General features: G+C 29.4%; 8 protein-coding genes and 2 long non-coding RNA genes across 20 annotated transcripts in view; 6 read left to right on the forward strand and 4 right to left on the reverse strand.

The window, feature by feature from the left end:
- Positions 1 to 13,046: 13,046 nt before the first annotated feature.
- Positions 13,047 to 16,386, reverse strand: LOC149894433 (aquaporin-9-like). Its single transcript, XM_090074943.1, has 6 exons — positions 16,218 to 16,386; positions 15,646 to 15,772; positions 14,636 to 14,773; positions 14,355 to 14,461; positions 13,493 to 13,710; positions 13,047 to 13,332 (listed from the first exon to the last, which is right to left on the reverse strand). Exons 1-6 carry the CDS (start codon positions 16,299 to 16,301, stop codon positions 13,146 to 13,148), a joined length of 861 nt encoding a protein of 286 aa, XP_089931069.1. The 5' UTR covers positions 16,302 to 16,386; the 3' UTR covers positions 13,047 to 13,145.
- Positions 16,387 to 18,225: 1,839 nt separating this feature from the next.
- On the reverse strand, positions 18,226 to 21,058 carry LOC145199516 (aquaporin-7-like). Of its 2 annotated transcripts, none has more exons than XM_080074318.2 (7): positions 20,902 to 21,058; positions 20,680 to 20,770; positions 20,430 to 20,556; positions 20,175 to 20,312; positions 19,341 to 19,447; positions 19,045 to 19,262; positions 18,226 to 18,872 (listed from the first exon to the last, which is right to left on the reverse strand). In XM_080074318.2, the coding sequence occupies exons 2-7, from the start codon at positions 20,761 to 20,763 to the stop codon at positions 18,707 to 18,709; spliced, it is 840 nt and encodes a 279-aa protein (XP_079930444.2). In that variant the 5' UTR covers positions 20,764 to 20,770; positions 20,902 to 21,058; the 3' UTR covers positions 18,226 to 18,706. The 2 variants fall into 2 exon arrangements, with proteins under 2 accessions (XP_079930444.2, XP_079930445.2); XM_080074319.2 differs by having other exon boundaries at positions 20,906 to 20,960.
- A 102-nt stretch (positions 21,059 to 21,160) lies between these two features.
- Positions 21,161 to 24,415, forward strand: LOC149894434 (uncharacterized). 3 transcript variants are annotated; one of them, XR_016454058.1, is made up of 2 exons: positions 21,161 to 21,497; positions 24,199 to 24,415. It is a non-coding gene; the product is annotated as an uncharacterized LOC149894434 (long non-coding RNA). The 3 variants fall into 3 exon arrangements; XR_016454057.1 differs by having other exon boundaries at positions 21,161 to 21,477; XR_016454059.1 differs by having other exon boundaries at positions 21,161 to 21,453.
- LOC145199517 (aquaporin-9-like) lies at positions 23,002 to 25,560 on the reverse strand. Its single transcript, XM_090092739.1, has 6 exons — positions 25,216 to 25,560; positions 24,911 to 25,037; positions 24,651 to 24,788; positions 24,213 to 24,319; positions 23,641 to 23,858; positions 23,002 to 23,413 (listed from the first exon to the last, which is right to left on the reverse strand). The coding sequence occupies exons 1-6, from the start codon at positions 25,291 to 25,293 to the stop codon at positions 23,242 to 23,244; spliced, it is 840 nt and encodes a 279-aa protein (XP_089948865.1). The 5' UTR covers positions 25,294 to 25,560; the 3' UTR covers positions 23,002 to 23,241.
- Positions 25,561 to 26,043: 483 nt separating this feature from the next.
- Positions 26,044 to 33,195, forward strand: LOC149894435 (uncharacterized). 5 transcript variants are annotated; one of them, XR_016454055.1, is made up of 3 exons: positions 26,044 to 26,273; positions 27,708 to 27,748; positions 33,064 to 33,195. XR_016454055.1 is itself a non-coding variant. In XM_090092776.1 (2 exons), exons 1-2 carry the CDS (start codon positions 27,551 to 27,553, stop codon positions 31,466 to 31,468), a joined length of 357 nt encoding a protein of 118 aa, XP_089948902.1. In that variant the 5' UTR covers positions 27,496 to 27,550; the 3' UTR covers positions 31,469 to 31,685. The 5 variants fall into 5 exon arrangements, 2 of the variants coding, with proteins under 2 accessions (XP_089948902.1, XP_089948894.1); XR_016454051.1 differs by lacking the exon at positions 33,064 to 33,195 and adding an exon at positions 31,310 to 31,685; XR_016454050.1 differs by lacking the exon at positions 33,064 to 33,195 and adding an exon at positions 28,413 to 28,793.
- LOC149894436 (uncharacterized) lies at positions 32,737 to 42,074 on the reverse strand. Of its 2 annotated transcripts, none has more exons than XM_090092748.1 (6): positions 41,638 to 42,074; positions 39,760 to 39,955; positions 39,581 to 39,642; positions 34,227 to 34,263; positions 33,592 to 33,787; positions 32,737 to 33,258 (listed from the first exon to the last, which is right to left on the reverse strand). In XM_090092748.1, the coding sequence occupies exons 2-6, from the start codon at positions 39,941 to 39,943 to the stop codon at positions 33,060 to 33,062; spliced, it is 678 nt and encodes a 225-aa protein (XP_089948874.1). In that variant the 5' UTR covers positions 39,944 to 39,955; positions 41,638 to 42,074; the 3' UTR covers positions 32,737 to 33,059. The 2 variants fall into 2 exon arrangements, with proteins under 2 accessions (XP_089948874.1, XP_089948880.1); XM_090092754.1 differs by having other exon boundaries at positions 39,760 to 39,951; positions 41,638 to 42,049.
- Positions 42,075 to 44,555: 2,481 nt separating this feature from the next.
- LOC149894437 (uncharacterized) lies at positions 44,556 to 46,315 on the forward strand. Its single transcript, XR_016447435.1, has 3 exons — positions 44,556 to 44,715; positions 45,381 to 45,807; positions 46,032 to 46,315. It is a non-coding gene; the product is annotated as an uncharacterized LOC149894437 (long non-coding RNA).
- A 662-nt stretch (positions 46,316 to 46,977) lies between these two features.
- On the forward strand, positions 46,978 to 49,399 carry LOC145192448 (uncharacterized). 3 transcript variants are annotated; one of them, XM_090099502.1, is made up of 5 exons: positions 46,978 to 47,143; positions 47,462 to 47,659; positions 47,786 to 47,820; positions 48,189 to 48,373; positions 49,072 to 49,399. In XM_090099502.1, the coding sequence occupies exons 2-5, from the start codon at positions 47,482 to 47,484 to the stop codon at positions 49,268 to 49,270; spliced, it is 597 nt and encodes a 198-aa protein (XP_089955628.1). In that variant the 5' UTR covers positions 46,978 to 47,143; positions 47,462 to 47,481; the 3' UTR covers positions 49,271 to 49,399. The 3 variants fall into 3 exon arrangements, with proteins under 3 accessions (XP_089955628.1, XP_089955635.1, XP_089955621.1); XM_090099509.1 differs by having other exon boundaries at positions 46,978 to 47,133; XM_090099495.1 differs by lacking the exon at positions 46,978 to 47,143 and adding an exon at positions 47,194 to 47,379 and having other exon boundaries at positions 49,072 to 49,386.
- A 2,976-nt stretch (positions 49,400 to 52,375) lies between these two features.
- On the forward strand, positions 52,376 to 56,816 carry LOC149894438 (uncharacterized). The gene is made up of 6 exons (XM_090089529.1): positions 52,376 to 52,591; positions 52,836 to 53,105; positions 53,324 to 53,352; positions 53,434 to 53,479; positions 53,577 to 53,769; positions 56,155 to 56,816. Exons 2-6 carry the CDS (start codon positions 52,862 to 52,864, stop codon positions 56,357 to 56,359), a joined length of 717 nt encoding a protein of 238 aa, XP_089945655.1. The 5' UTR covers positions 52,376 to 52,591; positions 52,836 to 52,861; the 3' UTR covers positions 56,360 to 56,816.
- A 10,235-nt stretch (positions 56,817 to 67,051) lies between these two features.
- LOC145192477 (uncharacterized) overlaps positions 67,052 to 69,535 on the forward strand; it is a 3,975-nt gene continuing 1,491 nt past the window's right edge. The window contains exon 1 of the mRNA XM_080069767.2: positions 67,052 to 69,535. This exon is cut by the window's right edge and continues 1,491 nt beyond it. Coding sequence (XP_079925893.2) covers positions 68,671 to 69,535 — 865 coding nt within the window. The 5' untranslated portion in view covers positions 67,052 to 68,670.

A 69,535-nucleotide genomic window follows, 5' to 3' on the forward strand; every position in this document is an offset into this window, starting at 1 on the left:
ATACCTCCTTGATTTCACAAAGACAAAATCCAAACTTTTTATTGATGACATCAACGTGTCTCTTGATTTGATTGAACCAATTCAAAAAAGACGATTGGCATTTTAACCATCTAATAAAATTAGGACGAAAACTATGACGTAATAAGATAACTTTTAAAAAAATGACCTTACCGGAAGCAATTTATGTGACGACAAAATGATGAGTCTCAGCTTCAAACAGTTGATTCGGGGCACTGAGAGTCTTCATTCGTCGAAGCAAAAAGAATGAAAGTTGGAAGATTCGTGATTTGAGGTTGTTTTGGAAACAAACAGGTTACTGATTTAATTAAAATCCAATGAATTCTGAGGAAGAAGGGATATTTTAACATTTTGGAGTTGAATACACTGACGTCGTGGAATCGCTTAATTGGACGAGAATTGGTATTCCAGGAAAGTAGCAAACATAAGATCTTTGAAGCTATGAAAAAAACATTCGCATAAAAAAAAAAGCAACGCACCGTTATATGTTATAGGGTAATTAAATCGAACTGTGAAAAGAACTCAAAAGCAAAACTTGATTTTTTAGAAAATGCGACGATAAGTGAGATTGAAATTGAGAAATTGGACGGAAAACACAACAAAAAGACGAAAACAATACAAAGTTTTTGTAAAATGGTCATCAAAGAAAGTTTTTTGTAGAACAGAGTATTCAAATAAAATTCTATTTATTTTCAAATAAAATTTCACTCAAGTACATTAATGATTATCATTTGCATGAATATATTTGTTAAGAAGATTCAATTCTTCGTTTATTTTTGCATGGTTATTTAAAATCATTTTCTGCATATACTGGTGTATAAGTCGAAACTAACCCATTTTGTATGAATCAAAAATCTTCCTTAACACGTTGACTGCCGTATGTACAGACGGCGGCTAATAGTAACATCCTGGAACGCCGTACCATAGTTGCTGTTAACATGTTAAGAAAGTAAGAAGGTGGAAATATTAATCTGCGGAAAACATATCGACTTAAACGTCTCATCTTCTTGGAACTATCTTCAAAACCTGTAGTGTGGGAAAATGTACGAGATATGGTCAATACTGCTAAGTTGTGAGGCAGTACATTCAATAAATGTTCCCCTCAGTTAGACTTGGCTGAAATTAAAAGCTGTGATTTCTTACTTAAAGATAAATGCGGTGAAAACTACACAAGAGTTGCCAATTCCAAGCTGATGTACTACGAAAGTCGTGCCACCATCTTTAGGCCAGCCGTCTACAACGCATGGGCATCATATTCACGCAATCGCTGGATCAGTTGAATGTTATTTATTGGAGGATCTGTGACAATTCTACTACTAAACAATGACTGGATATAAACACAGACAACAATTCTATTAAACCCTGTAAGTCGTATTAATTTAGGTAAGTTCAGAGTACGGTTCATTGCCATCATTGAGCAATTCCATATTGGGCGAGTAAACGATTTTCGCCATCCAACGTGCACGATGCAGAGCAACAGGTACTTGGTTTACATACTTTATTTTTAGACCAAGAATTTGACGTTTTTGATTTATGATCGTTAGTTTCGGACCATTTATCACGGAATTTCTAAACATGAGATCCTCTGGTCAACTAGAAGGCCATCCTCGGTAGATACTATAGACATCTGCCAATAGTACTTCAAACATATGGTGCCAGTAGGCCATCCACAGCTAGCTCCAGCCAATAGATGACTGAAGAAGAGAGTACGCTTAATTCATTTTTTGTAGGGAGTTGTATCCAAGTAAATACCAATGATGAGTGTCTGCAATTACAATTATTTTAGTAGTTCGAAAACCACATCAGTAGCTTAACCTGTACCGGAAGTAATTTTTAGAACCCTCATGGACTTAATGCTGCCATCATTTAGTTAAGTTATCAGAACTGAGTTGTTCAATCTTCTGGCTAACGTCACCAGTGACGACTTTTCTCTCTTTAGCGAAGAGCTGTGCTCTTTTTCTTCTTTATCAATCTTTTTCATTCTTGCTTTCTTTTTTTTAACAACTCTATCACATTATCTTTACACCAATTTCTCCAGTTTTTATGTCGTTTTTTAGAGCTGCAAACGAAACAATATCTTCTTCTGAATCTTTAGTTGGTCTGGTTTTTCTTATGCTATTGTTTTAACTGGAAGAAGTAATATCAAAAAACCCATTTAATGACTGTGTGTTTAGAGAGGTTAGAAATACGTCAAGCCCTTTTTCAGTTCATTTTCATTATTGAGATTCCTTATTTTTCATATAGCTATCCTTGGTTCTGTACAAATGATAATTTGTAAGAGAGGCGTCTAGGGAATATTGAGAATAAGAAAAAACTTCCCATTCCGGCTCAATTAGTTTTTGGTGGGTCTTTTTCCCCACGTCTCACAATGAATCGTCAACAACAAGCGAGGTGGATAAAAGCACTTTTTTTTACAATTTGGTTGCTATGGATATGATCAATAATATTTTGATATTTTATTGATTATGCATTTTTTGAAGGTTTTTAACGCTTCAGGGAATTTTTATACCAAAAAACTTTTATACGAAATAAAAAAATACATAATTTAAAAAAAAAATCATAAAAATAAAAAATTTTCAATTTAAGCTAATGTGATGGAATTAAAGACGGGCGACTAAGTTCAAAACTTCCAAAGGTAATTTTCCGGTTCTCTTACTTGGCACTTCTCTGTGAGTTGATTAAGCAAATCTATTTGTGGGCATACGTGATTTTTTTCCCTATACGGTGCTCGCGAAATTGACAAAAATCATTATTGTGGACTGCTTGAAACTCTTCCGAGAGTTGCCCGATCGGAAAAATGTATCGATAACTTCCGAACTATGTAGAGGAGTTTTGCGGACAGTAACATACATATAGCACCATGGAGGTTTAAATAAAGAGTTTTAATTTCAGAACAAAGTTTTTCGAATTCGATAAAATTAATATCGCAGCTGGAGGGGTTCTTAAAAATACTGAAACTTCTAATGAGATGTCCAGTACACTGTTCCATAATTTGGGGGTGAGTCATCAATTAAAACACCCGAAAAAATCCTTTTGAGGGATCAAAGTACATACCCATGGGATATCAGAACAAGTGAGTTTAAAATTAACGATTTCCGTCTGTGAGAGAAATTTGCATTTTAAGTTTTTTCCAATACCGGCTAAATATGAGAGATGGGTTTTTTGACAAAATTTCAACTTTGGCTATAATTCAATACTTTTTATTCTTTAAAATTTTATTTTGATAACAAAAATAACATTTATATTTTTACAGGAATTTCTAAGCAATAAAAATTAGTTTAATGCATTTCTCAAAATTAGAGTTGCCACATCCCAACTCTACTCTACTTTTGTTTTGATTTCCAGTTAATCCTAAACACTTGATAATTTTTACCATTTTTTTTTGGTTTTCATATTAGGAGACATAAATATTTCATTAAAAACTTTTAAATTTGTTGTAAATGCCGAATTCTGCAAAAGCTCAGTCTGAATGTTCTAACTCTGTTTGCATTCTCTGCATGTTAAAGAGTGATCGCTGCTTAACACCTTTCCTAATCAACAGATTGACAAAACATAGCCCTATACCCTTAAACTTTGCAGATGATCGCCTAACATATGGCATGTGTACAGACTATCGTTTTCACTTGCAAAAAATAGACGAAGGAATATCAACAAAGCAATTTCCCAAGCTCTACGATTTTAACTCAATCATTGTGAAGCAATAAACAAGAAACTCTCTGCCTTGTGATTGTATCATTTGTCAAATTGGAAAAACAAAATGCAAGGCACCACCTCCATTGGCAGTTGATACAACTCATGAAAAGTCAACTAAAACTGAAAAAAGATGTGCAAAATGTCTAACATTACTTGGGCCAGGGTTACCCCATAAATGCACTGCTGGAGCCAGAAGTTCAAATCTGATTGCCCTAGCAAAAGCAAACACAAAAACTACTGATATTGTGGCATCTTCAGTGTTAGGGACTCAAGATGCATCTACAAATGGAACAGTTCGACTCAGCCAATCAGGTGGAGATCCTAAATTACCAATAAAACTTGGTAAGTTTCTTTTGTGTGCCAATATTCATTAAAACTCAAACTTAAATTCTAATTTCAGAAAGAAAAAACTCTTAGATGAGACAGTACTTATCATTTTGTGCAAGGTTTACCTACTTGATGATTTCTCCTTGCATTAATGGAATTAATTTAATGCACAGGCTTTAGATTATGCACTAAGCCTTTTAAAATTTCGGGCAAAGCTACTCCAACTCGACTGTTTAGAGACCCTCTTCCAGTTAAAAGCCTTGCAACTGTGGAACTTAATACAGAACTGTCCAATAAAAAGATGACACAGCTTGTCTCAACCCTCAATTCTATTGCCCCTCAAAGACTTGTGGAGGCAAATTTTGTTAAGAAATTTGCACAACATGGACAGATGCTCAAGGATCATTTTACTGTTTCTAAAATAAAATGTTCAACCAATGAGACTCTAAGAGATGTTGTGCATTGTAAAAATGTTGGTCACCTATTGCAATTTGTTTTATCAGCACAAGTTGTCCCTGAAGAACACATTGTAAAGGTTGGATGTTGAATGATGGTGAAGGTGATTTTCTAAAGATGAGTTTTGGAGTTCTTCAGATAACTGCAGCACCAAAAAGTCCTGTTTTGAAGCCTCCTAGACTTTGCAGCTCATCGTTAAAGGATTCTGGAGTAAAGAAACAGCTAATAATAGCTATATCAGAAGGAATGCCTGAGACATAGGAGAATATCAAAAACCTTTTGAAGCTGACAGATGCTAATTCTATTTCCTATATCTTGTCATGTGACACGAAAGTAGCTAACATTGTCTGTGGTCTTCAATCCCGTGCCAACAGACATCCTTGCTGCTGGTTTGATGCTGACTCCTCAAACCTTGGCGCTTGTGCTTCCTTGAGAACTTTTGGAAGTATCAGAAAGGCTCATCAAGCATTTGTTAAGAAAGGAAGTGACTTGAAGAGTGCGAAGCATTTAACAAATGTCATTTACACACCTCTACTCAATGCAACAGATGATACACTAATTTTGAAAGCAATTCCACCTATGGAGTTACATTTGTTGTTGGGAGTTATCAACCATCTGTACAAGAATCTGATCAAGATTTGGCCAGATGGGAAGGATTGGCCTATGGAATTAAACATACCTCTTAAACTCTTTCATAGTGGTCATTTTCATGGACAACACTGTCACATTAGAAACAGTTCATGTTAAGAAGAAAATACCTAATTAAGTTATACAGTATACTGTGTAAAAGACAGAAAAAATGGCAAAAAAAGAAAAAAGAAAAAAGAAAAAGGAAACGAAAACTTAAAAAACAAACTGAAAATAAAAATAATGTTGATATAGCTACCAATATTATTTTTATCTTTAAGCTGAAAATAATATTGCTAATTGACCATAAATGAAATGACTTCAATAGATTATTTACACGTTTGAATTACATATTCAGCTTTTGAAAAATGTTGATATTCTAAAACAAAAAATTCAAAAAGCAGCTTTAGATGCAGCACTTCCATTTGTTGAAGCATTTCAACAATTTGAAAAGGCACTTCTCAATCACTCCAAAGGCCCACACTGTGTTCTTTCATGTGTCTCAGTTCATCTCTATCAGCAAATAAGCTCTTGGACTTTACAGTGAGCAGGCCACCGAAGCTCTGCATTCAAACTTCAAGCCTCAATGGCAGCGTTATAAGAGAGACAGGACTCACCCAGAATATGGATCTCATTTGGCTAACTGTATTGTAGATTATAACAGTAAATATCTTTAGAAATATTTTAAGAAATGACTTTTTTGCTATTAGAGTAAAGCATTCTAAGAAGTCATTCTTGAAGTAAAAGCTATTTTTATGTCTTGGTCTGTTCTTGTTCCTTTGTTATTTATTCATAAAATAAACATTTTGAAAGAAAAAATCTTTGTATAGTTGCCAAAGTTAAAAATTTGTCAAAAAGCAATCTCTCAAATTTAGCCGGTATAGGAAAAAACTTAAAATGCAAATTTCTTTCACGGACGGAAATCATTGATTTTAAAATCACTTGTTCTGATATCCCATGGGTATGTAGTTCGATCTCTCCTAGGATTTTTTCGGGTGTTTTCATTGATGACTCACCCCCAAATTATGGAATAGTGAGTATTCTTCACCACTCAACTCCAGTCTTTTAACTTTAAAAAGAACCTGCAAACAGTGATCTCGTCATTTTTGTTCCCAAAACCAGCTTCTGGTTTGTCTATAATAAATCCTATGGTTTTTAAACGTTGTTACACACTAGTTTTATCTTCACTTCTAACTTGCCACTCTTTTATTTTCAAACAATAATCTGTAACGATCATTCAAAAAAACGAATCCATGCAAAGTAGTCAAGCCGAAATCGTAAAGTTCTTTTTTAATAAACTCTTTTAGTTTATCATTTTCAGTCACGCGTTAAAAATCTTTTAGTAGTTAGCTGAATTAAGTTCATTCGTTTCTTTGGAAAAAATAAACTTAATTGGTCGACAATAGAGTGTGGATCATGGCAGCGAATTTTGCCTAATATTATTTTGGCCGTCACTTAATGTAAATAGAACAAATCAAAATACAAACAGAAACTCATTAGTAGCAACGAAGTTCCAAAATATCAATTTATAAGTGCAGAACTTCCATCATATCTCCTTTTGTTAAATAATCAGAATGAGAAAGGAAAGAGGACTTTTTTAAGAACTTTGTATTGCGCTTCAACAAATGTTCAGTAATTTTATTCGGTATGCCTTGAAGGTTAATTTTGGCACGCGTTTCTGTAATAGAAATATGCTCATCTGAAGGGTAACATACCTTTTTCGACTTACATAAAATGAAAACACTTGATTTTCTGCCTTTAATGACCACTTTCATGTCTGTTAATAAGAATGACTAGAACATTTAGAGTCGAAGTAATAAGGTAATGTCCACGTCATAATTTAACTGCTTTCCACCTCTAATTAGACCACTTGATTTCATTGTTTCTGATAATTACAAACTTTTTCTAGTTAAAGTAACTAGGTTCCTGTGAATCAAAGAACGATTTGCTACTTCAACAGCAGTGGTCAACTTTGAGGTACTTCGCGATTTCACTTTATAGACTTTTTAACCCTTAGTTTTTTGGATTTAAAGGGTAAGTCTTCAAAAACTTACCGTTAAAAACTTCCTCCAGATGAAAAAAAAGGACCAGGCTAATATATACTTATTTTAAATTCTAAATCTGCGGACTCCAACCAACTTATAATTTCATTTAAAAAACGTTCTATTGTCACATCCTGCAGAGAATTTAGAGGAAATGCATAAAATTTTTCACTGAAAAGACCTCTCTGAATCTCGAGTTACATCAGTAACACAAAATTTTGCAAAACAAAACCCAATAAACAAGAGTTTCTTTCTTCTTTCTTTTGCTTCTCCCATTCTTCAAATAATCCCACTTTTAAAAAAGAGTAGGGGAAAGGTGCCTATGATGGCATAGCGTCTATGATGGCATACTGGTCATATTTCCAAAAATATTAGTTTTGGTGCATAAATGATTATACCAACATGTGTATTTCAGTAAATCATTACTTTTGGTAAAAATTCGTCCCTCAGACAAAAATAATGCTTTTGTAATCAACAAACATAAATTTTCGCATGTGGTGTTGTAGTTTTAATGCCTTCATATATTTAGAATTACAATTTTATTATACATCATGCAGAAGTAAAATTTTCATGCATTTCATCTGCAGGCTTTGTACATTTATTAGAATACTTATTTTAATGCTATGTATAGAATAAGGTAGACACAGTTTATTTTAATAAATATGGTGACTCTTTCCTATGATGGCATACCAAGGAGTTGCCATTATAGGAAAGTCTGCAAAATGAATTGAAAAAAATGCCTGAAATAAATTTTAATGCGCATAAAAAGGTGATCAGGCTAAGAACAAAGATGAAATACAAGAGTTTGAGAAACCAATACATTTGGAAATGAGATCTCCCTCATCAGAAGCTTCATATGCATTGGATCTTCTGTTTCAACGAAAGGATAAGATCTAGTATACAAAAGTTGTGTCCGGTGCCTTTAGCAACCCCAAAAATTGAACTTAAAAGGGGAAGAAAACGTGGGAAAACTGGACCTCTGAATACCACACCGGATAATCAAGAATTAAAAGATAAGGCAAAAGAAATAGATAACAAAGAAAAGGAAAAATTTGTTAGAAAAACAAAAAGAAAGACGACTGTTGAAGAAAAATACTGCAGTGAGGAGATTAAAGGAAGTAATTATAAAATGAATTTCGAATCTGATACAGCATTTTTGTATTGTTATGAACTTTATTCGCTGTCTTGCTCTAAAGAACCATGGATTTGTTGTCAAAAATGCAGATCTTGGTGTCATTGTTTATGTGCAGGCATAAAGAAAAGTAGAAAAAAATTTATATGTGAACTATGCTTATAGACCAAATATTTATTTTTAATTTTGTTTTTTTGATAAGTTGTGTTTCAATAAAAAACAAAAAAAATTCTTGTTTGTCTAATTTCTTTAAAGTGTACCACATAGGAGCAGTTAGTTGCCTATGATGGCATACTTGTATTTTTTTTTTAATGGTATAAACTTATAAAAAAACAAAATAGTAAAAATTCTGAGGTTCATTATTATTCTGCAATGATAGTTTTCAGGACTCAGAGTAACGTTAAAGTTAAGTATGCCATCATAGGCACCTTTCCCCTACTCACGACCTGAAAAAAAACTAAATTAAAAAAAATTTTAGATCAATTTGTGATAAATTATTAATCACTGTACAACTAAGGACTTTGCTATACAATATTAAAAAATTAGCTTGGATACATTTGGATACATTTATCCAACTTAATTTTCTGTTTGGTAAAATTGACCCCTTTTTTAAATTAGCCATTTTTAGTCTAAGTTTAGTATGATATAATTTTATTGTTATACAACTTAATGCTAACGAAATGATATTCAATGATAAAAGTTGCTTGACTGCCACCAGCCTTCTGTCCAGCACAGTTCAAATTCTTGTGTTATGAGCTTGAATTTGTACCTTAATTTTTTAAGGTATTTTAACTTTAAATTCATCACCTGAATTTTCAACATTGTTTTTATATTCTTCGGTATCTGATGATGAAATTACGCAGATTTTAGCGTTTTTTTAGCGTTCTTTTCTTTATAGAGCTAACAAGTGTCCACTGTTGTAAAAAAATGAAATACTGCTTGATGTCATGACCCAGAAAAATCCTTTGGGGTATGATTGTACTATCATTGGTGGTTAATAGGTTATAAGTCCCAAAATCTGGTTACACCGTCCGTGGAAGAAAATCCATTCTCAAATTTGCATAAAATATCATTAAAAATACTTTAAAATATTTAACTCTACAGCAATAAAACTTAATTTTTTATGACTTTTACTTTCATCCACTTTATAAATTTTGACAGATTGTGTTAACTAAGTTGTTTTGGGAAGAAAAAAAAATTGGAGCTTTTTTTAATTTAAAAAAGAACATACAAGTTATTTGTACCAAAAAAATAAAAAAAAAAATCGAACTTGCTTTTTTATAAATTATTATGATAAAATTCTCAGAAAAAGCTTGAGCATTAGTTATTCAATCCATTTTTTTTTCATAGATTTAGTATCTGAATTAACAAAAAATGCCAAATTGAGCAAAAACCCACGAAGAGAACAAAAAGGCTGTTTGCTTCTTGTGTCTTGGCAAGGCTAGTCGCTTTTTAACCAGCTTCATGACAGAAAAAAATGCAACAAATTCTGAAGCAGGCAATTGACTTTAATGATCCAAAAGTCCCAACTGGCATTTGTGAGCGTTGCCGTTCCAACCTTAGGAGGCTTGAGGAAGGGAAGCGTCAAATCCAACTACAGCTGTTTGGCTTCTCCAATATCAAAGTCCGTCGAGTTAATAGAGATTCAGTTTGCGATTGTTTGATTTGCTCAGTTGGCAAAGCAAATCACAATTCCCCACATCCAGTCATGGCAACCCAAAAACCTAAAGCAAGTCAGAACTCAGTTGAGAGAAAATGTTCTCAATGCTTTTCAATAGTTGGCAAGGGTCTTCCACACAGTTGCTCAAAGTCCACTTTGCGAAAGAATTTAGCAGAAGCTGTGTCAAAGGACTCTGTTGCAGCTGAAAGAGTTGCAGCATCAGCATTACCAACAAAGAAGCTTCACCCCATGGAACAGTTCTTCTTACCAGACCAGAGGGAATAGGAGGCCACTCTATTCCAGTTCTTCCAGGTAACATTGTATTAGATATTTAAAGTTTTAGCTTCATATTTTAAGTCAATGTAATCCATAATAATGTAAAATCTTTCTTAACTATTTCAAAGGTTCATCTTTAAGAGCAAAAAGACTTTTCAATAAAGAACCAAAACTGACAGCAAAAGATCTTGTTTATATGAAACACAACACAGGGCTGTCCAATTCTGGTGTGAAAAAGCTGGTGTCAACACTAAATCAAGTTGTTTCAAGTCGGATTGTAGAAAAGAACTTCCTCTCTAAGTTTGACCAGTTGAGCTAAAAACTTGAAAGTCATTTTACCAAAACTTGGATCAAAGTTGCAACTGACAAGGGCACAAATCAGGTGGATAAACTTGTCATTCACTGCAAAGACTTAAAAGCTCTTTGTCAGCAAGTTCTTGAAACTAGAAACCTCTCTGATGACTACATTATGAAGCTGGGAGTGGATGGTGGTGGTGGTTTTCTAAAAGTAAGCTTTGGAATCATGGCTCTTGGTGTGTCATTTCATCTTGCTAAGTGTGGATCTCTGAGAACTTTTGGATCAATCAGAAGAGATTATCAGGCATTCATTGCGACTGATGTTAACATCAAGAAAGCAAGTTTATTCAGAAACTACATTTATGAACCCATCATCAATGCCTCAGATGCATCTTTTGTTCTTGATGTTCTTCCACCCATGGAGCTTCATCTGTTGCTTGGTGTCGTAAATCATCTTCTACAGTCTCTCTCAAAAATTTTTACACATGCTCCTGAATGGCTGGCGTTACTTCATATTCAACAGCAGCCATTTCATGGTGGACAACTGGCTGGAAATTAGTGCAGGAAGCTTTTGAAGAATGTGGATGTTTTAGAGAGATTAGCCCAGCAGCACTCTTTCTTTCCAGCTGTTCCCTTTATTGACACACTAAGAAAATGCAATGGTGTTGTCCATGCTTGTTTTGGCCATACTCTTGATTACAGCTATGCTGAAAAAATTGAGCAGTTCAGAGTCTCCTATTTACAACTTCAGGGCACCACCATCACTCCCAAGGTTCATGCTATCATTCACCATGTTTCACAATTCATCCAACGCCACAACAGCTCTTTGGGAATTTATTCAGAGCAAGCAACTGAAGCACTCCATCATCTTTTCAGAAATAATTGGCAAAGGTACAAGAGACCAAGCAACCACCCAGAATATGAAGACAGACTGCAAAGATGCATCACAGACTTTAACATCAAAAAAATGGATTAGGAACATTACAAGTTTTGACGTTTTTCTCAGGAAAAAATAACTAAATTTGAAACTTTGCTTTGTAAGAATTGAAGAATTGTTATTTACCAGTGAATTTACTGCATAAATATTGTTGTTATGTTTTTGGGATGAATAAAGATTCTTAAAACTAACTTTGTTAGTTACTTATTAGCTATGTATTTAATGGGATTTTATGCAAAATTTGAAAATGGATTTTCTTCTACGGATGGTGTAACCAGATTTAGGGAATTATAACCTAGTAACCACCAATGATAGTACAATCATACCCCCAAAGGATTTTTCTGGGTCATGACATCAAGCAATATTTCATTTTTTTACAACAGTGTGTTGTTTTGTTGTTTTTTCTTTATGCTTTTATTTTAAGTTTTTCTTTTTAGAAACCATCTGCTTATACCGCAGACAAAGATACTTTTTTCCTGATGCATTTTTCCCACTCGTAGAAGCAGTTTGTCTTCCTCAACTGTTAATATTTTCAAAGTCTCGACATTAGCAATATCAAAGAGATAACTTAACTTTTCATAATAATTGTCTTCTTGTCGTCGATGAAGTTCACATTTCTTTACGTGTAAAATGATCCAACCAATGATTGTAAAACTTTTAAAACTTTGGTATGGAATTATCTTCGCGGGTAGTTGACACTTTTAGTAATTAGAAAACCTACTGATATTAGGTAAATGATATTCAGCCTAAGTTGAGATAAAAACTAAAAAATTGTATTATACCTGCGACGCTACATTTCATTATTACGTTATAACAGATAAATGGTCAAAAAGTTATTTGCTTGATCGACAATTCTTTTAAAAAATTTTTTATATGAAATGATTTTTACTTTTTAGAGAACAATTTAAAGTGATAGGAGGAAGAACTATTAGTCATTCTTTTTTTTTAGATCACCATGATTATATGTGTGTGTATATATATATATATATATATATATATATATATATATATATATATATATATATATATATATGTATGTATGTATGTATGTATGTATGTATGTATGTATGTATGTATGTATGTATGTATGTATGTATGTATGTATGTATGTATGTATGTATGTATGTATGTATGTATGTATGTATGTATGTATGTATGTATGTATGTATGTATGTATGTATGTATGTATGTATGTATGTATGTATGTATGTATGTATGTATGTATGTATGTATGTATGTATGTATGTATGTATGTATGTATGTATGTATGTATGTATGTATGTATGTATGTATGTATGTATGTATGTATGTATGTATATATATATGTATGTATATATATACATATATGTATATTTACATGTATATATATATATATATATATATATATATATATATATATGTGTGTGTATATTTATATGTATATATATATGTATACATATATGTATATATATATTTTTATATATATATATATATTTATATATATATATATATATTTACATATACATATATACACAGCCAAAGAAAAAAATTTTTTTTTCATTTAAATTATTTCAAAGATACCTCCATATTTAACAAATAAACTTTACTGAAAAATTCACTTCTCGTTGAACTTTGATACATGAAACTTGATGAGTGACCTTTAGTGCAATAAATTGTTTGTAAAATGCGTTTTTATAAAGTTCAGTATGAATGATTTGGAAAGGTTACTTTTCTCACTTTCAAGGCTACAGTTGGGTCGGCATTTTCTTCCTTGTGGTCGAGTTCCTCTTTGTGATGCATTTCGATTGTTACAATATATGTAAGAGCACCCATTATTCCTCCAAGTAGTTGCGCAATAATTGGCGCCCAGAAGTAGTAGTTCTGGTACCTAAAATTGCAACGTCACAAAAGATTTCTAACTTTATTGTTTGGATGAAAAAATAGTGGCAAAAAAATGCAAGCGTTTATGCACAGAAATATTGAGGAAAAATTTTGTTGTATTAAAAAATGGAAATTTTTTTTCAAAGAACAGTTATCAGAAATCTTACGTAAAAGGGGCTGACTTCCAGCCTGCTATTGCTGTAAATATTCGAGGCATTAGATTTCGTGCTGGGTTTATACCGTAACCGCAATTAATCCCAAACGAAATACCAATACCTAAGACAATTAACCCAACGCATAGAGGCAATAATTGAGGACTTGGTCCATTATTGCGCTTGTCTGTTAGAGCAAATATGATACCAACAAGAAGTCCACTGCTTACAAACTAAAAAAAGACAACAGAGTTGGTAAAGATAAAAGTTATCCAAGCTTTTAACTGGATCTTTTTTTTACTTTTTACTGGATTTTTCCTTTTTACTGGATCTACTTACCGCCGTATTTCTTGATTCTTGGGTACAATAAACACAATAAAATAAAGTAACTCATTAGTAAACAAAAAGGTTATTACAGAATTTTATTTGGAGCAGAACAACTTGTAAGCATCTGCTGCGTGTACTTGGGGACTTTAATGTAAATAAATACAATACTAATCATGTGTTACTGTTTATGTTTAAAACAAAATATTTTCTCTGAAAACATTTGATGAGCACTTTTTTTTCAACCCGCCATTTATACTGTCCAAGATTTATGGACAAAAACTTTTTATTTCAGTTTTAAAATTGAGTTTACACTGAGATTAAAAGTAACACTATTTTTTTATAGAAATTTAAAAAAAAAATTGATACCTAAACGATTTTTGTTGTTAATGGATTTTGATACATCGACATCTTTGTAATTTTCTCATGAAATTCCGAATGAAATTTTGATATTTATAAAATTTCTATAATTATCTATTACAAGAAGCATCTACAAAAAATGTTTCTTGTGGAAAAAAGGTTCGCAAAGGTTCATATCAACTTGAAATATTACCTGATCTGCGAATGCAGTCGCTGTTGATACACCTACGTAAGGACGTGTCGCCCAAATCCATGCAGTGTCAAGAGTTCGCTTTCCATTATCATACTCATTGAGCAGATCTAAATTTAATTGAACAAAAAAATGAAATTTTCTAAAATGACGCAAAAGCTTTATACTTCTTAAAATTAAATAATGTAAAATTCTTATTTCTAACGCTTCTCGATGCAATCAAAATTCTTGGGAAATATGGTAAATATTAAAAAAAAAAAAATTTCCATGAAGTCTTAACTGACCGTAATAAACTCCGTACACAATAGCTGATGCAATAAACGCACCGACACTTTGAGCTAACCAATAAACGGGTAACTTCTTCCAATGCAATCTTTTAGTTACTGTCATTGCCAATGTTACAGCTGGATTTAAGTGACCTCCTAAAGAAATTTGTATGTATGTGTGTATGTATGTATGTATGTATGTATGTATGTATGTATGTATGTATGTATGTATGTATGTATGTATGTATGTATGTATGTATGTATGTATGTATGTATGTATGTATGTATGTATGTATGTATGTATGTATGTATGTATGTATGTATGTATGTATGTATGTATGTATGTATGTATGTATGTATGTATGTATGTATGTATGTATGTATGTATGTATGTATGTATGTATGTATGTATGTATGTATGTATGTATGTATGTATGTATGTATGTATGTATGTATGTATGTATGTATGTATGTATGTATGTATGTATGTATGTATGTATGTATGTATGTATGTATGTATGTATGTATGTATGTATGTATGTATGTATGTATGTATGTATGTATGTATGTATGTATGTATGTATGTATGTATGTATGTATGTATGTATGTATGTATGTATGTATGTATGTATGTATGTATGTATGTATGTATGTATGTATGTATGTATGTATGTATGTATGTATGTATGTATGTATGTATGTATGTATGTATGTATGTATGTATGTATGTATGTGTGTATGTATGTATGTATGTATGTATGTATGTATGTATGTATGTATGTATGTATGTATGTATGTATGTATGTATGTATGTATGTATGTATGTATGTATGTATGTATGTATGTATGTATGTATGTATGTATGTATGTATGTATGTATGTATGTATGTATGTATGTATGTATGTATGTATGTATGTATGTATGTATGTATGTATGTATGTATGTATGTATGTATGTATGTATGTATATATGTGTGTGTGTGTATGAATGTATGTATGTTTTTAATTTTCTTTTTTAAATTAACTACCTGAAACACTTGCTGACACAAAAACACCAAACATTACGCCGACTGCCCAACCGAAGTTGACTGACAGTATTCCTCCAAATTTTCCTTTTCCAAGAAGAGTTTGGGCAATACTACCTGAACCGAACAGCTGAAAGTAAATTGTAACTTTAGTTTTTTGCTACAACCAATAGGCTAAATATAAATGGAGAGGAGTAAAAAGTAGTCATAGGGGGCTTCACAACCTTAAAAAACGGTTAAATATTTTTATTTATTTTTATTTCAAACAGCAATTTGAGACATTAAACATGATTTGATCAAGGAGAATGATGAAAATATTGATGATAGTAAGAGGAAATTTTTTCTAATCATCGGAGATTTAAGAAGAGAGTGATTAAGTAAGAAAAGGCATAGACTTATGTTTAGTTGAATCATTAGTTGCTGTAATTGTTTGTAATAAATTATTTTCATTAACGGTTACCATTAGTTACAAATATGATCAAAAGATTTTTCAATTTCTATTCATAATACAAAACGGAAGAAAGTATCTTTTTATGCAATAAAAAGTCTTTTAAGAAAGAATTACCAAAACTTACTATAAGAATCATAGTTCCAACCATCTCAGCAAGAAACTCGTGCGTAGACGGTGATCCAATTATTTGTTCAACAATCCTCCTCATTTTTTTTCTTTAAAACTTTTTAACTAAAAAGAAAACGAAAAATAGTAGCTCTTTGCCAGATTACAAATCGAAAAGTGCAATTTGTGTACTGAAAACAGTATACAATAAAAAGCAGATGTGCATTTAAACGTCGTAATTTCTTGAAATACGATCAGTGACACGTTAGTTGTGACGCGTTCTTAAATTAAAAAGTTCTTGACAGTTTTCTGTTTAAAACAAATAGTAAACATTCAACGAAAAGCTGCCAGGACGAAAAAAGAAAAAACCGAACACGTTTAAAAGTAAGAAAAAAATAAGTATCATTGGATTTTTTTTTTTTTTTTAGAGAAGAAAACTCGAAGATTCAATATAAATTTCAAATGTATTAAAAATCATTTACGCTTTTTGTTTACACAAGTGTTAATCCATGGTTGTACACCTTTCTGCTACACTGAGACAAACAATAACCTATTACAAAAAGAAACATCGAAAAATTGGCTCGCTTGACTTTTTTTTTTCAGGTAAATCTAGCTTTACTAGAAGTTTCAAATGTCAAAAAAATCATTTACAGCTGTGAGTTTCCTTTTAGTGCTAATATCTTGTATAATTGATTTATGTGAAATTCGTTTTTTTACTGAAATATTTAAAAAAAAAAAAAAAAAAAAAAAGCATCAAATAGGTCTTCAATTCGCTTTAAAGTAGAAATTCTTTATAAATGAACCCCTTATTAACTAATGGGTTATCAATGATTTAAAATCTTAGGTTGTTCTCTCGATGGTTTAAATCCGTTTTAAAGTTATACCATCTTATTTGAATTGTTAGAGTTATGTATCATTGAGGATTTTTCAAAACCAGTTTTATGGTCTGATGAAAGTAAAACAAACTAAAGAATTCCAAAAAAAAAAAAGACCAAATGTATGGAAAAGAAAACAAAGACCCTTAGACAAAAAAAACTATAAAAGCAACCATCAAATACGGAAATGGTAATTTGTTTGTGGCTGTTTCAGTTATAATGGATTTTATAACTTCAACATTTTGTGGTCTTCTTTGATTGAATCTTGAAAAAGATTTATTTACTATTTCTTCAGTGCTACAACTCGTAGAGAGAACGGGTAACTCAAGTTTAAAAAAAAATGGAACAACTTTTCTTGCATTATTTTTTCTGTTAGGATAAGGGTGTCCTCAAGAAAAGGAACTGAGCAACTTGTCTCCAAGCGATTTGCATCTTAAACATACGGAAGTGCTTTAAAAATTGCTTCTGTTTGTTTTGGTGATGTATTTTACACATGTTTATAATTTCCCATAGACGACATGTGGCTTGTCTTTACTTAACTGTTATCGCTGTGGTGTACCCTTAAGGACCATTTATTACGTTATTGAATTACTTTTACTTGATTTATTCTCTTCATATTTTTAAAAACGAGGTTAGAACTAAAAGTATATATTTTCTCTGTTCACCTTTTTTAACATGTATTTTACATCCAAGCCACAAGATTTTTTAATAAGGTATAAATTTATAAAAAATCTTTTTTATAAATTAAATTATAAAAAAGATTTTTTCGTTTAAGAAGATAAAATATGCGAGCCCATTTAGATTACTTTTTGCACCTTGAATTAACAATCGTAAATTCTTTGAATTTTCGAAATAAAATAAAAATTAAAACAAGAAAAAATTAACAAATAGGTCTTAAATCCATGACACCCAATAATCAATATTCTACGAAAAAAGCTAAAAAGATACATAATTACGCCCATGCTTCTTACGCCGATGCATGTTACAAAACCAAACTTGCTTACTTCAAACAGCTTTTTCAAATTTTTTAAGGACAAATATTTTGAAATTCAAAATTCAACATCAAGATTTAGTTTGAAATATATATATTTCACTGTTTTGCTCAGTGTTAATTTTATACTTAAAAATACATAGAAAATCTACTTATCAATATTTCGTTTCAAAATTTTATTTCAATATTTATAGCTACATTACGTCAAAACAGTTCGCTAAAAATGAGAAAATTAGAGCCGAAAGGGAGATGGGGAGGTGGGGGGTCATCATCGTGAATGTCAAAAAAAAAAAAAAAAAGCTAAAAAAAAAAAAAGAAATAACTAAATATTTTTTAGATTTTGCAAGAACTGAATGTGATGATTAAAGTGCCTAAAACTCAAAGCAATTCTTAAAAACTTTTAAATATTTATAAACATAAATAGCTTCTCATTTAAATTCCATTAATAATATTTATATTGTTAACAACGATAATAATAATAATAAAACATAATATAAAAGTAATAAAGATAACAAAGAAAATGTTTATATAATAGATTCCATAACAACACTTCTGGGAACTTTTCGATAAGAATATGATAAAAAAAAAAGTTAGTTATTTAGTTTGATCAAAGCTGATATTTTTTGTTCAAAGCAGATACTTTTAAAACTGATTTTCCGGGAGGATTACTTTTCTCTCTTTCAAGACGACGGCCTCATCTATATCTTTTTTGTGGTGCATTTCGATGGTTGCTATATACAAAAGAGCGCCCAACACACCACCAATCAACTGTGCCAGGATTGGCGCCCAAAAATAATAGTTTTGATAGCTAAACAATTAAAATGGTGTTTAAACAAAAAGTTTAAAAAAAACGTTTAAATTAAAAAAAAAAAACAATTTTTAAAACAGTAATAGAAAGTTTATTTGCTCCTAAGCATATATTATAGCTTAATTTATGTAAGTATTTATTATACCTTAATTTATGTAAGTATTTATTATACCTTAATGGAGCCAATTTCCATCCGGCCATCGTTGTAAAAATTCGAGGAATGAGATTGCGAGCTGGGTTGATACCATATCCACAATTTATTCCAAAAGAAAGCCCGATCCCAAATACTACTAACCCTATACATAGAGGCAAAACTTTTGGACTTGGCGCATTATTACGCTTATCCGTCAAAGCAAAAATTATTCCAACAAGAAGGGAGCTACTGACGAGCTAAAAAACGAAATGAAGTAACTAAAATTTCTACGGAGAGCCTTTTATATAACTGAAAAAAAAAAACATTTCCTTTACCTGGTCCACAAAAGTAGTGGCTGTTGAAACACCTTCGTTGGGTCTTGTAGTCCAAATGAATGCAGTGTCAATTTTTCTAACGCCACCATCATAGAAATTTAGTAAATCTAAAGTATATACATATACATATATACATATACATATACATATACATATACATATATATATATATAAATATATATATATATATATATATATATATATATATATATATATATATATATATATATATATATATATATATATATATATATATATATATATATATAACATTATGCGTATACATACTGACATAAAAGAAACGAAAGAGTTTGACTATATTATTTCTTTATTTAATCTAACTTTTAAGATTTTTTTTAAGAATTGTGTAAAGAAAACTTGGGAAATTTAAAATGGAAAGGAAGCAATGATGCTTTTTTTAGAAAACACGTTATTTCAAGAAGGAGTAATTTTAATTATCCATGTCGCTCGCCAGATTTACCGGTCCCTAATTTTGTTGTTTGGAAAAAAGTTTGAGAGAAAGTGTTAAGTAAATAAGCCACAGGGGCCTTAACTAAAAGCTGAAATTCAAAAACGATTTCGAGCTATAACTTCAGAAATTTTTCTTAAAGTCACGGAAAATGTTTTAGAAACAGTTCAGCTGAAACGAATCCCACGACGTCATTTTTCACTGTGAAATCAAAAAAGTTTCCCATTAATGTAGTGTATTGGAAGAATTTTCTTAAATTTTATTTTAAAAAAAAATTATAGATTTCTTAAACCCCTTCGTTACTTTTATATCAATCTGGAATGTAGTGTATGACAGTGATTTTAAAAAGCAAGTTTAAAACTGACCGTAGTATACTCCATATACAATTGCTGATGCAATAAACGCACCAAGGCTTTGAGCGCACCAATATATAGGTAACTTCTTCCAAGGAAATCTCTTAGTAACTGCCATTGCCAAGGTAACCGCTGGATTTAAGTGTCCACCTTTAAAATATTATTGTTTATTTGTAAATGCTATTGTTCTCCTTACCAAGATAAAATTTAATTGGAGTCAACTCCAGTTTTATATTTTTAGCTTTGAACTTTATCTTTTTTTTTTACCTGAAATTCCTGCAGACCAATAAATTCCAAACATGACGCCAATCGCCCATCCAAAATTTATTGATAGTATTCCACCATATTTCCCTTTTCCTAGTACAGTTTGAGCAACGCTTCCTACTCCAAACATCTATTTAAAAAATCTGACGCCTTACAAACTGTGGGAGCAAGTTGTTCTAAATTTTTAGGTAAATGTGAGGAAAAGAGCGCAGGATTTTAAGAGAGGGAGGAAAGAGCGCGGGATTGTACTTACCAAAAGTATGAATGTTCCCATGAGCTCTGCTAGAAATGCGCGTGTGTACTCCGAGGAGAATATTTTTGATATAGATTTAACCATTCTGTATCTAAAATTTAAAGTTGTTTTTCTTAATAAAAATTTAAAAAGTTTTTTGAAAGGTTAAATGTTATCGAAAAAATATTTACCAAAGATAATATGAATAGAATAATTTAGAAAAACTAAGGGCGGGAAACTTACATACTGATTGGATTAGCGTGCTTCTTAAATGTTAGAAATGAACAACTGATCAAATTGTGTTTAAATTCATATTTATAGCGAATGATGCTTGTGTGTATCGATGACGCGTTCCTTTGAAAAGGTTTTTTAAACAGAGCTAGATCAATAATGACGAAGAGAGCAAACATTTTTAAAAATTTCCTTGTTTACATAGTGCCGATCTTCATGCTGGCGAATTAGGATTTCCAAGACATTCATCTGTATTACGGAAGGATGAAAATATTTTCTTTGTTCACTAAAAAATGAGTCAAAATTTAAGATAACTGATTTTTTGAATTTCAAATCATTCCATTAAACTAAATATGAAAACAACAGTTATTTTTGAGTGAGCTCGTGCTGACAAATCCTTCTGCGAAGAAATAGTTCCTTCTTGTTAAACTGTTCCTTCTCAAGTATTGAAGAAAATAAATGTGAGGAATAAAATTAAACACAGAGAAAAAAAACTCGTACTTTACTTGAACAAAGTTGCTTAACTTTTCTTTGCGGATAATATCAGAGTAAAACATGGCGGAGGTAATATGGCGGGAGATAAAAAGGGTACTTTGTTATTATTTTTGGTAGGCGTGATTTTTTGGGGGAGGATTAAAAGGTGTTTTTGTTAACGGTGTAAAATTTAATACTTATTTCTTTTAGAACTTCTTCTATAGCAATTTATTCTACAATATTTTATTAAAATTTTTCTGCAATTTACATTGTATAGTTTTTGTTATCAAATAATTGATCAAAACTAGTTGCAAAGTATTTTGACATTGATTACTATTTATTTATGCTTTAAAACTCGATTTATAACTTGAGTTAACATTATATATATATATATATATATATATATATATATATATATATATATATATATATATATATATATATATATATATATATAGAAATAGTAAGAAATAAATCAAATACGAATTCTCTTAATACAAATAGTATTTTATGATAAGAAATTTTCGCTGGATTATGTCACCAGCATCATCAGCTCGTAAAATTATTTGAACTTAAAAAAGCAGTTTAAAATTAACTGACGGCAAAAGTTGAATATCTTCTTTCTTTCTTTGCGTAAAAATGTGAAAAGTTAGTTTTAACAAACACATTATCAAGATTAATTCCGCTATTTAAAGGGGAGCATTGGTGCCTCTGTATTACAAGAGCATCACTGACCTTTCGACCAAATTTTTTTGTTTCTACTTTAAAAATTTTAGTCTTCTCTCAAGTTTTTTCTTCCATGCAAAACTCACCTTGATAGCTATTGCAGATTGATAATGTTTGCCCTGTATGTATGTATGTATGTATGTATGTATGTATGTATGTATGTATGTATGTATGTATGTATGTATGTATGTATGTATGTATGTATGTATGTATGTATGTATGTATGTATGTATGTATGTATGTATGTATGTATGTATGTATGTATGTATGTATGTATGTATGTATGTATGTATGTATGTATGTATGTATGTATGTATGTATGTATGTATGTATGTATGTATGTATGTATGTATGTATGTATGTATGTATGTATGTATGTATGTATGTATGTATGTATGTATGTATGTATGTATGTATGTATGTATGTATATATATATATATATATATATATATATATATATATATATATATATATATATATACATATACACACACACCTATAGTTCAAGCAATTATTTATGTATGAAAGTTGAGGAAACTTGAAGTTAACATTTTCGAGAATCAACAGAATTTTTACCCAATTCATCGTAGCGTTTTTTTCAAAAAATTTTTCAATAAATTTACATTTCAACTATGAGCGACGTCAAATATGGATTATGTTTATGAAAAAGTTAAAAAGAAAACCTTTGGAGTTTATCAGTGTAATCCAAAAAACAGTGAGTAATAATATTAGGCCTATTTATGTTTATAATCGAATCGGAATAATAAAAAATGAAAGTAACACACACTAGTAAACCAGAGATGACAACTATCGTTTAAAAACTTTTGTTTTGTTATTAGAAATGTTGACAAAACAAAAAGCTTTTAAACGATTGTTTCATCACGAAGTGAACGTGCAAACAAGAAGTGCTATTCGTAAAAGAAAATTTATTATGTTTAAAATTACAAATTGAAAATATCAAATTAAAACAATCAATAGTGTTTAATTTTCTATATCACAAATATTTTAGCAAATATAATTATTTGTGACGTCACATCTATGAACAACTCAGAAGTTTTTTTCCAGCTAATTGGTTTTGTTGATGATGCGATCACATCAAGTTTTTATTGCTCCCAGTCTTCTTATTCTTGGGGAATTTATATGATTTTTTTTTACAATCGGTCATCAACAGGCAAAGTGTCCCTTCGCTCTTGCAAAGCCGAATGTTGACTGTTCATGTTTTTTATGTGGTTTAATTCAATTGTTGCGAGATACATAAGAGCACCCAAAACGCCACCAAGTAACTGTGCAAGGATTGGTGCCCAAAAATAATAGTTTTGATAGCTGAAGAATAATCAGATAAAGGATTGGTGTTCAGAAATAATATTTCTGTTAAACTAAAAGGTTTCAATTTGAGATAAAGGTTTGAGAACTAAAATCTATATAAACTATCATTTTTAAATTTTATTTTCTTTTGACTTTTAAAATAAGTGCATCATCCTAAAAAAAGAAAATCTCTTTTAAGTTAAATGTTTTACCAATTAAAAAATATTACTTAAAATTATTTTTACCTTAATGGCGCAACCTTCCACCCAGCAATCGCAGTAAAAATACGTGGTATTAAGTTGCGCGCCGGGTTGATGCCATAACCGCAATTGATGCCAAAAGAAAGACCTATACCCAAGACCACTAAACCAATGCATAAAGGCAAAGCTTGTTGGCTCGGTGCAGTGTTACGTTTGTCTGTTAAAGCAAATATGATACCAACAAGTAGCGTACTACTGACGAGCTTAATAAAATCGAGTCATTTTATTGTATAATAACTCAACATAGTTTGATAAATTATTATAATTCAATAGCTTGACATAATTTGTTAAATAAAGATCTTTTTTCGTGAGCTAAACATTTTTTGTATTTTAAAATCGTAGAGAAATTGAAAAATTTAGAAATTAAATTTTCTGAACAATGATGAAACTTTTTAAAACCTTTTTAGCTTTTTGTCTTTTACACTTATATTATTTTTCTTTACATTTATTAACTATTAGCATAAATTATGTATTCATACTTTTGTTATTTTTTTTTTTTTACATTTTTTTGGTATTTTTATTATCTTTTATCATTGGTTTTAGCTAAAGGTAGTTACCTGATCAACAAACGTGGTGGCTGTTGAAACACCTTTGCTGGGTCGAGTTGTCCAAATGAATGCACTGTCGATAGTTCTTGTACCATGGTCATAAGCATTTAGCAAGTCTAAGTTGAATGGAAAACTAAATGTCATAAAGGATTGTAAAAAAAGAGCTTCTGAAAATCTTGGAAAAATATATTTCAAAATGTAACACACTAAAATAGGATTGTCTTGGGTATATCACATATACTACACTTTAGGTAAAAAAATAGTTCTTTATACTTAAAAACCTTACTATCAATATTAAGTTTTTACATCTGTAGAAATAGTAGATGTTTTATACCCTTAGCTGTCTCAACGCTTATTAGCAACAATTGTTCTACCTTTTAATAGTTTTTATCTATCCATAGCTATACAAATTTAACGAATTCTACCCTTTTTTTAGTGCATACCCACCATAGTAAATTCCGTATACAATTGCTGATGCAATAAATGCTCCGAGACTTTGAGCAAGCCAATAAACAGGGAGTTTTCTCCACGGTAATTTCTTGGTTATAGCCATTGCTAAAGTAACTGCTGGGTTTAGATGACCGCCTGGTGTTTCAAAAAAAATAATAATAATACTTTTCACCAAAAATACTAAATTATTGACTTTTATTAAAACACCATTAAAATATTTTTTATGTGAAAACTTTAAAAAGTGAATATTTCTTTACCTGACACACCTGCTGACCAATATATTCCCATCATAATCCCGATCCCCCATCCAAAGTTAATGGAGAGTATACCTCCAAATTTCCCATTACCAAGGAAAGTTTGAGCGATGCTACCAATGCCAAACATCTGTTAGAAAATTATATGTGCTTAGAAAGAAAATATTGAATTTAACTAATAGAACACTTTATATTCCGACTAAAATTTTTTGTTTCGCAAAATTAATGATCCGCAAGTAAACAAAAAATTAACAGCAAGTAAGAAAAAAAAAAAAAAAAACATTTAAAGCGATAAAAAGAAATTTTACCAACAAGATGAACGTTCCCCCTGTTTCAGCGAGAAATTCGCGAAAATTTTCCTTAGCAAAACTTTTTAGAACGCCCATCTTTCTTTAAAACGTAAAATCTTCCAAAAGTAAATTATGACAAGAAATTTCTTAAGTTTTTTTAATTGGATTGATTCCAATAATTATATTAATTTTGTTAAAATAACTTATTAATACCTCTTGTTAAAATTACTTATTAATAAAAACTTGATAAAAACTAAGAAAAGCGAGAAACTATTTTATCAAATACCAAAACCCACGAAATAAAAAACAGTTTTTTAAAAAAACAGTGATCGCTGTCATCTGTCAATTCGCGTCAAGAAACTTCTTTTGAGAGCATTTTTTACGAAGCAATAAAAATATTTCATTAAGTAAACAAGCATTTCACTGTGAAAAAGAAATTTTTTTTACAACTGCGTCCTGGTGAATCAGGAAATACTGGTTTCATTAAAATTCAGCTTTCATTAAAAGTTAAATACCAGTAATTCAGCTTTTTTGGGTTGCAGAAAAAAATGGCGAAGAAAGAAACTTACAAAAACAATGAAACGCAGATCTCAAAATGATCGCATCATTTAAATTAAAATTCATTAAAGGACTCCTTTATATTAAAAAAATTATCAATTAGAAAATATTTCTTAGAAAATTGCATAATGGTAATATTTTGGATACTATGTATTATATAATGTAATATTATATTTATATTATGTATAATTTTATGAATAATGTCATATAATATAATATTATTTTTAATATATTTTTTTTCTCTTCACACTTGAAATGTAATCCTAACCTCCTCTCACGTGCTTCAGTTATAAACTAAGTAATAAACTAATATACCATTAATATACTTCAGTAAGAAACTAATTCCGTCTCTTCAATAATCCGGCGTAAAATTGAAAAGTTAACTTGATTATACAACAGTAGGATTATAAAAGAGAATCTAGTAAATGCTAACTATACCTTTCCAAAAAAAATCGTTTTAAAACCTACGGAAGAAAGAGTTTCAAAGAAGTATTTGATATCAATTAGAAATAGTAAGGGTAAGCCTTTTTAATGTTGCCCCTATTTCACTTTTACCGTTTTGTTAAAATTAATTACAAACGCTGTTTTAATTACAAACGCTGTTTTAATTACAAACGTTGTTTTATGTTTTAAAATGATTTTATTTGATATTTGAGAATAAATGATATTAATAAACATTGATTTTAGTTACCTTTAGAAATCAAGGTTTTAAAATCAAAGTTTTTATTTAAAAAAAAAATCTACATTAGGCAATAGTCTATGTGAAAATCCGAATAATCTCAATGTGAACCCTTTGAATTCACACAAGACACCAAATAACATTTTAAAACTGGTAGATCTCGAGTGTGGGTACCTATACTCTTCTAGTAAAATGCTATGAAGAGCCCAATTTAGACTAGTTTACAGAGATTTGTTACAAAAAAAATTAGATAAAAAGGCTCTATTTAACAAATATATATATATATATATATATATATATATATATATATATATATATATATATATATATATATATTTACCAAAAATTCGATATTTTAGTTTTTTTAATTTAGTAAAATTATGAAATAAACATTACTTGAATAGAAACTTTAAGATTGCGAACAAAACGGCACAATGTATTTGCAATCTTTTCAATTTGATGCAATCATCAAATTTGAATTGTTTCACTTTTCATTTTATAATCTTTTCTTTTTTTTAATTTCATTAAAAATCTTTTTTCAAACGAGGAATTTCAAATCAGAACCTTAATTCTTAAAATTACGCTTTTTGGAAACGCTTTATAGGGTTTGTTATATGCATGATGAGAAAATCAATAACAAACTTAAAAAAAAAAAAATTATCAATGAGTTGAAAATCTGTTATGCATTATTTATGTATTACTTAACATAGAATAAATGATTATTTACCTACTTAACATAGAGCTAATAAACTCGAAGCTCTAAGGGGAACTCGTTCAACTTAACGAACATCCGATTTAAAAAATTTAATTCAGGTTCAATGTAAACGTTTGAAAAACAATCGGCTCGTTTTTGATCAAATGAAGTTTGTATAGCTGAAAAAAAAGTATATATATATATGAATTTTTATGATGCAAAAACCCCTGCTGCTGTCAGTTAGAACTAAGTTTAATGATTAAATGAGTCTTTAACTCTTCGAGCTTTTTTTATTGAAAACCTCTTTTCTGAACTTTAGTCTCTTAATGAAATGTTGTCAAATGAAATGTTGAGAGAAGGGAAAAAAAGTGTTTTTCGATTTCCGGTGGTAAATTTGCTCTTGTAAGTTTTACGTCTTCTCAATGAAACTACGATTTTTATTGAGAAGACGTAAAACTCAAACAATTGATCAAAACAATTGCTTTTGTTCAAAGTTACGATTTTTAAATAACGTTAGAGAAGGTACTAACTACATTTTACCAAAGTTTTTAATCAGATATTTGTTTGCACCCACTTTAGGTAATGCTAAAAGTAACAATGTTGTCAAACCTTCATTACAAGTAAGTACAAATCCTAGCACGTTTTTCTCAGTTTAGATCTGTTAATCAAATATTCATTTTTTTCACAATTTTCAACAAACTTAGATAAAGATTTAAACTAGAAATAACTTATAAAACGTGTACTATTTTTGTTATTTGCAAAGAAATTAGATTTTGATATTAAGAGAAACTATTAGAAGACCTAATTTCTTTTTATGATGGAATATGTATATATATATATATATATACCGTGGCGGCGTTAGGGTAGGGCCTGGTTGGGCGATGGCCCAGGGCGCCGAATATAAAGGGGCGAAATTTAGCCTTTTTTTGTATGGGGTTCAATTGAGCTAGGGGCGCCGTAGAAATCCGCCTAGGGCGCTGGTAGTGCTAAAACCGGCACTGTATATATATATATATATATATATATATATATATATATATATATATATACAAAAGACGTTAAAATTCTGTTTGAAATTGCTTCTCGCAATCAAACATATAATGTTAAGATTATAAAATACAAAGTCTGTACTTGTATATTTAGATTCTATAATAGTTTTAGAGTCAATTATCTTAGAAGCCTCGGGTTTCTAGTTTTTTTTTGGCTAATTGAAATCATGGTGATAAAGGTTTTTGTAGACTTGCAATTTTTTTCATTCTTTGATATTGTTTATTCTTTTAACAGTGCCACCTATCGGAAGCTTACCATTGCTTGTTGCAAAAAATACCCAGTTTGTTTGTTATTAGAAATTTTCAAAATGATAACAGAAATTTGAAATTGGAAACATTCAAAGACTACAAGGAAAAAGCACAGTTGTCCACTTTTTCTACTTTTGAGAGAAACGGAATTATGCACTTGAAGACTTAATAACTTTTTATCTTAAACATTTTTAAACATCTCGATGGCTGAGAACGGTAGTTTTTAGCTTGGATTTTGTCAGAAGTAATAGATAAGCACCGGTGATGAAAAGGACAAAAAAGCAAAAATTTAGGATATTGGACATCTATAGTTTTTCCAATGTCGTTTTCGTTAAAAACCTGTGGCACGTAATCAATTGTCTGCGAATAATCTATATTTCTAAATATTTTTTTTTTGATTGGTAGTTAAAGTTTTTTAAAGACAGATACTAAGATCAAAACCAAGTCCAGTGCTCTCGAACCTAAATTCAAGACACCATTCAAAGCCAAAGGTCAAAACAAATGACTTTGAGACCAAGGCCAATAACATATCGGGCATAAGGCTAATGCCTTGACACACAAAGAATATAAAAAAAGAACTTAATAAAACAACCATTTAATCTTCTTAAAGCGATATCTAATATAATTAAAGCGACAATTTTTTGCTTCTTTTACACAGTGTAAAAGAAGCAAAAAATTGTCGCTTTAATTATAATTTTTATTCACTTCTTCGAAGTTTACACACTATTGTCTATCCATGCGCGAACAAATTGCTGACCATTGGATAAAGGAAATGAAAAAGGTTTTTTCTTGTAAAAACCAAACAAACTAATTCTTTGTTTTTGACCTTTTTTTTTAAGTGCTTCTAAGAATTTTTAACGCAGAAGATCTGCAACCTGCATTCTTTTCAGATTAGGTTTCTTTTTAGCAGCATTTTATTTAAAAAATACAGGATAGACCAGTTGAATCAAATTTAACTTGAGTCTATCCTTATTATTTTTTTCACAAAAAAATCAGCCATCTTTGCGTTGAATATTACTAATGAGTTATTGATCTTAAAAAAAAATTCTCAAAATACCTTTTAAAAAACTCAAACAACTTTAAAGGAAAATTTTTAATTTAAAAAATTGTTCGGTTCGCCATAATGAAATGTATTTAAGAGTTGATAATAACCTGATCATTCTGTTCGAAAATTAAACTTCAAAAAGAAAATGAGATAAAAAGTTAAAAATGTTAAAATAAACCTGAAAAATATTTTATACTTTGCTAAAATTCCGAACAAATCAACGATGTCAACCACAACAATGATATCGAAATTTTAACTTTTAATGTTGATAAAAGTTTAATTATACAGATTTGAAATGAAAACTGACATTCTAAAGTTTCCATACCAACATCCCGTACCAATAAAAGTTAAAAAAAGCTAGTTTTTTATAATTATGCAGCACCGAGGTACTTTATTAAGGCCTAAGCCAATGCCACAAGGTCAAAGCCAAAGTTTCATGTCTCAAAACAAGGTCAAGATCAAAAACGCGCCTACATTTCTAATAAGAACTTTAGGAGATAAGGCCTCACCATGTTTCCTTGAAAGATTTGATATAATTCCTTATTATCCTAAAAATTTTTGAGTAAAAAATTTAAAATGATAGTATTTATCTTTTCTTGGGTAGGACCAACTTTAAGCTGCTGTAGTTAAACATAGGCTCCCCTACTTACTTCTGATTCTATATTGAACGTTAATCATACGTCATAGGTTCGCCTTTCGCCATTTAAATTTTACAAAGCATTTTTAAGAATTTTAAAACCAAAATAAACAAACCTTTTTGAATTTCAGTTATATCATTTTCCTTGTAAACATTTTAATAAAATAAAGATAATATTTAATTTATATAATTTATATTTTTATGATCTTTAATTTAAGAAAAAAACGGTTGAAACCTTATTATGCAATCTTAATCAATTTTATGAAATTTCTTACTGTATCGTTTATATCGAAGTCAAGTTTAACTTTTTTACGTAAAACGAAAACAGCATTTTCTTCACCGTTACCCTCAATTTAATTGTTATTTCAAACTCTTCTTCTTTCCAAAATTCTAAGTTCTATGAAAATATTCTTGTGTTTTGAATTCAAAATGTCTTTGTAATGAAAGACATAGAATTGCTGGATTTTGCTTTGTGCACATTTAGCATTTCCATTTGTTATTTTCAGTCAATAAATACTCTTTAAATCGTGTTTTGCATTTTACTCTACATAAAGCTTAAATAATCTTAATCGAATTCCCAGAAAAAAGATTTAAAAAAACAAAAACTATTTCCTTTTACTCAAACTTTAACGAGTAAAAACTTCGAACTACAAAAATTCCATCTTTTTTCAGGCGCTTTTCAAAAAAAGCTTACTTTTAAGTTTTAGCACCGGTAAAACTTTATCGTTGAAGTACGAGATTTTTAAAACCAGGTTTTTTACTCCCCTCTAAAAATCTTTTACTAAATTTTTACTGTCAAATATGAGATTTTTATTCCCAATCAAAAAATTTACTTTTAAAAGTTGCATCGTCTGGGTAAAAGTTGCATCGTCTGGGTAAAAGTTGCATCGTCTGGGTAAAAGTTGCATCGTCTGGGTAAAAGTTGCATCGTCTGGGTAAAAGTTGCATCGTCTGGGTAAAAGTTGCATCGTCTGGGTAAAAGTTGCATCGTCTGGGTAAAAGTTGCATCGGGTAAAAATATGGGGGTTAGATAAACAGTTTATATATTTATAGTTGTTTTAAATATTTATATTAAGTTTCTAACTTGTGTCTTATAGCTGTGTAAAATACTAGTTAAATTTGGCCGATACTTTTGTAGGGTCCAGTTTTTAACTTTAAAAAATTCAAAACTTTAAAAGAATTTGTTTTTAATTTTTTTAAGAGAAAAGTTACTCGGTTTAAAGAAGAACAACACCATATAATTAAGTTTTTGAATGATGGTGATGGTATTTCCAATGAGGTGAATGCATCAGCTGGCCGCATAGAATCAATTCAACAACAGAACATATTCAAAATTTATTTTTTTGGTATAGAATGGTAAAGGACATTACCACTTATGTTTCAGAATGCAATAACTTTCAAAAAGCAAAAAACAAGAACAAGAAGTAATAAAAAAACAAGAAGCTTCAAGTGAAACCAAATGAAGCAGGTTATTACGTTGAATATTACATCGAGGGCAGGTCATGGCTATAAAAAGTAATCCGTATTCTCTGCACCAAAGTATGCACTGTTTCCTTTAAATCGACGGCCAGTTTCAATTATTGCAATTCTATCAAACTCAAGGATTGTAGGTCTCCTACCAAGTGCCTTTTGATATTTAATAGTAAAAAAGTTTGAATCAAAGTTAAGATTTTAATCAAAAAACAAAAGAAATCTATTTTGGTAATTTGAATGCTTCATTTTCACACTGATGGTAGTGGAAATTATGACGTTAAAACCAAACCATAAAAACCAGGTCTATAACTGTAACATTTAAGTTGTTTTTTTAAAATCGTCATCGCGTTGAAAAAATAGCGAATACTAGCGTTTTCATATGAGTTTTTATTTTTTTCAGATTGAATTTAGAGTACGTTAAATTGGTCTAAAAGTATTGTTTCTTATACGTTTCCTTTGTTTTGAAAGACGATCTTTCATAATCTGCAAAAAAAATAGGACTGCGCGAAAGTAAAATAGCGCCGATGATACAACTCAATGGCTTCGTTTTCCGGCGGACATGTAAACGGCGCACCCCAATTAAATTCGGTATAATCGACAGTTTACGAGTCTGCTGATTTGGTGTATTTTACAGAATCGGTAGGTTTCTATTCGCGGTACGGATTAAAAAACTCAATAAGTAATATCAATAAAAAGCTCAATAAAAAGCTTGAGTGAAATATTAAAGCGTGATTTAAAAGATCGTAAAATATTTTCCATCAATCGTTTTTTTTATCGTCAACTAATTGGATTTAAAGAAAATCGCATTTAACTTGTAAACTGTCGGTTTTACCGAATTTAATGGGGGTGCGCCGTTTACATGTCCGCCCAGTTTCCTCCATTCCGCAAAAGTTGGCCTTTCGGTAGAAAATTTCTTTGTCGCTGGGAGGCATTATCACCTCTAAACTATTTTAAATAAACATTTAAAACATTATATTTAAGGTTTAAAAAATTAATTTCTAACGCTTTTACACTTTTTTAGTAATCTAACATATTTTAATAACTTTCGTTAAACTCACTCAAGGTGTGGAAACCACCCTAAATTTAAAGTAAGCTAAGCCAATATCTTTTTTCGCAAATTTAGACCACACATATTAACCACATATTAACCATAACTTTTAGCAATAAAATTTTTGTTTTATTTACACAATGAAAAGGTATTTCAAGGTTCCGTAAAAAAAATTAATTCGTATTAGTCGTAAATGAATATATTTATCATGATTATTACCTTAAATCTAAATAAAAATCTGAAATGAATTATAAAATTTAGTCTAAATATAAAACTTTTTTAAAAAAACGAGTTTGAGAATTTGATACATGTTTTCACTGAGTACTAATAAACTTGAGAAAAAGAATTGGTATCTTTAACAAGAAGCCAAAAAAACGCTGTCATCCACAGATCTTTCTCTTTTTTTTTTTTTAAGTACAAATTTAATTTTTTAGATAAAATTTGCAAATATCGAGTCCGATCGAATTTCGCACGAACACGATTGCCCAAAGATGAATGGAATGGTTTGGTTATTGAATACAACTGATTTTGTTACCGTGTTTGTAGTACAGGTGCCTTCTCCTGTCAAACAGGTTTCAAAAAAATCGGTGTCTTGACATGTGACGTGATTGTGATCACGAGGTGAATAGCTAAACAATGTTTTAAAAGTAAATTTAAATAACTTTAAAGCTTTTTATAAAAATGTTCTTAGGGCTTTTTTTTTTTGCCAAAATATGTTCATTTTGGGTTTAGTTACCATTTCAGTGAATATCTTTATTGTATAAGAGTAAAAAATATTTTGAGTAATTAGGATGTTGGAAAGAAATCCATAAATAGCTTTTAAAAATTTTTGAAAATCGGTTAGTAACATAAAAAGTTCTTTATCTTTTGAAACAAGAAGCAGAAAAGTTATTTGCAACAAGAAAGCAGAAAAGTTATTTGCAACAAACACAGAGAAATTACAGTAAAATTAACTTTAATACCCAGCCGGAAGTGTTACGGCATGAACACACTCTCTGCAAAGATTATAGGTGGTTCCGTCCAAGTTCAGAGTTTTTTTAGGCGTACAACAGCTGATGGAACTACAAAAAGCAATGACAGTTCCTTGGGGCAGACCAACTGGTTGCCTCCAGGATGGTGTTTGCCTTTTCTTACGTTCCAGACTTCTTCTTTTTTTCACTAAAGATTTTTTCAAAGCGATATATTTATTTGAGCTTATAAAACATAAAAAATTATTATTAAAAATTACACACGACAAAGTTAAACTAGGGTGAGGAGGAAGGCCAAGGATAAATAGATACAAAAATTTCAAATCAATTGCTTTTATCCATCCACTACCGTGTATGAATAAAAGCAATAGTTGATGCATGCTAGTAATAGGGTATTATTTAACCACAAAACAAGTATTAATCTAAGAAAAATTTTTTTCATTTTATACTATTTTGGTTATTTTTGGCGCACCCCGTAAAAGACTCTCCTCCCTCTAGGTTACCCACTGCATCGATGAAACATTTTGAATCTATGACCAATATTTAATGGATATCTTCTTTAACATATTTATGATTTAATGGATATCTTCTTTAACATATTTATGATTTTGATTATAAAGTATACTTACAGTTTTTGAGACGACCACGTGATGAAGGATCAGAATCCTGAAATAAATTTTTATCAATTTACCATTTAAGCATAATGAATTATCAATTTTTTATTTTTAGTTTCTTTTTTTAACAAATTTAAAAGTTTAGTAAAAAGTAAATAAAGGTGGTGATACATCTTATTTTTTATAAGTCAAAACGTCAGACATCAAATTTTAAATTTTATGATGTTCTTGTTCACACGAAGAATATGAAGGTAAATAATCTTTTCACTTTTAATTGCTATTTTTTGAAGCGTTGCACAATGGTTTGGGGTAAATGGATTAATATAATATAAAAAGTCATTAAATTCAAAAACTTATTATAAAATCAAGATGAAATTTAAAAAGGAAATCACAATTATTAATAGTAATATTAATAATAGAGCAAAATTAGAACTATTTCGATAAACTTATCTTTATATAATTGTTTCAATTTTGATAACTTGATTTAAAGATAAAAGAAATAAACCCCTATTTATACAATTAAAAAAATTAAAAATTATAAAAGTTAGAAAAACAATCTGAGTTATTATGGTAATCATTTTTGCCTTTCCTTCTAATTCTAAAACTTTTTGTGTTTTTCATTTCAGATTCACATTTTCTCCAGCGAAAAGTAAGCTTTTCTCAAAATTAAGATTACGTCTTTATTTCAACAGGGTTATATAATAAATATGCTGGTAACTTTTAAAGCTTCAAAGTTACAATCAAATCAACAGGGAAAGATTTTCTTCTATCGCCCATTTTGAATATTTTTTAAATTAAGAATTATTCAAAACTTTAATATTACCTTTTAAAAAAATGATTTCTTTTTTAAACTAATTTTAGCTATTAAAGTTAATAACTCATTTTCTCCCAACGTTTAAAGTTAGAAAATATAAATTATAATCCTTGTTATTTGGACATTTTTTGAACCTTCTTGCGGTACTTCAACTGTTAGTTTTTATCGTTTTCTTGACGAGATTTTTTTAGAGTGATCTTATTTGTCAATCTTTGTTTTTTTTTTTAATTTTTAGTCTCGACCTTTTTTTTTTTTTTTTTTTTATGCTTCTAATAATTCTTTTAACACATTTGCTAACTTGTAATACTGATCCTCACAACCAGATGGAACTCTTCCTTTTACGCAGATTTAGACAGTCTATAGCGCACATATAAGATTCAGACAGTCTAGAGAGCAGATTCTTGAGCGCACAAAAAAGTTGTTTTGGAATCGATTACAGACTGTAGATGACATTTTAGATGGTTTTGTCAAATACATGGTAGACAACGTTTTTTCAGCTTGATGAGACAATTGCGTTCTTTAATCAAACCAAGGGAACGTTTAATGCAAAGATGAGACGACGGTGGTCAATAAATGCGTCACCAAAGTTAGAACTATTTTGATAAGCTTTTTTTTATAATTGTTTCAATTTTGATAACTTGATTTAAAGATAAAAGTAATAAACCCCTATTTATACAATTAAAATCAATTATAATCAGGGCCGGCTCAAGGGTATATGGCGCCTGTGTCCATTTTTCAAGAGGCGCCGCCACCCGCCACACACCCTCCCCCCTCCCCCCCCGTATAAATAAATCGTATTATGGACATTCGTGGTGAACTTTCAATATTTATTTACAATTTAACCTTTCTTGCTTTTACAATAGCAAATGATTTAGTCATATCTTCTAAGTCCAATTATTTTGCAATTGCTTGTTCTATTGATAACATTGCCAGACCATCCATTCTATCCTGTGTCATTGTTGAGCGAGTATATGTTTTGATTAACTTCATCTTGGAAAAGCTTCTTTCTGCTGTTGCAACAGATACAGGTAGAGTTAAAAGTATTCTGAGAGAGACAATTAGGTTTCCAAAGCTGAATTCAAGTTGTTTAAACAAATAAAGTCTAAAATATTTCTTGGAGAGTAGTTTCCCTTATAATGATTTCGCAAATATTTCATCTCTTCAAACAAGTCAGTTCCAGAAACATCTTTCAACTCATTGCAAGATAATAATTTTTCTAAATCCATGCATCTTTTTAGTAATTCATCTTCAGTAATGTCCTTGGCATTTAACTGTAAAGAAAGTTGAGCTGATTATTACGTCCATTTGGTTGCTTGCTTCAGAATGATTACAGTTGAGATAATTGATGGCTCACACTGTAATCAAATTTTTAAATATTACTCAAATTTTTAATGATATTCTAGTCAAATTTAGTATATGATGAATTGTTAAATGTTTGATTTTCTTACATGAATGTTTTGAATGCTTTTGGAATTAATAGATGGTACTAGCACAACTTCTGAGCAAGTTTTTAAATACTTCTCCAAACTTCCCTTATACTTTGACAGGGAAACATCTTTTTCTTGTTTTCTTTTTAGGTTTTGAGCTCCTAATAATTTTTTCTTTCCAAACATGATGGTTGTTTTTATATCCTCTTTTGAAACATTTTTTTGTTCACTTAAATTTGTAAAGAGTAAAAAATGTAACATGGATTGAATTGAGTTAGCTTCATGAGCAAAAACTTGTTCAATGCGGATTATACCAGTAGTACTGTATAAACTGGTTTTCTAGAGTTCCCACAATTATGGAAAATTTTCTTTAAAAAAAATTTTTATAAAATTGAAATCTTAATCTAAAACTATTTTATTTTTAATTTATATTTATTTTTAATTTATATTTATTTTTAATTTATATTTATTTTTAGTTTATATTTATTTTCAATTTATATTTATTTTTGATTTATATTTATTTTTGATTTATATTTATTTTTAAGTTATATTTATTTTTAATTTATATTTATTTTTAATTTATATTTATTTTTAATTTATATTTATTTTTAGTTTATATTTATTTTTAAGTTATATTTATTTTTAATTTATATTTATTTTTAATTTATATTTATTTTTAGTTTATATTTATTTTTAATTTATATTTATTTTTAATTTATATTTATTTTTAATTTATATTTATTTTTAATTTATATTTATTTTTAGTTTATATTTATTTTCAATTTATATTTATTTTTGATTTATATTTATTTTTAATTTTTTTTGCTTTTGAATTTTGAATTTTCTATTTTTTTTGGCACCCCTTTGAAGAGGCGCCTGTGGCCAAGTGGTGCTTGGCCACGCTGTTGAGCCGGCCCTGATTATAATCCAAAATTATTTTGTGAAAATTTAAAACTCCAAAAGAAGAAATAAAATCATAGTCCAAAAGAAGAACTTTGTGAAAATTTTGTGCCAAATATGAAATAAAATTGTTAGCATCTGAAATAAATTCACTTTATCCAGGTAAAATATTTTTACTCTGCCTCATCCGATGATTCTTTACATCCCCATAAAAGATATGAGACCATATCTTGATCGTCTTGAAAAGATTCCATTTTAAAAATCTTTTTTTACAGTTTGGTTTAAAAAGTCTTTAAGAGACTTGCTTCAGCATTTGCGACTGTTTTCTGTCCAGGTTGTACTTTAAAGACCAATTTTATTTTTGCTTCTGATAAATCTTTTTTTTTTTAAAGGAGTACATACTTTATCACCTGGATTATTTTTTTAGATTTGATATTGGACCCAGGATATATAAGTCTAAATTGAGAAATAAAGCTTCATATTTGAAAAATTTATTCCACTTTGTCATTAAGTATCAAATTATCATTTAAACCAGGCAATAGTTACTTTAATTTTTCAAAACATGTTAGTTTTTCATAACACGATGTTTCTCAACCTAATTGCTTTAAATGAGTATTTAATTTAATCCATAATCTCTTATGTAAACTTAAGAATCCAAGAGGCTTTTGGTCCTTAGCTTTTTTGTGATCGAAATTGATTTGAAGTATTGGCAGTAGATTTCTTTGTATTTTCAAATTCAAAAAGAAACTTTATTCTTAGCCACTCTTGATTACTGGAGATGAGTTTATCATTCTTTTTTAATGCTGCAGACAAAAATCACGGTAAAAAAAAAATAAGAATAGAAGAAATGCAACATTCTTATCAAGAATTCTTTACAAAAATGTTGCACTTTGATGCTGCGCTTTTTGTGTTTTTTTTTTTTTTTTGTCCCAACTTGTTTTTTTTTTTGTCCCAACTTGTTTCTATAAAACGAGAAAAATATCATCATTTGTATTTAAGGCTTCACCCAATCGAATTACGTTACAGCTTAAGTGTAATGTAATTCGATTGGATCAAACTTATATTCAAAAAAGCGTTGTAATTGAGGCAGTGGCATCACAAGAGGAAGTGTCACCCGTTGCAATAAAACATGTTTACACCCCCTTCCCCCTGCTTCTTTATCTTCCGTAACAACAAGTTATTATATATCATAAAATTTCCATCTGACCTTCGGAAAACTTATGAATAACCTCATCCTAGTTATTACCTTTTACTTTCGACAAGATTACTTTCGATAGATCGATCTGATGGATTCTGCAATTGTTGATCGCAAGTAATTCTTTTCAAGTTGAGCTTTGAAAAACACTTCTCTCATAAAATAATATGTAGATGATAAAAAAAAAAACATAAACAAAGAGGATGGGAGAGATTTAAGGAAGTCTCATTTTGCTGTAAACCTCTTAATGTAAAATACTGACCAGTTAGGTCAAAAACGAAATCAAGTTTCAGGTGCCTTCTCATCGACGCCAGTTCCAATGAAAGTTTATGACGCCAGTTCCAATGAAAGTTTATGAAAGTATATTTTTATCTTCTATGGCAGATAAAAAAAACTCTAGGCTTAAACAACTTCAAACATGGTTGCTGTTTCCTTTATGGTCTTCAATTTTAACTGTAGCTTCCAAAGATACACTGATGTATTACTCTCTCTTTTTTTTTTTTTTTTTTCATTTTTTTTTTTAATTAGGTAGTCTATCAGAGAATTTTATAGTTCCAACAACAAAAATAAATGCCCTTTGTTGGCAGATGCCACAGTATTAGATCAATACCCTGAAGTCCATCATACCAATAGTTAAGATAGCACAGAAACGTATAAATAAGTTCAGAAGTTAAAGAAGCATTCAAAAGGTTAAGTTTGATGCCCTTTTAAAAAGAAGAAAAACATCTCATGAAAGCCTATAAAAGGTAACATACGATGCACATCATACATTTTTAGACAAAGACCATCGCCCCCCCCCCACCTACCTGTTTTAGTTTACTCTGTAAACCATGATACCTTGTTGAATACTTATAAAATTTAGTTGCATATATTTAAAATCAAACAAAAGTGTTGACAGTTATCTCTAAAAAATTTAGAAATTACTTTTTAGTTTTTTACATCAAAAACTCACAGTTAACAACAATTCCAGAAAAGCAATTAAAGTAGTAAGCTAAAAATGAATTGTTTAATTTATGGTGAGAGACAAAAATACCTTTTCAATACTTCTCTTCATGAATGGTGCAGTGGTAGTAGATAACAATACTGGATCGTTTGCTAAATACAAAAGTTAATCGATGGCTTTGCAGTAAAAGCATTGCAAAGATTTGATTGAACTCGGAAAGACAAAAAATAATACGATAAAAAAAAAAACAACAAAAAAAAAAAACGCACATGTGCAAAGTGGAGGATTAGACGAAATTGCGCTTTTCAAACTTAAGGAAAGGAGAAGCTCTTCGCTGGTGTGTGATCGGATGCATTCGTTTACAGCATAACTTTTCTCGATAAAACTCGTTGATATTAACGAAACACTTGGAAAAATGTTAATCCAAAAATACAAGGTGATCAGATGAAGCATGTTGAAATCTTTCTAAGTAAATGTAAACATTAAAAAAAATCTTTAGCAATTTGTGTTTTAATTATTTTTTTTACCCGACTGGCTTTGAAGTATCAAACTAATAGAATCAGATGTAACAATTTATTATTTGGTTTTACGGAAATTTTTTTTTTTTTAATATTATGCCTGTACCGTAATCGTTTCGACGTACATATTTTATTCCATTGGTAGATGTGGTATATATTGTTATAGCCCTCTGGTGACAAAAATTTGGTGCAAAATAAACACAAGCAGCAATAGAACAAAGAAAAGTTTAATGAACAAATTAAGCGATATAATTATTTTTCACTTTCAGAACTGAAATAATGTTTTCTTATCATCACGACGTGCTGCGATACAATTATTCAATTTTTATCGGCACTGAATATTTTTTAGGAATAAGAAATTTGTATAAAATCAAAGCAAAATAAAAGAATTTAAAATATTTTTAAAAAATTTCCTGAATCTAAAAGAAGTTGATTTCTACCTTTAAACATTTGATATTTGCAAAGGTGTTTAAGGTTTTCTTGCTTACTTGTTACGTTCTTGTTATTTTATCAAAATGTCGGCTTTATTTTAAGATAACCTTTTTATCAATTAAAAGTAACTAAACAAAACTTTCAGTAAAAGAAAAATAAAACTTTATAAACAATACAACAAAGAAAGTGATGCTGGGTAATTATAATTCAGTAAGTTTTAACTGCTCAAAAATTGTACCAAATATTTGTCGCCGGGGGTTACTTTTGTTGATTTCGTTCAGATTTTACTTCGCAGTAGATCAACTTCAAAACACTTTGCGTGGATTCATTTTTGTGGAAAAAATATTTTTACTTAAATAAATTTTAGATAATGAGATCTATAATCTGGCTTTAATTATTGTTGCTTTAAACTTCAATAAATATTGCTGTAAATATTATTATAAATGTTGTTAAGATTAACTTAATTTCATTGAGTAAATTTTTAAGAGTGAATAGTAATTTTGAACAAAAATCTTAATTTATATAAGAGAAATTTTTAACACTTTATGGTGAGACAGTTGATTCTACAGTTGAACCGTTTTAGTTAAAAATGTCGATACTATAGATAAAGACAATTTTTTTTAATATTATCATTAATACCTTTTTGCTGAAACGTTTTTTGTGTGAAACCCGCTAAAATTAATACTTATAATTAATTTTTATTGATATTTATAATTAATTTTTATTAATACTTATAATAAATTTTAGGGCAAAAGAGTGAGATTTTTACAATAAAATTACTCATAAACTAGTACCCAAAGATAAAGTCAGAGCCAGGGGTAAAACCCTCCCCCACTTTCTGGACCCTTACATAAAGAAGACTTCATTCAATAGCACTTTACATAAAGTTGAACAAACAAGGAATTCCAGTCAACTTCAACATCAATTTAAAATTCAACTAAAAATTAGAAATTTCATTTAAAAGGTGTTTTGGGTAAAGATAAAAGTTTTAAATTTACAAAAAATTGAAATATTGCTTTTCTTTTTTAATTATTTTTACCCATTATTAATTTTCATGAATTATTAAAGTTTTGAGAATAAAAAACGGAATTATTTATGTTCCTTCATTCCGCACCACTTTGTAACTGCAAACACTTTCTGTTTTACAATGTTTAAAACAATAATGATTACAAGCAACTGAAATTTAAACTAAATTACCTGGTTTTTTAATGTTCTTGTGCTTAATATAGCGCAGCAGCTTTTTGTAAACACATTGACCAACTTATCATTTTATTTGTAAAATGCGCCACTTAATCAAGCATTCATGCGTGTAAAGTAAATGTCCAATCGCCTGATGCTTTGGGTTTGATTGTTTTTGAAATAGTTTCTTCAATTTTATACTGTTTCACTTTTTTTATTTGGCTTGTTTAAAAAGTCTTAAGGCAAACAAACCAACAAAACACTTCAACCAATGACGCGCTAAAACATAAGAAATGAAATTGCCGAGATTTCAGTCTAAAACATTCTTTTCAAACCAAAATACAGAATAGCTTTCAATTATTGAAATTTCAGCTTAGTGTAACTACTGCAGAGATTCCTTCAAATAAAACTTTAACTTTTTAAATATAGCATCTTTACTTGAATATATATTTTAAATTATAGATATTTACTAAACACTCAAACACTTTGTTGAAAATACCTTCTGTTCTCGCATCAAAAGCTTAGATAATACTTACCAAGAAGCTATTAAATGAAGCAATGCCTCTGAGATGCTTAAATAATACGCCTCAACGGCAGTAGATATTTAAGAAATTATCCAATCATCCAAAAAGAGTAAATAAAATAAATAAGAACTCGTTTAAAAATAGAGAACTTAAAAAATACAAATAAAACGAGATTTTCGAATAAAAGTTTTAAATAACAAAGATATTTAAAAGTTTTTTCTATAAAGAATATTTTTTGTTAAAAAATTAAAAAATATAGTTTTCCAGTTTTACATCAGTTGCATTCAAACTGAACTTTATGATAATTAGGTTTTGCAAATGATTTTGACTTTTGTAACATTTTTACCTTTTTTTTACTTTCAGCCACAAAAAAACTGAACAAAAATTTTCTATATAAAAGAAAAGCTCAAATTATTCAAATAAAATTGATTGGCTGAATTATTTTGAGACTACAATTTGTGATACAAAGTCCTAAAAAATTTATTTGTCTTGACACTGCTTTAAAAAAAAAATTTTGTCTTCTCAAAGACTTCATTTTCAATTTCAAACAACGAACTTTACAAAAAATATCTCAAAAATGAGGATTTGATTTGGACACCTTCGATCTAAATAATCTCATAATGACTTCAAACAACTTAAGACCGAAACACTTTGAAGAATGCTCATCATCTTCATGAAATACATTTCCTCCTTTTTTTTACTTTATTTTGTGTGGCTGATTAATATTATCAATCTGATTTATACTATTCGGGTCTGAAAGTCCCAGAGTTGCATTGGGCTTCCTGTTAATCAGAAGATTTGTAATACGTACTCAATAAACAACACGTGTGCGAAAGTTCAATTACGCAATAATATCCGTCGGAAATTTTCATGGGAAAAACAAAAGCATTGAATAAATAAGGTGCCAAATATGCCGGACGGTCCCAAATATGATACATTGCATACAGCTGGTATTCTTATGTTTGAGAGAAAAACTTTTTTATTTAATATTGAATAAGAACTATTGACGTTTTCCTGCGTTGCTCCATTTGGATTTTGAAAATACTCATAAATTCGTTTTTAGAGAGCAAGATATAACTATTAAATTGGATTTACAACTGGCAGTTATATTAAGCGAATTGAGTTAACTTAAAAAAACCTAATTAAAAAATTATTACTATTTAAAACAGCCTTCTTTATTCATAATTAGATACGACAAGGCATGGATTCAATCCATCTCATGCAATTATCCTTAATTCAGCCCTAATCTCTGATAACTGTTTTTTAAGATCTTCAACTGGTATTATTTTATACTTGACAAGTTTTCAGTCAATCCAGCTCTATACATGCTCAATAGGGTTTAAATCAGGCGACCGAGCGCATCTAATAACTTTGCAGTTTTTCTTATTGAACCAATCAGAAGAAATTCTCAAATGAATGCGCAGGATGAACTTCTTCCATAAAACAATGCTGCCGACTGTTTTAAACACTTTTGTAGAGCATCTTTATAGCTATATCGATTGATTCTTACGGCATTTATACTGCTGAGTCCTGGATCTTTGTGAGAAATACATCCTCATATTACAGCCAAGTCTCCATCTTGTAATCTTGGTATAAGATAGCAAGATGAATACTTCTCATGTTTGTGTCTTTTAACATACGCCTTTTCTTTGCAATTTAGTACCTAAAAATTAGCTTCATCACTAAAAATTAAACAAGACCATTCTTCAACAGTCCAGTTGGTTATTTCTCGGTACCATTTTTCATTGCTTTAATCGGTCTTTTACGGTCAAAAGTGGTTTTTAAATACTTATATTTGATCCTATGCCTTTATTGATAAATACCCATCTCGCTATTCGTTTGCTAATTGTAGCATTCTTTAAGGAATTATTGAACTCTCTGATTAAATTACAAATGCTTAAACTAGGATTTAATTGGACAGGGCGAAAATTGACTTTTTTGTTTCTTTCATTTAATTTTGAAGGGCTATCAGACCTTGGAGAACCTTTGACACTTTCAGTTTCTTTAAACTTTTTTAATGTAATTCGAACGCAGCCCTTTGAAACACCGATTCTACACCGAGCTAATTTTTTGCTACAGCAGCTTTATATTGGCTTCTTTATTTATTTAAACCAACAATTTGTCATTTAATTCGCTCTCGGGGATACTTTACTTGCTTATTTGGTTAAAATTTTACCAGATCAGATTTGGCAATTATTTCAAAAGTTACATTATATTTCATGAAGACTTTTTTTTGGTTGGGTATTATATAATTAATAAATAACAAATATTAATTTCAGAGGAAACGAAAGTCAGGTAGATTAGATGAATCAAAAACTTATTCTCAGGTGAAAAATGGATAATTAATTGAATATCAATAGAGGAGAGAGAGAGGGGGGAGGGTGTTGCACATTCATAAAAAAGGTAGCAAATAGAGGAACTTTCACATTTTTACTCTGAACAGTAAAAGAAAAGATTTTCAAAAAAACTTTTTGTTTTAACAATTTTGTCATCAAAAAACTAAACTAATATCATAAAAACATTATTTGGAAACTCTCTGGACATATTGTATAACTATTGTATAATAATAAAGGTAAATAATATATTATATATAGATTAAGATATTTATAAATAATAATAAATGTCGCTTTTTTTTGTAGCAGTTTTATCACAAAAATTTCATTTGAAAATTTGCTTGGGATGATTGAAAAAATTGAAAACTGTCATTTTTTTCGTCAACGTTTAAAATTTCCTAAATAAAATGCAAAATCTAAAAAATTGAGTTTTTTTTTTTAATAACTTTAAAAACTAAAGTTAAAAAAACTCAATTTTTCTGAACACTTTTGAAAAAGGAGGCGTTTTATTTATTAATCTGACAAAAATCTGCTGCTGCAAAGTTTATTTATTTATTATTAAGTATTTACATATGATTACATAAATTATGTAAATAAATTATTGTTAAATATTTTATATAATAACATTCTTGTTAAATATTTACATCAATTCACAATTATTAAATATTTTACATAATTATATTATTAGTAAAATATTTTACATAATTATATTAATAGTAGAATATTTTACATAATTATATTATTAGTAAAATATTTTACATAATTATATTAATAGTAAAATATTTTACATAATTATATTATTAGTAAAATATTTTACATAATTATATTATTAGTAAAATATTGTTTTCTATGAAAAACAAATATTTTAGTTTCAAAGTTTATTTTTAATCTTTAATTTTTGAAGCCGATGAGGATTGAAAAAGTTGGACCTGACCAAATGGGTTTAAGATACAACATAGAAAGAGACAACGTAGAACGAGACAACATAGAAAGAGACAACGTAGAACGAGACAACATAGAAAGAGACAACGTAGAACGAGACAACATAGAAAGAGACAACGTAGAAAACAGAAGGCAAGTTAAAACTAAGAAGATGCAAAGAGAAACAAAAAAATAAGCAACTAAACTTAAACAATGTCGAAGAAGTAGAATTTATCAGACGGAGTTTGAAATATCAGAGCACTTTTTTGAAATAAACAAAAAATCTATCTTATAAAGTTGAAAAAACTCTTCAACATTAAAAAAAAAAACTAAATTTCTTTCTGTTTGATGTATTAAAAAAAAACTCCGACCGTACTGCTAGTCAATCATTGGATACTCGATGTTTACAGGTACGTCAAGTATTAATGCCCATATAACAAGCATTATCGTAATGGGATTGTCCGTACCAACTCGTGCACCAGTACTTACGGCCATTGCCCGTACAATAATTTCCCCGCATATGCTTGATAGATTTTAAGTGCATTTTCATTATACTCGTAAATCTCCGTTAAAAAAAATTTAGATTTGAGGTTTAAGGTTTTATAAAATCTCAGAGTGAACTTTTTCTGTTTAGTAAACTCTCTCAAAGAAAGAACTTTGTGATCCCAATAGCAGGCGAAACTTCTGTCTGAGACTCTTCTCTTCTATACCTATCGAATATCTTCCGTACCTCTCGAATATCGTGTGACTACTGCTGGTACTTTTAAAGTGGTTTTTTTTTAATTGCCTAAATCAACTTTCCAGCTGACCAGTATAATGTTCTTGTGAAAAAAAAGGCAATAGTCAGAGATCCCACTATAGGTTGGTGGTGGGGATGTGGATTCGCCTCACATTATATCAAAATTATGTTGCAAGATAATTATACTGGATCGACAAGGTCTGGCGGTAAGTATACAGATGTGATTTTATCTTAAGAATCTCCATCCCTTCAGAATTAAAGTATATATCTGCAATTAAAAATTTACCATTAAAGTTAATAATTTAACCTTAAGATTAATAATTTGTTAATCTTAAAGTTAAATTGTTAGTTTTAATGCTTATGAACTTTTAGAAAATTGAAGTAAGCAATTTCAGTGCTTGAAGTTAAGCAATGTTATTTAACTAAAACCAATTACAAATTTAATTCAAGTAAATTTATTTTAACTTTAATTAATAATATTTCAATTTTTAATCTTTTTATGTATCGGCCACCTACTTTTATAATATTAAATAAAAAAATTTAAAAGCAAATCAAAAAGTATATATATATATATATATACTTTTTGATTTGCTTTATATATATATATATATATATATATATATATATATATATATATATATATATATATATATATATATATTGTTGAAATAAACAATCAAACTCAAAGACGTTAATAAGAAAGGTATTTTGTAATTTGGACATGCATGAATGCTTGGTTAATTAGCGCATTTCTAGAACAATGTTTTGGTCAAATTCTTTTAAACAATCTATTTGACGGACGTTACGTGCCATCCAAACTTTCTGCAGCATTTTATAAATTTTCTTAATTGAAAAATTTATTAATTATTCCGACCCAGTAGAAACAAAACGTCTTTGAAATGACACTTAGTTGTCGTTTAGACGGACAGACATCGGTGCGACGTCTAAACAAAGTCTCAAAGACGTATTTTGCCTACTTGGAATAATAACTTTTTAAGTAGATTATTGTATTCTTTTTATATTTTGTAAATAACTTTATTTATTTATTTTTTTTCTTTCATTTTTTTAATTCAAATGATGATAGTTCTTTGATGATTTTCATCCTGTTTCTTGAGAAATACTGTTTAGTTCTGGCTATTAAATAATGTTAAAAAAGGACTGATAAATATGAGTGTTAAATATGACTGCTTCAACATCTGCTAAATAGCATAAACACAACTTCAGAAGCCATTTTTTCGCATCGGTAACTACAATTTAGATTTTAATTGGCAAATAATTGTTATAAGGTAGTTTAATTTTTAAACTTATCTGAATTGCTTTTTCAGACATTGAGAAATTTTCATAGATGTTACTTTGCCCTTATACTTGGTTCACTTTCTCGCTATTGGCTTCAAATGTCGCCGTAACTTTCATAAATAAAAAGTACGCGACGAAAGTTTGTGTCCGTAAAAGCACATTTCTGGAGCAGTTGCTTGCATCAAGCCTAAAATATGCGTTGCTGAAAAATTCCCCAATATGTATAGGCAAGTTTATAAGTTTTATAATATGAGTTTTATCCAAAAGATATATGATAGTTTTTATTTGCAGCTATAATTATTAAAAAAAAAATTCTTTTTTTATGCTTTTTTATTTTACCTTTGAACTTTTAGGACAAAACTCAGTGTTTCATCGAAACGAGTACGAGGTATTATTATTACATATTTCATATTACTATATATTTCATAATATTATTATCATCAAATAATCTTCTGTGAGATTTACAGAGTAAATCTTTCACATTTTGCAACGTGATATTACTGTTAAAGTTTGGGTCAATTAATGGATTATTATTAACTTGAAATACTATAAATACGCGTGAAATATGAAATGCTATAAATATGAAAATGCTATAAATACATGTACTAATTTAAATAGTATTAAGTGACGCCACCACTTTTATCATATTTTTAAAGTTCCTTAAAAGTCTAATTTTTATTCAGACTTATTATATCCTTCGCTATTTAAATCATTTTGACAATTTTTTTTGACATTTTTCTAAAAAATCTATTTTAGTTTCAAAAAAGGCGCAAAAGGAGACAAACGACATCCTGGAATCAACCGACAGGACTTCCTCAAGGAGCAAGGATTACCTTTTGTAACTCTGATGCCTGCTGCATTCCAAAAAAAACGTTAAATTCCGCAGGATCAACTTACAACCTGTGCAGAGAGTGTATACATACCATAACATTACCAGCAAGGTATTCATTTCAAATACTTATTACAATAATGAGCATGGAAGTAAATTCATCTAATGAGAAATCCGTTTTTTTTAAAGAAATTTCGATACAATGTTTAATTGATAATACTTATCATAATATAATTAAAAATATAATTACTTCTTGCTAGTGTTAGGCTGAGAAAGATTAAAACATCCACAACAATCACCATCAATTTTATACCGAATAATTAAAATTTTTTTTACCGAATAGTTAAAAGAATTTAGATTAAATAAAAAAAAAAAAGTTTTACATACGAATAGTAAACAAATATCTTCACAGAATGAAATTTCCACACCTTCAAATGTGGAATTTGGTAGTGAGTTCTAAAAAAGGAAAAGCTAAAATTCAAAGACGATTAATTGTCACCGTTGTTAAGCGCACTTTTATTCATCTGCAAAATATAATACAGTTAATACGTAATTTAACGAGGCTTAGGTCGTTTTCTGTTATTAAAAGTTAAATCATGATTAAAATTGAAGACTGTGACAGTGAATAATTGAATCTCTCACCCCCTCGTTCCTTCAAGCTACTTACATAAATTTTTTAAAAAAGTCTTCCATGAACTTTAAGAAGGTCAACAAAAACCTTCAAAAAGTTCTTAGTAAATTTTTAAAAAATCAAAATACTTTTTAGTCTTGCATTTACATTTTTAAAAAAATTGTTAAATATTTTTTTAGCTATTTACCACGTGAACACATTCATATCACCTGTCAAGACACGGACTTTTACGAAACCTGTTTATCAGGTGAAGGGACGTGTACTACAAACTTGATAAGGAAAACAGTAGTGAGCAACAAGCAAGCTATCACATTAACGCTTGGTCAATCGTGCTCGTGCGAAATACTTAAAGACTCGATATTTGTTGACTATATCTAATATATATATTTCTTTTTTTTAACAACAGTATAAATTGGCTTAATTGATTTAATTGATTAAAAAACAATAATAATTTAAATTTAAAACTTCTTTTTCATAAGAATTTTTTCTTCATAAAGTTATTTGTTATGAAAATAATTTTCTTTGAAAACATTTTTTTCATTTCGTCATTTTACCAAATCAAGAGAGTTTTCATAACCTTTTTTGAATAAAGTGCGATCGATTGTAGTTATTTTTCAAAACTTCTTTTTTTTTAGTTCGTATTTCAACTTTTTTTTCTTCTTCGTTATTAATTCTATGTAATACTATGAAAAAACTTTTATGTTTGTTTTGTCCTTGGGTTGAAAGTGCCTTTTTTTACTTCTTTTTGCCAAAAACAAATAGACAATAGCTATTGTTCTACAAAAACATAGTTGTTTCGAGACTGCGATATTCTGAAGTTTGTATGTTTTTGAGAAAGTTCTCTATTCGAATTAAACAATCACTATTCTTCTAGAATATTCCTGAACTGCGTGAATTTTCCAGGTGATCCAAGAATTTACCAGAATATTCTTGAAATTAAAGAACAAAGAATTGTATTTCAAGATTAATTATTTAATTTGAATGGCATCAAGAGGTTCTTTACATCCGGCGGACGCATTTTGAACTTTGTAGGCCTCACGCATTTTTGGATATCTTTCCACAGAGCTAAAAAGTACTCTGTGGAAAGATATCCAAAAATGCGTGAGGCCTACAAAGCATATTTCGGCAAATTCGTCGGGGATCAGGGCAAACCATTAGCACCTCGTTTCGCCTGCGAACTCTGCAGAAGAACTCTGGAAGGTAAAACACATATAAAACACCTAATATATATATCCTGACCACTGGCTCAATCAACCACAGAGCCAGTGCCACACTGCTTTGAGCTCCCCGAACGAATTTCTCCTAAGAGAGAGCATCTGTATTTTCAATGGAAAAGAAGTTCAGAAGAAGATGAAGACACTGACTCAGACTTCAGAGACGTAGCTGAACAGAGAAATCCATACCTACCTCAACCAAGAAGACATCAACAACTTGATCAGAGATCTTGGTCTCAAGAAGTCAAATGGCGAGCTTTTAACGTCGAAACTAAAGTATTGGAATTTGCTAGATAAATGTGTATACATATCAGGTCAAAGAAGGCGTAACTACCATTTTTCAAACTTTTTCATTCGTCAAGATGAGCTTTGCTTTTATCCACCGGTCTGTTGGATGCAATTGTAATTACTCTTAACCCCAATGAGTGTCGGCTCTTTACCGACAACTCATGCAGAAGCCTCAAATTAGTGCTGCTTCAAAACGGGAATAAGTATCGATCTCAACCCCTCGCTCACTATGTGTAGCTAAAAGAGGAATAAAAGAGTGTTATGATCGAGCGCTTCTACTAGGATATACTAAACTTTTAACTTCGCTACCAAGGGTCTTATACTGAAAACATGATGAGGGACTATATTTGGGGCTGGTTTGTAAAAGTATTCTACAATGTAAGTGTAAATCGAGAAAAACAGCTCATTTCTTATGTTTTTATTGTATCGCTTGTGCAATTCTAGAACAAATAATGCTACTATTGCATGATATGTCGTTTTGTGTATATTAAACATTGTGCATATTAAACTAAAGCCACTTTTTCCTACAATAATAGTTAAATTTCATAAATATCATCATCCTGGACACAAAAGCGAAATTAGAAATGAATATAAGTATTTTTTTCATAATTTCTAGACATAAGGAAATAGAAAATAACACTTTCAAGTCATGGACAAAACCTTTGTTACACAGTGTAATTATTTGGAAAGAAAATATCAGAAATAGTTTTCAGAATTGAATTTTTAAATGCATGTTCGGGAAATAGGATTTGTTATTTGTAGGCAAGATCAATAAGATAATAAGCAGTAAGCCTTTTGAAGAGTTACATATTTTCAAAGCTACTAATGAGCTTTATGATATACTTTAAAAAAATTTATTGATAAGCTCATCCTGTCGCAAAATGAGAAAATAGTTTTCAGAATTGAATTTTTAAATAGCAAGCCTTTTAAAAAGTTGCATATTTTCAAAGCTACCAACGTGTTTTATGACATACTTTCAAAAAGTTCATTGATAAGCTCTTCCTGTCACAACTGCTCAATCTTCTAAAAGAACTTGTGTGCGAAGAAATCATGAACAAACTAATGTATGTTAAAATAACAATGATGTAAAAGGAGGTAAAAGATAATGACACTCCATATAGGCATTCATTTTATTAATATTTATATCAAAATTTCCATTACTTTGATTTAAATATTAATAACAACAGCTCGTGGACAACTGAGACAAAAAGAGTTAACATTTGTTGGGATTTTTGTCTCTTTTCAAAGCAATTAACTTCTTAGAAATCTCAGAATTAATTTAGATTTAATTAAAGATGAAGATAGCTAATGAAATAGAGATGTAAGAAAAAATTTGCCGAAAGAAATTAAGAAATCTCAAAAAGTCTTGTTTAAGACTTCGCTTTAAAATAATTTCTTTATTTGTCTTGGCTTTCAATTCTTAAAAATTTACACTTAAGCATTTTTTTTATACCAATTTTCTTTTCCTATCCTTGTGAAAGAGTTTCAAAAAGGTTTTTCATTAATTTAACTCAATAAAATATTTTTCAAAAACAATATTTGACACATTTTTTAAAGAGAGTTTTTGGAAAACTTATTGCTTGCCAAGTTCAACTTTATTTCTGTTTTTTTTTTCTAACCAATCAGTTTTTCGAGATATCTAAAATATTAATGTAAAGATTTTATACTAAAAATGCTGAACACTTCAAATAGTAATTTAATTATAATTTTTTAAAAGTATTTTAAGCATTTCATAGACAAATCAAAATTTGATGCATTTTTTTTTTTTGTAATTTTGAGAAATTTTTTCTCGTAGAATTTTTCTTGTAAATAGATATTAGAAAAAGGAAACAAAACCCACAAAACTTTAGGTCCAATTTATGAATTGAGCAAAACTCAAACTCTTACTTACAGATATCGTAAATTTGACAATAGATAATGGAATGATCTATTATTGTCTAATGCTACACTAATCTTTCAGAAAAGCGCAGTACTTTACTTCTTTTTGATATAATAAATTTATTTGTTAAACAGGTCGAACATCATATTCAAAGAGCGAACGTTTTTTTATACTTTAATTTACGGATATTGTCTGAAAAAGTCTGTTTTAAAAACCTCTCGTTCTATTTCATTAATGATGTTTGTTAGCGGAAAATATCTTTCTTAAAAGATATAAAGCCGCATTTTAAAAAGAACATCCGTGCAAGATTTTGCTTAGGTACCAATTTTTAGTTTAATAAAGGCTTCCTTACGTGAGAAAATAGATCTTATTTTTATAAAGTCATTATGGAATAAAATTTGTTGGTATGTAATACAGGAAATTAAAGTTGCATTCGTTGTATTGTGGTGTTTTTTGAAACAAAAAATATTTTCTCTTAACTTTTTAAATTAGTGTTCTGCAGTGAGAGCTATAAATGGTACACCATAATTTTCAAATCTCATTCAAATTTCTGTTTATTAAGTTTTAAGGTTAAAGAAAAGTGAGGGAATGTCAAGATCAACTGGTTTTTGGTTTGGATTGCTCGGCTGCTTTTTCAGTTTATTAGTTTTACTGGAAACATCAAATGCAGAAGATTCTTGGAATTCCACTAAATATGATAATGGCGTCGAAAAGATAAACAAAGACTATGCTGAATATAGTTGCATTCGAGCCTACACCTCCTTGACAACGGTCCTTTCCATGTCGTCATCGCTTAAAAGTGCGATGCTACAGAACTTGCTTTATTGTCCAAGTAAGCTAACTAAGTGTTTATTGCACTTATCTTTAATACTTTTCCTGTGTTGATACTTCTCCTGTGTTGTTTGTACCATTTATCTTTTGGCAGAAAAATAAGTTTAAATTTGATGCATAGGATTCAAAGAAATTTCTTTGAATCCTAAAGTTTTTTTAAGTTATTGAACTTTTTTTTAACTGTAAAAAACTTAATTTAACTGTATTATTTGATTTTAGCGTCTTTAAGAAAAAAGAGAGATATTCAGGTAAACCTATGCACGTTGGACAGTTTTTAAAATATTACTGTTTTTTTTTTACTACTTATAAAAACTCTTATATTTTCATAGCTTAAGGAACTGCAGGAGATTGAAGGAGCAACACAAACCATAATGCGTGAGTCATGATTATTGTTAAATATAAAAAATTTGGTTAAAATAATTGGGAGCGGTTTTTATACCACTCGTTTTTGTTTTTTGTTTCTTATAAAAAGTTGGGAATATGAAACTGTATCGAAAAAAGAGAAGTACACTTACGTGGAGAGTACCTGATGGGTTACCTACAGGCACTTATATTGCTTTTTGCAGCTACAGTTCATGTTGTACTCCTAAAAAAACGTTAAACGCGGACGGAACCTACTACAACCTCTGCAAGGAATGTGTCCACCAAATTACACTTCCGTCGAGGTAAATAAATAGTGTGCTTATAAAACAAGCACAGTACAAATCATGAGTTGTCAATATTCTAATTTAAGATTTGTAATGCGCTTGTACTCATCCCTTTTATAAAATGTTATCATTTCAATAATCTAAAAAAAAAAAACTAAGCAAGTGTAAAAAAAAACCATTTTTGGAGGGGTTTTTTTTTTGCATCTTTTTTTAACAAGAAAAAGTGATAAGTTATAATTTTCATGTGCAGCATCATAAACATGTTTTTTTTACTCAAAAACTTTAGCACTAAGATTTTCGGTGTGTTGTAACTTGTGAAAGCTTTCTCCTGGTTTACAGTTTTTGAAATTTTGAAATTTTACTTTCTAAGAATACATTAAAGAAACAAAAAGTTGGTCCATTGTTTGTTTAAAATGATAATTAGTGACTTTTTAAATTGATACTTAAAATATATCTAAAATGTAATCTGAAATCTTTTAATCTAAATTATCCAAAGAATTTTTTTTTAAAAAATGTTATTAACTCTCCTCAACAACATAAAAAGGAGCAATAAAATCCATAATCTCCTTTATTACAACAAAATTTAAATGACAGCATACTGAGTAGTAGCAGGGGGGAAGATAGATTATGGATAAAGGAACTATGGAAATGTATAAATTGAATAAATGCCATTACATAACTATACAAATATATTATTACGCATATAGTTATTGTATTCAGCTCGAAGAAAAGCTGTTAACAATAGCATGTTGATGTACCCTGGGTTTTTGAAGATTAAAATCCATTAACTTAAAGCAGAAGTTATACGTTTTACATTAACGTAATTTAACTTAGATACAACAAAGAGTGATAGATGAGAAAAGATTTCAATAATAAACTTGCGTTTTTCTTGATGTGAATGCTTGCTTTCATAAAAACAGCATTCCCAGTTTACTAATATTACCACAGCAACAGCCATCAAACTTGTAAACGTTTCCATAGCAACAGCCATTAAATAATGTCGTCATACACTATAAGTAATTTTAATTTAGACTTAATGTCTTTTTTTTTTAACATTAAAAAAGAAAGGCTCAGAAAAGCTTAACAGCAATTAGAAGATAGCTATATGGCTGGAAAATTTGAGTTGGAATGGCAATGGTTAGAACAAAAAAAGTAAAACTCATTCAGAAGAGAATACAAAGAAAGAAGATGATAGAGAGTTTTGCTGGATGAGTAATGATATAAACAGCCAATGAAGTCTACGGGCCACGGTTAAAGGATTTACGGATTAAAGGATTTTTTATAATGCATAAGTTATCGGAAAAAGTAAAAACTTCAACATCTCCCTATAAATACAGAAAAAAATATTGATCATATTGAATAAAGCTCTATCATTTTCAGTTGATCTCAATTAACACCTTTTAAAAAGCTCAAATCAATTTCTTTTAGTGTTGATTTGATGCGATCAATTAAGACTTGCTCAGTTGAAGCTCTATCTTTGAGCCAAGTGTTCCAAAAGTTCTAAATTATTCATGCTTAAAGCACATTTGGTGTGTTGGATTCCTTATTAACATTATTGAAATCCATCTAATTTAGAAAATCTAACAGTTTTTTAAGTTTAGCAAGTTCACATCACTCCAAAGTGTGAATTTGCTAAACTTAAAAAAATTTAACTTACAAATTTGGCCGAAATAAATAGTTCAAGTCCTCATGATGCTTGTTGAATAAATGGAAGAGAATGTTTTTTTTTCAAAAAATTATTTTTGGAAAGGATGGATGCAAGAGTTGCTTCCCACGCTTTTTCAGAAATTTCTCCAGATATGTCCGAAAGAAATTGGTCATTAGTAAGAATAACAGAAATGTATGAAGGTAACGAAAGACATGTTCGAATCGTAAAAGTTGAAGTTGGTACAAAGGAATTTATATGACCAATATCAAGACTGTCATCTCAAATTTAAAAGTTAAATATTTTAGACTTAGTGTTTAGGTCTTTTATTATAAAAAAAAATCTCTTCGAAAACCTCTTCGATAATACCAACAAAATAAATAAGAAAAAATGTTAGAAAAATCTAAGTAATACATAAGCGAAATATTATTCTTTGATCGGATCAGTGATTAGAATTAAACAAGCAAAGAATATTTATTCCAAAGGTTAAAAAAAAGATTCAGCAGAGAAAAATAGAATTTGCAGGCATTTTTCGTTGGCTGAAGGTTTTTAGAATGTTAAAGCGTCAGTATTTTCATATTTGTAATTTTCAAACATAAATCATTCGTTAACATGATGAATGAGTTTTGTATTGAGGATGTAGAACTCATTTTTATTAGCAATGAAATCGCGTTGCTTTTTGAGCTCCAAAAACAAATTTTTTAAAACATTTCTGAAAAAAGTACCTAAATATTTCATTTTTAAGCTTCTGTATTTAGTTTCACGCCTCGACAGCATTATTACATCACTTGTCAAGATGATAACTTTTATGAATCCTGCTTCTCAGGAGAAGGCTCCTGCACAACAAATATGGCTGCAGTCACAGTGACAAATACCAATACAAATCAAGAATCCACGTTACTACTTGGAAGATCTTGTTCGTGCGAGATTCGAAGGGATTCGATTTTTGCGGACTATATATAGTTTTTCTTATTATCATTTTAAGAAACTTATTTTGTTATAAACATTATGGAATTTTAATTTGTAAATATCTTTTAGCACCCACTTTAAGTCCGGTAACATTATTCATAGTTGTTCTGTTAGACTCTTAAACCATAATCTATTTACCAAAGAAAAAGTTGTATAAAAATCCGCAAATTGCACCCTCTGAATTTAACTCTTTAAGTTGAACTTCACCTTGCTAAAGAATGTCGATAAAACTTTTCTCTCCTTTTTCTCTTTTCTTTCCCCTCTCTCTTTTCTCTCCCCCTCTCTTTTTTCTCTATAGGACTTTATTAAGTTATATTTTCATTCGAAAATAATAAAATGACCGGAAAAAAAGCTCCTGTCTTCAGACGTTCGACAGCTTTTTTTTTTTTCTCAAGTAAACAGTTTACTTTTTGATGAAATTTTTGGTTCGATTTTTGTTCGATAAAAAGTATAATTGGTGCGGTTTCACCAACAACTTTGTTTGTGTTAGTTCATTTATTTTTATGATGTAAACTAAGTAATTAATATTTAAAAATATGTTATAACTAGTTGCATAATTCGATTCGAAGGAAAGTACAAAGGAGAAGGAGAAACAATGGAGAAAACGGAGGTAAGTTTTATAAAGATATAGAAAAATCGGCTTAGCATAGAGGGAAAGGATTTGTTACAAATAAAGGTTGTCTTATAGAGGCTAAAGTAACAGGTCCTATCTGCGACTGTCGTAAAAAACGTAGTATTTACACAAAAAATTAATTATTTACTGTAGAAGAAAAAAATTCTAAAATTCGCGCGGCTTTGGTGGTCATCTTAAAAAATGAACGTAATACGTATATTTTGGGCCTTATCAATATATTTGAATGAGCATAGACATCGAACTTTATTGTCGTAATCAAAGCAAAACACGTCTTCTTTTAAATACAACGGTATGAAAAGTGCGAGTCGCGTTAAAGTCTATCGTAAAGCAATTAAAAGTCACCAATATCAAATAATTCAACGTTTGAACAGATCACGTGAAATCTACCAGTCACCTATCGATACTTAAACTAAAATAAGACAGCGCTTTGTATTAATTTTTGTAAAAAAATTTTTATTTTTAACAAAAGTAAATTTCAAAACTATTTTAAGTTCATTTTTTTACATTTAGTGGAAAAAGAACTCCAGTACATAAGTTTTATAAATTAGAAAGAAAAAAATTTTATGATATCATATTTTAGGAAGTTAAAGGTACTAACTTGTATGTGTTGATAGATAGATTAATACTCAAATAAAAATTAGCGAAATAAAAAGTTTTTTTAATATTCTGAAAACTGGGTAATCGAGGAATATTACCTTTTTCTACTGAGCCGTTCACTTGAAACTTTTATAAGAATAATAAACTTTAATAAAATTAATACACTGATTAAAGTCTGCTGAGTTTCTTTGGGTTGTAAACTTTTTTCACAGTGTTCACAAAAAATCAGTTTGATAATCATTTAGACATGAGAAGTAAGTAACCATTCAAAAAACGTACTGTGTTCTAAAGCGCAATTACAACACCCAAAAATAAATTTGTAAGATATTCATAAAGATATTTGCGTTATAATCAATAAATACAAGCTCTAGATTACACTGATCAGCCATAACGAAATATGAGAAAATAATTTTTAAAATCTAATATCTGTGTATTTTAATATACTAAAACACACAGTAAATTTACATAAAATTTGGTTAGCAACAGTGGTAAATAACACATTCAATATTGCTCTTTGTTTTCCCGCTTTGAAGTCAACATAATTTATTATTTCATGGTTGACATAATTTCACTTTTCGGTTTTTTTCTCATGCGCTCTTAGTATGGCGAACTGTGGTTTTATAAACTTTCCTTACAGCTGTTATATACGCGTGGTGAGTTTGTAACTAAAAAACATCAAAAAAATATCACAGGGTTTGTTTTTTTGTGTACTTAGCTTATTTGGCAATAAATTTTGGCAATCAAGAAAAAGTTTTGGATCCACAGAAGATACGTTTTTGTTAAAGACCTCAGAAAATGGCTAAAAAAAGAACCCACGATTAAACCAAAAATATCATTCAGATGATTATTACTTTTTTAGTAATAAGAAATCGTACCCTAAGCCTTCCTTTAGCCGGTAGCCGGTAGTTTAATTGTCCAGGACTTCCCATCTCTGAGCCACCAACGAACTATTTGTAATAACTTTTTGTCTTATAGCATGCGTTTCTCGCAACTGCTTCTTGTTTTTAAAACACAATTTTTAAAATTTACTTTGTTGATTACTATATTTACTTATTGATTGAAAACGGACCATTTTTATTCTTGATTAACAGTTAGAATTAAAAAGTAAACACTATTGATAACGTTATGCTTGATCAGTCCATTAAAGATGAAAGCAGACCGGATGATGATGAGCATTGTAAAAATGTAATTTTTTCTATGTTTTTAGAAAAATGCTTTTAATCTATATTGAATCAAAAGATAAAAAATGAAAAATAGTTGCTTTATACTGAACTATACATAGAATGAACGAGAAATTATGTTTAAAAAAAAAATTTACTGAAAAAAAAGGAACATTTTTTTTTGTTGAGAAAAATAATCCGACAAAAAAAAAAGTAGCGCCCGGTTACTTACCAGGACATCAAAAATCGTCATTTTGGGCGGTGGAATGTCTTAATCACTGATGACTATTTCCTGGAATAACAAAACGGTTTTTAAGAAAACACTACAGAAAAAAAAATTTTAGAAGAGAAGACTGGAAAGAAATATGTGTATATATATATATATATATATATATATATATATATATATATATATATATATATATATATATATATATATATACTTTTTCAGAGTTCTTCTGTCTCCAAACACGGCTGACACAGTTCCGACCAAACAACTATATTATTATAATATTTTATCCCAAAAGCTTGAAGGTTTACTCAAGTGCTCTTCAGCAAAGTTCCGGCGTTTCTTTACGTGAATTTCCTTCAAGAGAGGGGTTTTTCTTGGTGACCGAGAGTGGAATCCTCTCTTTCGAAGAACTGTCCTAATTGTATTCTTGCAAACATTTGTCCCAGATGATTGCAAGTCCTTTTGCAGTTTAGAGCGAGTCAGTCGAGGATTATTCTGCACTTTTCGAACTAAATTCCTAGCTGTACGGTCAGACATTTTTGTAGGACGCATGAACGAGGCAGACTAGTCGAAATATGGAAGGATTTCCACCTCCGAACAGTATCACCAACTGTCGAAATTGGGATATTTAACACAGATGAAATTTTTCTATATCCCAAACCATCTCTGTGCAGCTGAATAATTGATTTTCTAGTTGATGCAAACAATTCTGCAGTTTTAGGCATTGTTGAAGAGCGTAAAATTCAGGCCACCTTCCAAAGAAGACGTCAAGTAATGAATGACTGCAGTTAGAAAAACTCTATGACGTTCTTTTGCATTCTAGAATGTTCCAACGTTTTCTGATTCTAGAATATTCCCTCGAACATAACGGATGACAAATTATTTGCAAATCAGATTCTTTTTTAACTATGTGTTGGATACTTTTTGAACCTTAACTTTTACAAAATTGCAATTATCAAGTCAACATTTAATGATATTGTTGTTTTGATTTGATATTTGTATTTCCCATGTAAAATTAATTTAGAATAGTGTTTGCTTATGTTATTTTGTTGAATAGACTTTAGTTAAATAAAGTTTTTCCTTTGTGTCGGATACTTTTTGCACCCATTTTAGATTGCTTGTCTTTTTCTTTTTAAATTTATCTGCAAAGTTATCTACTCTCCTATTAATAAAGACCCAAATTTTAGCTTACCGTCAATACCATGATTTCTCTCATAAAATGAACATGATAAAGTAACATGATTTCTCCCATAAAGGGACTAAAGGTACCACATAGTCAAAAGTGTAACAGTTTCCACTATTTGTGCTAATACTCGAATATTTTATCAAACTATGATCTAATTTTTCACATTTTCTGATGTTTTTGTTGCAATGTCTTGATTTAAAAGATTACATATGAAATTAAAAGTTTAACTTCTACTAAGAAATAACAAAAATAAAGAGAAAAATGAAGAGAGAAATTTAACCTAGAAGTAGAATAGCTAAAGATTTTTGTGCTTGGATCTGAAGACGTCGTAAACAAATTTGTATGGTCAATAACCTAAAAGATACTATCGGATGATGTTTTACTATTCATTAATGCAACCCCAATGACTTTTTTAAAAGAATTTTAAAACACTTTTTTGAGTATATACAAACCAAGCAATTCAGTAACACACTAGTAAACAGGTTGAACATCTTTAATAGTTCGCTGTTAAGTTGTCTATGCTGAAGTTGTCTATGATTCAGAAAAAATGGATACAAGGAATTAATAATTTATTTTTCAAATATAGCTGAAGCTGTTGTTGAATTAGAAGTAATTGATTCAGAAGCAGTCGCTACAGAAGGATATTGTTTCAGGAGTTGCTTATAAATAAACTGGTTTAGACTTTACCGGGACAAACCTTGGATAAAAAATACGAATAAGTTTCACATATCTAATTGGTGAATGAAGTCTTTCTTAAATGATGGTAGGAGAAGTGAAGAGTACATGCACATGAAAAGTTTCTTAACCCATTCATACGCAGATGTGTTTTATAACAACAAATTTAAACAAGCTTCCCCAATGCAAAGAGTGCATCCTAACCGATTGAAAACAATATTATTTTATAAAGGACAGTTGATTAGGGTGAAAAATTCTACTTTGCTATTCCATTGTACAACTGCCTTTTTGTAGATGATTTTTATGGGTGAAGTCGGTACTGGGAGCAGACAACAAATACTACTAATTTAAAGCATTTATAATTCTGATCTTTAAGTTTTTATTTTTTATGTTGTGAAAAAAAATATTTAATATTAGCTTAACATAGTACTGTTCTTACTGCTCATTTATATTTTTGTTTATTTCTACCTTTCTGAAACAAATGAAGTTAATTTGTTGTTATAGAGCAACAAATTGTTGTTGTAGAAACAACACTGCACTCATAGGTGTCGAGAGTATCTATTTGCCCCCTTGATTATCCGTGATAATATATTATTAGTGCACTGTTGCAGCTGGTAGAAGCACCACAAAGTGTGAACTGCACACTTTGACAGCCTTTCCAAGTATCAATGCAAGTTTTCATTAAATCTGTCATATAAGTTTTTGAACATATATGACAGATTTTATGAAAACTTTGTCTTTGTAATTATGACAAAGACAAAAATAAAACGTTCTGTTCATTATGTGAAAGAGACGAAACTGACATGGCCGTTTATTCAATGTTTAGCAGGTTTAGCACCATCAAAGCATTGCCTTCTTAAATCATTTATGGTTAAATTTAACCATAAATGATTTAAGAAGGCAATGCTTTGATGGTGCGAGTAGTTTTTTGGGAGTTTATAACGGCTTACAAGCCGACTTTATTAAGAATGTTATCGAGATAAGAGATATTCTTTAGCTTAATAGGGAGTTGATTTGTCCTTGATACGTTAACCTTAGTTTGTATGTATGTATGTATGTATGTATGTATGTATGTATGTATGTATGTATGTATGTATGTATGTATGTATGTATGTATGTATGTATGTATGTATGTATGTATGTATGTATGTATGTATGTATGTATGTATGTATGTATGTATGTATGTATGTATGTATGTATGTATGTATGTATGTATGTATGTATGTATGTATGTATGTATGTATGTATGTATGTATGTATGTATGTATGTATGTATGTATGTATGTATGTATGTATGTATGTATGTATGTATGTATGTATGTATGTATGTATGTATGTATGTATGTATGTATGTATGTATGTATGTATGTATGTATGTATGTATGTATGTATGTATGTATGTATGTATGTATGTATGTATGTATGTATGTATGTATGTATGTATGTATGTGTGTGTGTGTGTGTGTATGTATGTATGTATGTATGTATGTATGTATGTATGTTTGTATGTATGTATGTATGTATGTATGTATGTATGTATGTATGTATGTATGTATGTATGTATGTATGTATGTATGTATGTATGTATGTATGTATGTATGTATGTATGTATGTATGTATGTATGTATGTATGTATGTATGTATGTATGTATGTATGTATGTATGTATGTATGTATGTATGTATGTATGTATGTATGTATGTATGTATGTATGTATTTATGTATGTGTGTATATAAGTACCCTTTTTCAATAACAATAAATTACAATGATTATTTATTTAAAAAGTAAAAACAGTTTTTTCATAAAACCTTTATTCTATACTTTATGGTTGAAAGAAGTTAAAAACTTTAATATTATTTTCTAAGAAATCTGAAAAATGATTTTTAATTAGTAAAAATGGAGACTTTTTAATTAAATAAAAGTCAATATTTACTTTTAAGATAATTTTTTAACTTTATATATTTTAAATATGTTGAAAAAAAAAAGGTTGCAATCTGTTTTTGTTCAAATTAAAAGAACTTTCTAAAATAATATAGAATATATGCATACTTTTTTGTTTTAAATATCAGCTAAAAAAATGTTCCACCGAGTTCCAAAGGAAATATATACTTTTTTCAGTTAACTAACACTTTTGCTTGTAGAATACAGCTATTCACGAAAGTTTAAACGATTGCAGAATTTTCAAATCTAATCTTCGGTTTTTCTTGAATAAAAATCTTACGAAAATAGATATCAAAATAATTATTTTTCCAATTTGCTAAATAGGTTATTTGTTAATAGAATAAAAAAAAAGAAGGTTTTGACTCATTACCGTTTACTCAGAAATTTCATTAAAAGGTAGGTGATACAAATTAAGAGGTTTCACAAAAGTTTAAACGATTTTATTTAGGATCAATTATTTGCTAATTAATTGATAAATCCGCTGCGAAATTTTTTTTCGTATATTCAGAATGAGCAGAGAAAACCCCAGACTCAGCTACAAAAAGCTAGCACAAATCTTCAATGAGTCAAAAAATAATCCAAAAGTTAGCAGAGAGCTCGTGAGACGAACATTGTCGGACAAAGGTATTGGAACGTACATAGCTGCTAAAAAACCTATTCTTTCAATCACGGATAAACGCAAACGGCGAATGTGGTCCAAAGAAAGGCTGGACTGGTCTGTAGAACAGTGGGCAAAAGTTATTTGGAGTGATGAAGCTAACTTTCAAGTTGTAAACCGCAAGGGAAGAATCTATGTCAAAAGATTTGCAACTGAGAAATATTCAGACAGGTTTTTGCGACATCGTCGACAAGGCGGTGAGGGTTCGGTTGGCATCTGGGGATGTTTTTCTCACAAAGATATAGGCTTTTGTGAGCTGTATGAAGACCGAATTAATCATTACACCTACAAGAACACATTGGAAACGTGTTTAGTTCCATCAATCAGACACTTGTATGGCAGAAGCAAGCAATTCATCTTTCAACAAGACGGGGCTTCAGCTCATACAGCACACTCAATCAAAGAATATTTTTTGAAAAAAAAGTTCAATGTGATGCCCTGGTGCCCTAGATCACCAGATCTCAACCCAATCGAAAATATTTGGTCTTGGATCGACAATCAACTGACATACCATGAAATTCAATCAACTCAGCATTTAAAGCAACTTTTGAATGAGTACTGGCTGAAGGTACCTCGCGTGATGTGCAAGAAATTAGTTGAATCAATGCATAAACGAGTTTATCTTTGCTATAAAAACAAAGGAGGACACTTTAAATATTAATTTTGCTTTTTTTTTTTCATTTTTTGTTCGAATGTTGCAATTCGTTTAAGCTTTTGTGCTTCTTATTTTTCCTATAAGATTTTTTGTAATAGCTTTTTTCTAACTAAATATTAAAACTTTTATAACATGTTCATATTCATTTTAAAGCTAATTACTTTTTCTTTAATAAATAAAAAAAATTAAGTCAATATCATTTTACAGTTTTTCTTTATTAAACAAAAACCAAACATACTTGATAAAAATTCTGCAATCGTTTAAACTTTCGTGAATAGCTGTATAAAGGGATTGCTGCGGTCAGGGAGTTGTTCAAAAAATACAAATGTCAGTGAATTCATAAAAACCTTGTTTTCAGCCATTTTTTAACAATATTTTATTTTGACAAAACAAATGAAAATGGCGGAAAACAAGGTTTTTATGGACATTTATATTTCTTGAATTTGAGTTTTTTACTTGTATAACTTGTTTTAGTATATCAAATATAGTTTCAAGAAACATAGTTTTGTCAACATATTCTACTTGGAAGTCTATTAAAATGATTATTGTTAACTTTGAATAATGATTTATTATTAGATAATTACTACAAATATGAAATATCTTTACTTAATTTCAGTAATATACAGTTAACCTTCTTTACTTAAACATTATAGGAAGCTTAATTTGATAATTGCCAAAGAAATAATAGCATAAAATATTAAACTGTTTAAAGTGAAAATTATAAATATAAATTACTCAAAACTTTTCTGATATTAATGATTTTGTTGACTTGATGATTCTTAAAAACAATAACAATAAAAAGATTAGATCTTATCCCTAATGTACGTGAATAAGAAATGGATATATTAGGATTATGGAAGGATTTACTTAACGAAATCAAATAAAACTGAAGAAATTAGCAAAGAGAACATAAATTTAGTAAAGGCTACTTTAGCTTCATTTATTTCAAAAGTGAGGGAAAAACTAAAGCAATGTGGTAGAAATTATGATTCATTTATTGAAAAAGAATACCAATGGCTTCAAGAAAATCTTATGACCAATAAAAGAAGCCACTTAGGTTCTGGAAAACCTATAAACAATGGGTGGTACTTAAAGAGCAAAGCAAAATAGAAAAAAATATAAAAATTAGGTGTTGAACATTATGCTCTATTTTTAGTCTCTGCAAGAAGTACACATTTTAAAAGTAGTCAAATGTTTTACAGATTAAAAAAGTTAAAGACTTTTTGGATAAAACCTCTTCTTTAAATATGATTGTAAAGCAAGATCTTGATTTAAAAGTGAATACTGACCTCAAAGATAATTAGTAATAAATGATCAAAAACCTACCCCTTGGACACGTATTTATCACCTTCTTGCATCCTAAAATTTTTTTTTCTCTGATTTCAGCTGCTACCATTAATATTGCTAAAGCTGTGCTTATATAGATGGTATAACAATACCAATAGTAGTAGCTGAAATAAATGATGGCATACAAATATCAAGTAGAGTAATAAACCAAAATGTTGTGTATTGGCTTAAAATTTCTAAAACTTTAATTAAATTTTTTTTTTACGCGTGCAGCCAAACCATACGAGCGCATGAACGCTTATGCACGCAATATGTGCGTTAAAGGTGCGCGTAAAAATTATTTATTTAACAAATTTGACTTCTTTGATCCAAAAAAACTATCACTTTTTCATAAAATATGTTTATTTAGAATTTTTATTATACTTTATTGAGTTTTTGCCGTTTTTTGATCATTCTGAGTCACTGTGCGTCCGTTACGAAACTTCCGTTTATAATTTGCTTTAAAGTTTGTAAATAACGATATGATTTTTTTATAAATGATGTTTTTTATATAATTTTTTTTTGTTAACAAAATTGTGTTCCACATAATTAGATCAGTTCTCAATTTAAAAAGAGTTTTGTTTTTACATTTTTGTTTTTTACAGTTTTTTCTTTTTTTACAGCTCTGTTTTTTAGTCATTTTAAAAAGAGTTTTGTTTTTACTGATAGTTTTATTGCTAAGTTTACTGAATTGATTTAGATAATAATAATGGAAATTATTTTTTGCTATTTGTATTTTAATTGTTATTTACGATTCGTAAACCTTATAAAATTCGTAAATATTCGTCGGTTACGAAATTTAGCTACATCTTTTTCAACTGAATTTCTACAGTCCAGGTGCCATCAACATGTCAAGATCCCCCATATGGCAATGGTTTGGTAAGATCAACGAGGGTAGTTTGGTTCCAATTGATGACTCGTAAGAGAAAGGAAACACTGAGGTCTCGGATTCAGAGGAAGAGATAGATAATGAAAGTAAAAAAAGAGCAATTGCTACTCAAAACACCTTTCAGTCTCAGTACTCAGCAACAGTGGAGAATGTCAGAACACCAGCCAGGAAACATTTGAGATGATAAGTCTTACCCAAGGCAGTCAAATGGCAAGTTGTGATTGTTGTTAGAAGATATATGTGCAAACATGTTTTGACATTTTTTGCATAGTTTAAAATTCTAAACATTTTTATGACAACTTCAATAAAAGTGAAACTGTTTCTTATGTATACTTTAATAGAACTTTAGTAACTGATGGGTTTGTAGATAAATTTTCGATAGTTGTAATCGTGAGAATAATCAGTTTCGAAATTTTATGACAATTTAATGGGAAAGGATCGTAAACAATTAATTGATGGTTCTCCTAGTTTATAAAGGAAATTTCGAACAAATTCATTGACGTCAGCTAGAACGAACCTTTCGAGCAAAGTACTTGAAGTTATGAATTGAGTCAATTACTCGCCGGAACTTCAATATTACAATATAATTGATATCTGTAATTGTTGCGTTCGGTTAATTTTACAAACGCACCTAATTTTAATCTTTAATCGTTACGTTCGCAAAAGTTTCGTAAGTCTATTAAAAATATCCATTGGCGGACAGTGTTATTCCACAACGACAATTTCAAAAGACATCTTCAAAATATTTTCATAATTTTTTATTTTTGTTTGTCATATTGGCATTAGTGAGGTTCAAAAAAACAAAGTTTGGATTTTTTAGTTATCGGACGTAATTGGAGCATGAAAGGATTAATTGCTGTTTAACTTTTGCTATTAGAAAAAGACAGAACGCGTTTTGTGCGATTTAGACATAAACTGTATTCACCAAATTGTTCCTTATTTCAGCATGTGGAATGGCAAATAACGCTAAGTTTCTTTTCAAAATGGCGACTTGTTACCTATCCCTAATACAACTGTATCAATCTACATTGTTTACACATGAAAGTCAGTAACTATTTTAAGTAACTGAAGATTTTTTAGGTAATACCTCTCAATTGAAGCTAATCACTTCTACATTTATGCTACAGACACTATCTAGCTATATGAATTTGCTTGGTAGTTATGAATTTGATTGGTTGTTTTGAAGATAATAAAAGTTAGTAGCCAAAGTTAAAAAAGTGTGACTTTAAAAACAAGAAAAATATTTTAGCCTAATTTTCAATTACTTTTCTTATTTTTTTGAACAATTGGTATTTTTGTTTTTGTGCTGCAAAATAACCATATTATAAGCTTTCAAAGTTTTTTTAAAACTTTTTTTCTAACTTTATAAAACTACACTACCATGTATATCATAGGTTTTATTAAGGTAAACAGTGTCTCTGAAAAGTTCACTGCATTTGGAAAGGGACTAATTATTTTAGAAGAAAGCAAAAGATCAAGATTTCATTTATAATAACTACATATTAGGACATCCTTCTATTGCAAACTTTTATCATTTAACCAAGATTCTCTAGTTACATAACTAAACTCTTTACTCAGAAATGTAGTCTGGATCTACTGATAGGTTTTGTCTCTATTTCATCATAAATAGACTCTGTTCCATTGTGGAGAATCAGGTACTTGGAATTTTTTTCATATATGGTACTGTTCAAATTATTTCAAAATAGGATATCTTGTGTTTGTTCATTGTAGTTTATCTTTAGTTAATCTAAGTATAATTTCTTGTTTCAATTCACTAGTTCTCTCTATAACTATCTATACTATCCCCGTACCTCTCTCTCATCAATTAATTGAAAGGTATTAATACTTTCTTTCTTTTTGAGCATTAATTGAAATGATAATGTAAAGTATTTAAGTCTTGTTCTGCTCACCAAGTTGATATTCAAAATAATAACATAATTTACATAGATCACTTGTAATGTTCCTTTATTTTGATGATATTTTAAATGAGCTACAACTTCTCATAATTATATATACACAACCATGATACATGTCTTATCTTAAAACTAAATGAGATGGTAAAAAATTAATAATATTTAAAATCAGTGTTCAAAATGTCTACTCAGATTGTTAATTAAAAAATGTTGTTAACCAGTGTTATTTTACAAAATTAGCAACTTGAAAAAACAACTTGAAATTTGCAGTTTGAAATTTGCATTATAAGTAACAATCATGATAATATTAATGATTGATCTCTGAGTTGCATGTGTAAATGTGTGTGTTGCTCAAATTCTAGTCTTACTCTAATGATGTTATGCTTCAGTTGCACTCTATTAGGCTTAAATAACATATACTGAAATAGTTTTGATAAAATGCAAAGACAATCAACTTGTCCTGAACTTCTTTTCAAGAAGCGATGTAAATACATTGGTTCAGTTGCTATCACAACACTTTCCCATGAAGATCGATTGCATTTTGTAAATGATAAAATGCTTGAAATGAAAGATGGGAGTAAAGGTATTGGTGTCATACTTATTGTTACAAATGAAGGTATTAAAGCATTAAATGAAAAGGAAACAGCAGTAAAGTTTGCGCATAGTATTTCTTCTATCGCATTTTCTACTTGTCTTCCTGGTAAAAAGCTTTTTGCTTATATAGCTCGAAGTAAGCAAAGTGATGGCAAATCAATAATACAAGCTCATATATTTAGAACAAAGAAAGGTAGTCATTCTCAGCAGCTAAGTGCAGGTGTATCTAATGCATTTAGTATTGCCTACTCACGTAGTGAGACCAGGCGAAAAACAAGAGAGCAGCTTTTTCAATCTGAGGCAGAATTACAATTACCACAATCTATTGCAGCAAAGCGAGGTGGAGGAAAACATTGGGCAAAACTTGAAATTGCAAAAGGACATGATTTTTCATCACATGCTTTGCATGCAAGAGCAAAAGGAGTTGCTCCTGTTAAAAAAGATGATTTTCAAAATAAAGAGTATTTGGAAAAGAATGAAATAGATTCTCCAATAATTTTAGAGACTAAAAAGAATAATTCCATAACAGTTGAAAGCAATATGATTGATAAAAATGGTAGTAGTAACTTAAAATCTAGTATTACTGACTTGTCAAATATTGAGTCACCAAATGCAAAAATAACCCAGGCAAAAAAAAGGATATCTTCAACTAACACTCATGAGATTGTTGAATTAAAGCCTACTATTATGAGAGATGCAAAGCCACGAT

The sequence above is a fragment of the Hydra viridissima genome, unplaced genomic scaffold, assembly GCF_058129835.1.
Source record: "Hydra viridissima isolate aposymbiotic clone 2 unplaced genomic scaffold, HvirCarnegie_v1 scaffold_1, whole genome shotgun sequence".
Classification (NCBI taxonomy): domain Eukaryota; kingdom Metazoa; phylum Cnidaria; class Hydrozoa; order Anthoathecata; family Hydridae; genus Hydra; species Hydra viridissima.

What these genes read in the sequence shown, in the direction of transcription:
- LOC149894433 (XM_090074943.1), bottom strand. Translation starts at nt 16,301, where the DNA reads ATGAGGAGGATTGTTGAACAAATAATTGGATCACCGTCTACGCACGAG. An exon ending in TTGGAACTATGATTCTTATA is followed by an intron (nt 15,773 to 16,217) that starts GTAAGTTTTGGT and finishes ATTTACTTTCAG; the next exon opens with CTGTTCGGTTCAGGTAGTAT. An exon ending in TGGAAGTCAGCCCCTTTTAC is followed by an intron (nt 13,333 to 13,492) that starts GTAAGATTTCTG and finishes TTGCAATTTTAG; the next exon opens with GTACCAGAACTACTACTTCT.
- LOC145199516 (XM_080074318.2), bottom strand. Translation starts at nt 20,763, where the DNA reads ATGGTTAAATCTATATCAAAAATATTCTCCTCGGAGTACACACGCGCA. An exon ending in TTGGTCTGCAGGAATTTCAG is followed by an intron (nt 20,313 to 20,429) that starts GTAAAAAAAAAA and finishes AATATTTTAAAG; the next exon opens with GTGGACACTTAAATCCAGCG. An exon ending in TGGAAATTGGCTCCATTAAG is followed by an intron (nt 18,873 to 19,044) that starts GTATAATAAATA and finishes TTAATTGTTTAG; the next exon opens with CTATCAAAACTATTATTTTT.
- LOC145199517 (XM_090092739.1), bottom strand. Translation starts at nt 25,293, where the DNA reads ATGGGCGTTCTAAAAAGTTTTGCTAAGGAAAATTTTCGCGAATTTCTC. An exon ending in GGGGAACGTTCATCTTGTTG is followed by an intron (nt 25,038 to 25,215) that starts GTAAAATTTCTT and finishes ATTTTCTAACAG; the next exon opens with ATGTTTGGCATTGGTAGCAT. An exon ending in CCACCACGTTTGTTGATCAG is followed by an intron (nt 23,859 to 24,212) that starts GTAACTACCTTT and finishes GATTTTATTAAG; the next exon opens with CTCGTCAGTAGTACGCTACT.
- LOC149894435 (XM_090092768.1), top strand. Translation starts at nt 27,551, where the DNA reads ATGAAACTACGATTTTTATTGAGAAGACGTAAAACTCAAACAATTGAT. An exon ending in TTGTCAAACCTTCATTACAA is followed by an intron (nt 27,749 to 28,412) that starts GTAAGTACAAAT and finishes TTCTTTTAACAG; the next exon opens with TGCCACCTATCGGAAGCTTA.
- LOC149894436 (XM_090092748.1), bottom strand. Translation starts at nt 39,943, where the DNA reads ATGCTTCATCTGATCACCTTGTATTTTTGGATTAACATTTTTCCAAGT. An exon ending in TGAAGAGAAGTATTGAAAAG is followed by an intron (nt 34,264 to 39,580) that starts GTATTTTTGTCT and finishes AATTTATTTCAG; the next exon opens with GATTCTGATCCTTCATCACG. An exon ending in ACGTGGTCGTCTCAAAAACT is followed by an intron (nt 33,788 to 34,226) that starts GTAAGTATACTT and finishes AAAAATCTTTAG; the next exon opens with TGAAAAAAAGAAGAAGTCTG.
- LOC145192448 (XM_090099502.1), top strand. Translation starts at nt 47,482, where the DNA reads ATGTTACTTTGCCCTTATACTTGGTTCACTTTCTCGCTATTGGCTTCA. An exon ending in TTCATCGAAACGAGTACGAG is followed by an intron (nt 47,821 to 48,188) that starts GTATTATTATTA and finishes AATCTATTTTAG; the next exon opens with TTTCAAAAAAGGCGCAAAAG. An exon ending in ACCATAACATTACCAGCAAG is followed by an intron (nt 48,374 to 49,071) that starts GTATTCATTTCA and finishes ATATTTTTTTAG; the next exon opens with CTATTTACCACGTGAACACA.
- LOC149894438 (XM_090089529.1), top strand. Translation starts at nt 52,862, where the DNA reads ATGTCAAGATCAACTGGTTTTTGGTTTGGATTGCTCGGCTGCTTTTTC. An exon ending in GAAAAAAGAGAGATATTCAG is followed by an intron (nt 53,353 to 53,433) that starts GTAAACCTATGC and finishes ATATTTTCATAG; the next exon opens with CTTAAGGAACTGCAGGAGAT. An exon ending in CAAATTACACTTCCGTCGAG is followed by an intron (nt 53,770 to 56,154) that starts GTAAATAAATAG and finishes TTCTGTATTTAG; the next exon opens with TTTCACGCCTCGACAGCATT.